A 61,949-nucleotide genomic window follows, 5' to 3' on the forward strand; every position below is an offset into this window, starting at 1 on the left:
TACTCACAGGGTCCTGCTTGTGGGCTTCTCAAAGGCATCTAGTTGGTTACTGGACTTGGTGGGTCTTTGATCTGATCCAGAAGGGTTGTATTTATGTTCTTGTGGGCTTTAGCTGCCTTTACTTTGTTTGCAGGAGGTGCTTCAGAAGGAGTCGTACTCCCCATGCGTTTAGAGTTGGGGGGCATTTTTTCTTTTACCATGCTACTTCCTGGAGAAGAAATGCAATCCGCAGGGTATGAAACTTCTGGATGGGGTTTTTATTCATGATTTGAACATTCTTCATGGAGCCCTCAGATGGTCAGTTTACATTCTTTCATATAGTTAGAATCATATAATTGTAGAGTTAGAAGGGACCCCAAGGGCCATCTAGTCCAACTCCCTGCAATGCAGGAATATTTTGCTAAAAGTGAAGCTGGAACCCATGGCCCTGGGATTAAGAGACTCATGCTCTACCAACTGAGCTATTCTAGCTATCTAAACAGTGGACACGTTGCTGATTATGTTAAAGTACCACCCTCATTATTTTCTTATGTGAAAATATTTGAAGTGCAAGAACAAACAGAAAGTGATCACTTCCCTTTATTAGGTCCCCTAATAAAATGTATTCCTCAGGCAGGAGACCAGGGGTGTTTCTGGAGAGCTTTTGGGTGTGAAAAGATTGAAATGGTCACTCAATTTAAGCAATAACGCTCAAAAGGTATTATCTAGTGATTGAATGGTGATTCTGCACAAGAGCTTTGAAAATGAATTGTCAGTTCTGGTGGACACTTTTTCACAAATTGCATCAGACCCAGGCAGGGCTGGCCCTACGGCAAGGTTGGGTGGCGCAGGGCTGCCGGGGGGGGGGCTGCGCTGTGCGCAGTGCCCACCAGACAGCTGCACTGGGAAACAGGGTGGGGTGGGCACCGGAGGAATCTTTGCACCACGGCGCCAGGGCGCCAGATATGCTTAAGATGGCCCTGGACCCAGGTCAATAAATTCAAAAGCTTCAAACAATATACTCAGGTGGTTCAATACAGCCTGGATCAGGCATCCCCAAACTTTGGCCCTCCAGATGTTTTGGACTACAATTCCCATCATCCTGACCACTGGTCCTGTTACCTAGGGATCATGGGAGTTGTAAGCCAAAAACATCTGGAGGGCCGCAGTTTGGGGGTGCCTGGCCTGGATTGATGCACAATGTAAAGATGTTGTGAAAGTTCTGGCAAAATTTAACATGGCTTTCTAGAAGAAATCTAGCAAAATCCATGGAAAAACCAAGCAATGCTAAAGCAGATTATAAGAAACTGCTCAAGAACCAAAAAGCACATTATGCAAGGAAGCCTAAATTAATGAAATGATTTCATTAATTTAAACATACGTTGGGGGAAACTAAACATTCAAAGCAGTCTTGGTTACTATTGCCTGCAGGACCTGAAGGAGGTTCTGAAGATGGATAAACACTAACCAGGGATTGCCGTCACTGATTAGACTCCTGAAGGGACTTAGAAGCAATTAAATCATCTCAATGCTCCCCATGTCCCCCTATACTGAAAATGGAGCATTTTAGAGCCAATTACTTGTCAAAACCCCTGACTGTATCATTAAGATCCACCTTTCTCGAATTGCGCTTTCAAGCAATGCCCTCGGCAGTGCTGGTTGGTTGTTACAAAAAGATTCCACACGCAGATTTTGTATATGCAGGTAATTTGAGGTGGAAGATACTATTCATATTTTGTTACACCCCCCCCAAGGAGTTGTTTTTTAAAACCTTTGTTTGTGCAAGGAAGCGATCATCCCACAATGGAGCATGTTCTGTAGTTACAGAGTGATTCCAGCACATTAGTGACACATAGAGTGACCCTTTTCGCATTGGTGGCTAGGGAGATATAGGTAGAGGGATTTGGACAAAATAGCTGTGAACTGTGAGGGGTATTCAGAGGTATAAATTCGAAATACATTTTGTATGGTTATAGTCTCACTAGAAGCTGATGATTCTGTTTGTTTCAGCCAATGCCTTGATTTATGTTTTGAGTCTAAAACTGTGTTTTTGCTTTTGTCATGCCCTTTGACTAGCACAATAAACTTATTGACTGATTGATACATCATTTATATGTTGCAACATAACATAGATTTCCCCCCTCCCCAAATGCAATAGTTAAGCTTTTGAAAAGCCTTTGTGAAAAGCTCAACTGCTGTGTGCATTGAGGATGGGAGGCAGCTAGGGATGGAAGAGGGGAGGTGGGAGAAAGATGGGGAAGAGTATGAAATGAATGGAAGGAAATGTGAATGGATGTTTGTGTCTGCACAAAGAAGAGAGTATGTGCCTATGTGTGTGTGTGTGTAATTGGTCCAGCCCTGCCTACTTTTGTCTCCAGCTCCACCCACCACTGGTATACTGTCTCCAAAGGGAAATGTGAGCCTTGGGCATACAAAGGTTCCCCACCCTTTGCGGTATTGTGTTTTTACTGTCTTTTAATTTTTATTCTAAATGTTTGCTGTATAATCTGCCTTCCATTGAGTTCCAATGGCCAGAAGAAGGTGGGAGGTTAAAACATTTATTAAAATAAGCACAGCAGTGGTGCAAGTATTTTCTCTCTCTTAAACTTAAGCTGTGTCAGCAATCTTCACTACTTGTCCTAATTTGCAGACGGGGGATGCAGAGGTTCAGAGGGACAAGATGCCAATCAATCAGGGAAATCAGAAACTCTTGATGATTGACTGCAAATCAACCAGATATCTACCAGGAGATCTCGATCTGTTTTATTTCTGTCCTTGCCCTTGATTACCCAGTTCTGAACAGTTACCAGTTTCCCAACACAATGCAGCTTCAAAGGTGGGGCTCTCTTTCCCAACTCCCCAACCCCACCCCTTAGCAACCAATCCTTACTTACAAGAGACTGATCATCGGAGAAGGGATATTATGTAAAACAAGCAGCGTTACACAGATATTTTTTTAATACTGTAATTGTGATTTTTGTTTTATCTTTAGTTGTTGGTTTGTTAATAATATTTTATAGATTGTAATTGTTTAATTGATGATTTGTTAATTATATTATATGATTTATGATGTACAGTGGAACCTCAGGTTGCGAACGTAATCCGTGACGGAGGCACATGCACAACCCGCATTGTTCATATCCCACAGCGCTGCATCTGTGCATGCACGTGACGCGATTTGGTCTTCTGCGCATGTGCAAAGTGCAATATAGCACTTCTGTGCATGCGCAAGCTGCGAAACCTGGAAGTAACCCTTTCCGGTACTTCTGGGTTTCCAATGGTGTGCACCTGAAAACGTGTAACCCAAAGCATCGAGGTACCACTGTACTTGTGATGTTCTGTTCTGGTACTGTACTGTTGTTTATTCTTTGTAAGCAGCTTTGGAATTCATTTGAATGGGAAGTATCATAGAAATACAATTCTTCAATCAACTAAGCCCCATTGAACTACTGAGATTTACTGCCAAGAAGGGGTGGCACTGTGGATTAAACCAGCGTTTCTCAACTGCTGTTCCGCGGCACACTAGTGTGCCGCGAGACACTGGCTGGTGTGCCGCGACGTGCGGCGACGAGAAGGGCGATTTGCATTGTCACGTGCCTGGCGGCCGCCAATAAACATCACTGAACTGCCGGAAAGGAAGCCGGCCGGGTCACGACGCGGAGTGAGCGCAGCTCTCAACAGCCACCACCACGGGAGGGTGGTTTTAGACAAACTTAAAGAAGCTGGCTGGATGAGCTCAACCTGAAACTTGCTGAGCAAAGGATTGTGCTGGCAGAGAAATCAGCGGCTTGTGAAGCCTTATTACAGGAGATTGCAACCAACACAAGTCATAATTATATAGTCAATATAGGGCGGCACAGTGTTAAATTTTTTAACTTTTTTAATGGTGGTGTGCCTCGTGATTTTTTTCATGGAACAAGTGTGCCTTGGCCCAAAAAAGGCTGAGAAACACTGGATTAAACCACAGAGCCTAGGGCTTGCTGATCAGAAGGTCGGCGGTTCGAATCCCCACAACGGGGTGAGCTCCCATTGTTCAGTCCCAGCTCCTGCCAACCTAGCAGTTCGAAAGCATGTGAAAGTGCAAGTAGATAAATAGGTACCACTGTGATGGGAAGGTAAACGGTGTTTCTGTGTGCTGTTCTGGTTCGCCAGAAGCGGCTTTGTCATGCTGGCCACATGACCTGGAAGCTGTACGCCGGCTCCCTCGGCCAATAAAGCAAGATGAGCGCCGCAACCCCAGAGTCGGTCAATACTGGACCTAATGGTCAGGGGTCCCTTTACCTTTACCTTTAAGCACACATAGGCTCATTTTGTCAATAGTATGAAGCAATGGAAGCTAACCCTCCCCACCCAAGGTGGATCTCCAAATCAGATTAACCATTCCAGAGAGATACTGTATATGAAAACTGTTCTGCTATGTCTTTGCTCATGCTAAAATTTCCCTCTATTTTTCCTCTTCATACTCTTTTCTTTGGTCAGAAGATGGAGCCATTCTCCATTCTATGTGATTCTTGCTCTATTTTAACTAGAGCAGGATTAGTCCCTAGGGCATTATAAAAGTAGCATTTGATAATTCACTATTATTTTCAGTCTGAAACTGGGTGGGTCAGCCAACATCTTTCCAAAACCAAACAGATACTTAAAATAAAATAAAATGAATGCTTTAAGTAAAGATTCCATGAAAATAAAAAATAGAACAGTTTACAGTGGCTAATTGCACCATCATAATCATTATTAAACTGATCCCCCAGGGTGTTTGTGTGTATGTGTTATATCCTTTTTACTTTCCTTTTTGAACATACATGGTTATATAAATGAAATAACTGCTTTGAAAGAAGTTTACATAAGAGAAAACACTGATATTACTGGGTGTTAACCATCTTTCTTTTCTTTGTTTTCAAAATGTAATAAAATTCCATCTTCTTTAATTAAAAAAGTAACTTCTTTCCATCAAAACAAAATTTAAAAAATCCTTCCAGTAGCACCTGAGAGACCAACTAAGTTTGTCATGTGCATGCACACTTCCTCAGATACATTGAAACAGAAGTCACCAGACCCTTATGTATTGTCAGAGGGTGGGAAAGGGTATTACTCAGAAGGGTGGTGGGAATGGGTGATGGGCTGATAGGAGTGGTAAACCTGTTGATGACTGCTAATGACACTTAATGACTGCAATTGGTCTTGCAGGAAAAAGCAAGGGGTGAGGTGCTAAAGAAAGCTTTATCATGTATAATGAGATAAGAATCCAGTGTCCTTATTCAGACCAGGTCTCTCCATGGTTTTAAGCTTGGTAGTGAGTTGCAATTCAGCAACTTCTCTTTCCAGTCTGTTTCTGAAAATTTTCTGTAATAAAACAGCTACTTTGAGATCTTGTAGAGAATGTCCTGGGAGATTGAAGTGTTCTCCTACTCTTTCCATCAGTTTGAAAGAATTGACACACAATGCAATCCTAGGCATGTTTGCTAAAAAGTAAGTCCCACTGTGTTCAGTGTGTTTACACCCAGGTAAGTATGCTTAGGATCGCACTTTAGCCATGTGAGCTACATTTTCTGGTCTGCCCACTATGGACTGTGTCGGAACCTCGTACATAAAGGTGGTTGGGAGGCTGCACCCACTTCCTCCAAGGGGTAAAAAGCAGCTTTATTGCAAAGGGGAGACTCTCCTGCTCCCATCCATTGGCCAGAGGACCAGCAGCTTCTCTTAAAGGAGTGTCATAGCTCAATGGAATAACATCTGCTTTGCACACAAAAGGTCCTACCGGTAGGTTCATTCTCAGGCAGGCCGTGCTTGGAATCTCCCGATTGAAACTCTGCTGAACCACTGCTTGCCAGTGTAGATAATACAGAGTTAGACAAACTGATAAAGCAGATTCCTGTGTTCCTATACAGGGAGTTTGGCTTCCCTTCCCCTAGCAGACTAGCAGAGTTCAATGGACAGTTGTCCTAGGACTGCAGAGCTGAAGGACAGCATGCTCTGGTCTCAGCCAGGGAACCAAGGGCCACTGGAAAGCTGTTCCCCTGTCTCCCAGAAAGGACATTATGGCATGCGGGAAAATCAATTGGCCCATGAAGGAGCGCCAGCAATGGCCTTGTTTCTACCAAATCCCATTGGAAAGAACGCTTGCAATAACTTAGCTAGTAAGAAGCAGTGTCCGAGTTTGCTCTGTTCTTCCTATCTTTGAAACCTTTTTTCTTTTGTGCCTTGCCTTTTCGGACTGTATGCTTGAGGGCAGGAACTTTCCTATTACTGATTTCTGCAAGTCACTCCGGTAACCTTATTTTAAGCCCCACTCCTGAGTTTCTACGCCCTTTTAATCAGTAGTTCTCAAACAATGGGAAAACACCACTGAGGGAGGGGGTGAAAGACACTTACCCCAAGCCCACCCCTCCAAAATGAAGGATGAGGAAAGATCCAGATACATTTTCCTGTTAGAAAATGAGGCTTAGCATTGCAGCTACTGAAGCTGCTTTGCTGCTAACTGCGGAAGCTGCAAAGAGGCAGTGAACATGGGCGATCCGGCCACAGCCCTGCTCCTGCCTCCTTGTCTGGCTAGCTATTTGAGGAGGGAGAGTATTCCCTTTCATGTGTTACACAAGTAAAGGTGGTTCATGCTTTGCCAGCAGTGGATCTTAGTATTAGGCAGAAAGAGGCAACCACCTCAAAAAAAAGAAAATTTGCTGTTCCTTACTACAATACAGTCTAAGGCCATATCTCTATCATTTCTTTAAAGTACTATTATACCACTTTGACAGTGATGACTTCCCTGAAATAATCCTGGGAATTATAAAGGTGCTGAGAGTTGTTAGGAGACACCCTATTGCTGTCCAGAGCTACAACCTCCAGAGTTCCTTCGGAAGAGGGATTGGGAGTCTCCTAACAACAACTCTCAGTGCCCTTAAAGTTCCAAGGATTCTTTGGAGGAGCCAAAACTGGTGATTTAAATGCATGGTACAGATGTGACCTAACTTTTAAAAGTGCTTCTGTGTGAAAAAACAGAGGTTCAACTGCAGCCTTATACCCATCATTTATTCTCTAAATTACCATATACAAAAATTAGGAATAAGCTCTGTAGTAATTTGTTAAACTTTCATGATTTCCCAGGAAATTACCAAATTTCTCTTTGGAGGTTAAAAATAAAAAAATGTGTCAAGCGGGAGGTCATGACTGAATTGAGGTATGCTGTTATAGAACTTCAAACTAGCATCTTTTGAAAGATTCATAGTGGCTGGAAGTTCCTAGAAAATTCCTTACCGAAACTGATGCAAGCTTTGTCTCAGATTAATTCATGCAAATCATTCTGTTAAGTGCTGGAGGCCAAATTAATATTTAAGAATTTGTTGTCATTTATTACTTCGCATCACTTCCACAAACACATTCTGAGCCTTGGGCAGTTGGGTATTTAATTCTTTTAAGGTAACTCAATGAATTATGGAGCAGGGTTTCAGTAGGGGGGAAAAATATCATAAAAGTCCAAAAAAGGGGCTTTTTATAGATTTCATAGTATTGTAGAATTGTAGAGTTGGAAGGGACCCTGAGGGTCATCTTGTCCTACCGCCTACAATGCAGGAATCTTGTGCACAGCTGTCCCTGGGTGGCTCAAACCCCAAGCCTTCTGGTTAACAATCAGATACAGTAAACAGACCCACTGCACCATGAGGCTTAAATAACAGTAAACCATCATCATCATCATCGATGTGTAAATGGCCTTTGTTGCACTTACTTCAAAAATACACATTTTTTTTTTAAAAAAATGCTCGTGGGTTTTAATTTTAATTAACAAGAGTCAATTCAAGCATTATTTATACAAGCCCTGCTGTGTCTTTCTAATGGCCCTTCTAGTCCATCATCCTGTTCAACTAGTCCAGCCTCCTAAACAAATGGATGCCTCTGGGAAGCCTGCAAAGAGGACTTGAGTGCAACAGGACTATTCCTGCTTGTGATCCCGAGAAACCAGTATTCAGAGACATGCTGGCCCAACCCTGGAATGTGAGCATACCCACTATGGCTAGTAGCCATTTAGGGGATGTGGGTGGTGCTGTGGTCTAAAACACTGAGCCTCTTGGGCTTGCCAATCAGAAGGTCAGCGGTTCGAATCCCTGTGATGGGGTGAGCTCCTGTTGCTCTGTCCCAGCTCCTGCCAATCTAGCAGTCCAAAAGCATACCTGTGCAAGTAGATAAACAGGTACTGGTCAACGGTGTTTTCAGGCACTTTGGTTTCCGTCATGGTGTTCTGTTGCTCCAGAAGCGGATTATGCAGGCCACATGACCTGGAAAGCTGTCTGTGGACAATTGCCAGCTCCCTCGGCCTGAAAGCGAGATGAGTGCCACAACTCCATAGTTGCCTTTGTCTGGACTTAATCATCCAGGGTTCCTTAACTCCCCCCCCCCAGCCATTTATAGCCTAATTCTCAATGAATGTGTCTAGCTGCATCTTGCAGGAGCGAATTTCATACTTTTAACTATGTACTGCGTGAAGTATTTCCTTTGGTCTGCCCTGAATCTTCTGAAACTCGTTAAAAAAAGATTTGGAAATATGGGGGAAGGTGAAACTTTCATTTTTAGGAAGGATTTCAGCCATAAAGATTAATATCTTACCTTTGTTCTTATTCCAAACAATACCAGTAACAAATAGCACTAGCTGCTTTAGGGAATGGCAAAGAGATATTTCAAGATTTGTCTGGCAGGGAGGAAAGTGAAGAATAAAGTATAAAATTTTGATAGATACCAAAGACAGAGGTGGCTTTGCACTGCTAGACTTTCGATCATATTATGAGGCAGCCTGCTGAATCTTCTGAAACTCTGCTTCATTGGATGCCACAGAGATCTAGTGTTATGAGAGGGGACGACGACACTCTTCTGTACACTTTCTCCCATCGTGGCTACTTTTTTTACTCCTCTATCATGTCTCTTCCCCCTGCCACACTACTACTCACACTTTTTCTAAATGAAAGAGCTCCAGGTGTCATAACTGTTGTGCATAAGGGAGTTTCTCCAACCTCTTGATCAATATGGCTGCCTCCCTTTTAAAAATCTTTTCAGTACAATAATGATGGTAGTGGTAGTAGTAGTAGTAGTAATGATGGTAGTAATGATGCCTTGCCATCATTGCTAGTAGCAACCCACAGCCTTTCCCTCCATGAAAATGTCTACCTCTCCCCACTAAAGCTGCCCTGGCTGCTGACCATTATGGGAGCAAATTCCATTGTTTCACTGTGTGACGGTGAGTAGAAAAAAACTTCATCCTATCCACTTATTTCACATGAGTAACTTTACACATGTACTTTGCCTCCCCCGCCCCTCAGCCAGTGTGGACGGGTCCATTAGTGTGAATGGGGCACTGGCCCAGCAAGCTCAATCTGCCCTCAGCCACCCAGCCTCCCTCCTTAAACCAACCAGGGAGGTGACTCTATCCCCTGCCTTCTGCCTTCTGCCCTACTAGTCCCAAGGGGCACCATCCACCTCTGTTCCAAATAGTGTGCATTTCAAGCACTGTTTGCACTGCGTTTTGCTCTCTTGTAGGGCTCATTACAAACTGATTCTATGCCACAGCCATAGACAAAACAAAAATGCTTTGTATGTGTTATAACACTGTGACACCAGATGGCGCTGTGGATTCCCGTCTTTCACCAACGGGATTTCCCTTTATGAAGTCTACAACATGTTTAACAGAATCGCTTTTTTGATGTGTCTGGATCTAGCCTCTGTTTCTTAAGATGGTGCTATCCTTTCCAAACATCATGGGGGGAAATCCTGAGTTTGATTTAGAAAGAGGTTTCTGCGTTGCTGGAGATGTTTAAATCAACCACCACCTCCTCCCAAGACTAAAAATGTGTTCAATCACATTAACCGCTGAAGCTATATTGTCACATTTGTCCCAAAGCCAGGATGGACACACTGCATTTATTTCCTATATGCCTATCTTGACACCACATTTCTGTCAGTCTGTTCTGTTGGTAAACTAGGCCAAATTGGAATACAGTGGTACCTCGGTTTAAGTACACAATTGGTTCCAGAAGTCTGTACTTAACCTGAAGTAAACTTTCCCACTGAAAGTAATGGAAAGTGGATTAATCCATTCCAGACAGTCCACGGAGTACTTAAACTGAAGCGTACTTAACCTGAAGCGAACTTTCCCATTGAAAGTAATGGAAAGTGGATTAATACATTCCAGACGGGTCCATGGAGTACTCAACCTGAAGCATACTTAACCCAGAGTATGAGTGTAATTGGTTCTGGAAGTCCATACTTAACCTGAAGCGAACTTTCCCATTGAAAGTAATGGAAAGTGGATTAATCCATTCCAGACAGGTCTGTGGAGTACTTAAACTGAAAGTACTCAAACCATAGTTCCTACAAAGACATGCTGTACACAGGGAATGGTGCAGAAGTGGCTAATTTGGGGGGAACCTCAAAAGCTACATTCCAATATCTGAAGTTGCAGCTAGCTGCCTTTCCCACCCCCCTGCCCTGCCCTGGCAAGCTGCAGTGGCAATTGGCAAAATGACAAAGCAGTAACACCCAACCTCATATGCTATGACTGCTGGGAAAAGGCAAGGAACAAACATGCTGGGGTTTGTTAAAGACTTAGTCGTCTCTCAACCTTTGTGAAGAGCAAGTGGCTTACTCGGAGCTGTCCATGGTTCTGCAACTTCTGGGCTGCCTTCCTCTGTGGATTCTGGTATCAGATGCAGAATCTTAGAGTAGGAAGTGACCCCCAAGGGTCACCTAGGCCAATGCTTTGCAATGCATATTGCAATTTTTTGTCCAATGTGGGGCTTGAATCCACAACCCAGAAATTAAGAGTCTCATGCATGAACAAGACAATTACCAAGCTATGCCAATAAACTCACTACTCACAGGTTGTTGGTGGATATGTTTTATTTGATAGCTTTTAATAAAAGGAAGAGTTATTCCTGATAACAGCTGCTGCATAAAGAATCCCCTGAGAAGTGTTGTGGTGGAACTGAAAAATCATTCCTCCTTTCTTCTTATTAAAGGAATTTTTGAACCCATTTTGCTCCAGGCTGGAATGAGGAAGATGGAAGGCATGAGAATGGAATTAATAACAACAAGAAGAATTATAAATTATTCTGCAGAAAGAAAAATGCAAGTTTTGCCACCTTATACACATACGAGAATGCAGTTATCTGAGAGTAGTGCCTTCGGAGGGCCACTTTCAGGTAGTAGATGGGGCCAGAAACAAAAGTGAGCAGAGCAAAAATAAATAAATGTAAATGTTACCTTTGTCTACTAGTCTACATGTACTCACACACCCATCTCTGTTCTCAACCCAGGAGAACCCAAGAAGCATGCCAGGTACAAACAGGAGTCCGAAGGGTGGACAGAGGAGCCAGGGGAGCAGGATGATGATCAAGGGGAAGGGGGCAGTGATTTGTGGGGTTCTGTACCACCCATGTGGCAGAGGGAAGAAGAAGAGTCAGAAATGGGAGAAAAGGAGGCAGGGAAGAGTTGCAGGAAGGCGCAGAGGTGGAAGAGACAAATGCAGAGAGAGCTGGGCCATTAGAATATCCTCTGCTTCTTCCCTTGCTGTCTCCAAGAACAAGGAGGGGTTTAATGGGACAGGAGCAGCTGGAGCTGTAGTACAGGAGGTCACCAGCTGCTGGCATCACAATAGTGGGTATGTGTGCTGAAAGGGGCATGTTCACATTGTTGCTCCAGCTATCTAGATCAGAGCACAAGTCTGAAGAAGGAGATGCCTAGCTAGCTATTTAGCAGGAGCAGTGCATATAGTTTTTGCACCTTAGAAGCTGATGTAGTTGAGTGCTTTGACAATAAAGAACCAAACATCCAATCACATGTCCTCATTGTGGGCTGTGGGTGCTTGGGACAAGGCATCATCAGAGTTCAAGGATGTATCTGGCCAGGCAAAATGACTTAAGGAGGGTGCACAGCAGCACAGTTGCGGGGTGTGGCTTAGGGAAAATCCTGAGGAGCAGATAGAGGCCGAGGGAGGGGGCGCACATTGCCATTTCAGGCTTGAGGTTCTCCATCCCTTCATTGCATCCATAGAAGCAAACTCTTGTTTCAGCCATTTCATGCTGGAGTGTCTCTCTGAGGAATATGACCAGACTTCTGCATAACTAAGCTGTTTCACAAAAATGTCAGATGCAAGAATGAGCAGGATTCTACCAATTTGCTCAGTATGGATATATTTGCTCCTGTTTTCTAATGCTTTGGCCAATGACCACTTGTAATTTACAAGCAATGTTGCAACTTTTTAAACTTTGGACTACCTGTATTGAAGTTCTGATTGTGGTGCACCCAATATTCCCTCTTCCCTATGGTAGTAGTAGTAGTAGCAGGTAGTAGATGAGGCCAGAAACAAAAGTGAGCAGAGCAAAAAAATGTAAATGTTACCTTTGTCTACTAGTCTACAGGTACTCACACACCCATCTCTGTTCTCCACCCATTGCCTTACACCAACTATTTGACCGCCTTGCACCAACATTTCTGACTTACATTTTCACGAGATTTAAAGAAAAAGAGAAACAACTTACTAGGCGTGCAGCTTTCCTCTCCTCCAGAGATCCTGTTGGAATTGTGGTGAAGAAAGATGTGTGCACTGCTGTGCCAGTATCTTCAGGAGAAGTGGTGGGTGATCTGAGTGGTGTTTTCCTAGGGATTGGGTGAGGCAAGCTGCTATCAGCTGTAGGTGACATTTCCTCACTTCTGAAATGAGTAGTGGCAACATTTTGGGGTGGTGTACTTGCTCTGGCAAACATACGTGCCCGCTTCTGAGATCTGAGAGAGGTAGTGAGAGCAGAAGCTGCCTTTGTGTTCAATTGATCTTCTGGAGGTGGCGGCAAATTTCTGGGTGGTGATCTGGGCACTGAATCAGGAGGCACCATGTCAGGTGGTGATGTGGACATTGTTTTCTCCAAAGCCGGCTGAGATGACATAGGTGAAATTTCTTGATCTCCAGAATTAGTAGTGTAAGACTCAGGAAAAGGTGTTTCTGAAGCTGCAACAGTGGAAACTTTGCCTTCTTCTTTTCCCTTTCCAAAACGTTTCCTGGCAACATTTAGTGGTGGCTTAAAAGCTCTGGCAAACAGAGGTGTGCGCCTCTGAGATCTGAGCGATGTGGTAGGTGCAGAAGTCAGCTCTGTTTCATCAGTGGCCGATGTTCTCTCAGAAGTTGGACTGTCATTAGTCACAGGTGAAATTTCCTTACTTCTAAAATGAGTCATTGAACGCTTTGGAGGAGGCTTGGTGCTGTTTATCTCTTGTGGTGTAAGGATGGAAACAGATTTTCCAGGCTGCATTCTTTCCTCTGATGATTTCAAAATCCCTTTGAGTGATTTTGACTGTTCCCCATCATTACTTGGTGATGGCTCAGCAGATGTTTGAGGGGTTGTGTCTGATGGAGATACCATCAGTGTGGTATCTTTCTTATCTTTGATTCTTTTCCTAGGTTTAGTTGCTGAAGGGGAAATGGGTGGTGGTGATTTTGGTGGTGGTGATGGTGATTCCACAGTGGTCTGGGGTGATACACTGCTGTGGTGTGAATTTTCTTCCTTTTTATTTGTAACTGTTATATTATCAGCTGCATCTACCTTGGCATGATCACCTGCATGTTCCTTAGTATCTGATTCAGGGGCCTTCTTTTTCTTCCAACAAGGCAACTTGTGCCAGAATTTCTTTTTCTCCTCTGACTTGCTTGGCTCTGCTTTCTCAGAGTTTTCTAAGGTAGACTCCTGGCTTGGTTCTAGAGATGGTTCATCAGATTCACCTGGAGCAATTGGCTTAGGTGGTTCAGTGGTGGGGATTTTAAAGTCTGCTCGCACATGTGCAGGTGCTCGTGGTACTTTAACTTGCTGAAAGGCAACAATCAAATTGCATGTTAGTAATTGTGACATAGAGAGGGTGGGATTGAGATAAGGAGAGAATCCATGGACAGCTGCAGACCCTCCAACTCTCTCATACCAAATATCTCTTGTTCCAGGGCTAAATTCACACCTCCTTCATTTCTCATGGTAGAAAACTCTACTCTAGCTGCACAAAGCTATGTTGTTGTTATTGTTTAGTCGTTTAGTCATGCCCGACTCTTCGTGACCCCATGCACCATAGCATGCCAGGCACTCCAGGCAAAGCTATACTGTATTCATTAACTTATTCCATGTCCATTCTTTTGTTCTTTTTTCTAGAGATATGCTTCAAAAACCCTCTCATAACCGCTGTACAATCTATATATATAAAAATGTAAAAATCGTGAAAATGCGTGTTCCACTTTTCTCCATAACCGCTTGACCGATGGTCCTGAAATTTTGACACAACGATCCAGGCCACTCCCCGAGCGTTGTTGGAAAAGAAAATCCCTCAAATCTCACACCTGGGCAGATATATACCTGGTTTTCCACCAAGTCAAACAGCGCCCTCAAGTGGCGTTATTCCCTCAGCTCCTCCTCCTACACCCCCTCCCTTCCTGTGAAATCTACACCACACCCACAAACCAAATAATGACATCATCAACCAAGCAACTGAAACCACCAAGGCCGCCATTATCAGACCCCTAGGCCCTGGCCAGGCTGCTGGGCCCCCACTAAGCCCGGGGGGGGGGGAGAGAGAGGGCGAGCGCCCGGATCGCAGGTCGCAGCATGGCCTTTGTTTTATGTAGGCCCCTGCCAGGCCCCCACTAGGCCTGGGGGGGGGGATAACCCACAGCAACACACTTGGGGGCACGACAAGGGGCATGGCAAGGGGTTTTTACTTTAAAATTTAGCACCACTACGTCTCCCAAATCCCCCACCAAATAACCACAAGACAAAAATAAATACCATCCTTCAAAACGTAATGAGATACGCCAGTCACGGAGGGGGGGGGGGACAAACAGAATAGATCATGGATTGGAACACGTGGGGGCAGTCACAGGGATTAGCCACAACAACGCACCACACCCACAAACCCCGCCTCCGTCACGAGATCCTGTAAAACAGGGGGACTCTGAGGCTCAGGGGGATCTGAAGGGGGGCTATTACCCTCCATTTCACAGACTAACACACAGCAACGCATGCAGGGCCAGCTAGTCTGTTATAAAAATGAGCTTCATCATCATGAGAAGTGGCAGACAGTGCAGAACATGGCACCTTACTGCCTATGGGTGTGCATCAATATGGATGTAAATTAAGAACAAGATGCACCCATCTCCACAACATAGAGATTTAACTTCCATAGTTCAGGGGTATAGGGATTTAACCTCTGTTTGTATCTAGCAAATCACACAAACAATATTTTAACAAAGCTTCCCCAAAAGCCAGTGTTATATCAGTGGAAGGGGAGAACGAGAGCTGTCCTTAGAGAATTGGCACAGTTGACATGTGCAGGGCCAGCTCTAGGTAGACCCCCGGTGGCGCGGAAACCATGCTGCACCCTGCGAGGGTGGGGGCGCCGGAGCGATCTCCGCCCCTCAGCACTAGGGCGCGCGACCTGCTCGAGACTGCCCTGGACATGTGTGTGATCAGTATAAATCTGGCAGCAAGGTTGGTGATCTCATGTGACTTGGACCCATAAACTTATTTTAGGCCATTGTAGATAGGACAAGAGCCAACAAGAGTGAGAGGGCAAATGGGTAGAGTGGTGCAAGTGGTGATGTTATGCCACCCTTCAACCTAAGGTTCCAGGGTGGGTTACAAATTAAAATGCAATATCAAAAACAATTTAAAATAACTTTGGATCACAAAAATAAAGTTGGTCCTAAAATTATACACCTCATGTGTCAAAAGCCAGGGTTAAAGAGGTGTGTCTTCAGCATTTGCCAGAAGCTGTACAATAAAGGTGCCAGATGCACTTTTGTGGGGAGCGGGTTCCACAGCTTTGCGGCTGCCACAAGAAAGGCCTTCTCTTAGGGTCCCCCACAAACCTCTGAAGGTGATGGAACTACCAAGAGGTCACCCTCTGCTGATCACAGCACACAAGAGGAACTATAGGGAAGGAGGCAGACTTTCATATATTGGAGGCCCAAGGAATAATTTTTGGCTCTGGACTTTTTGATTGTAATATGTGTTGTTTCAGCAAGTTACCCTTCTGGTGTCCTCTTCACCAGCTTGGATCTTTCTTGAGTTTCTCCAACATGGAATGCCATTGCTAAGGGTTGAAAGGATGCAGACAACCCATCTGGGCTTATATAATGTGAGTGTAGTTCTAATTGCAATCATTTTTATACAGCTACTGTGGACTACAATGCCCAAAATGCAGTGCATTCTCACAAAAAAAGCAGTAGTCCAACAACATCCATAAGAGCAAAGATTCCTCAACTATGTTGTAGCAGATATGACACATCTTTTATATTGAAACTAATATACCCATATGGCTTTGACAACTTCTAAAATACTTGAATCCTAAACTAAACTAAAATAGAATTTTGTCTTTGCATGCTGAGGTACCAAGATATCCCCCCAATAACTCACACATCACACAATATTTAAGTTTGAGGGTTTTGCCATTAATTTTGGCCACAACTTTATTTAAATACAACTGAATGTGAGTGGTTGCTTAGGCATTGGTTCCAGCCATCTGTTCCCCGCCTGGGACAGATCTGACTCCCACTAGCCTGGTAGGGGAGCCAGTAGGTGAAGACCCTCTGGGAGGGGCCCACGCCCTTGACCTCATCCCTCACATGCTCCCCGAGGCTCATGTGAGGCCCTGGCCCCTAATGGGGATAAACAGACAAACATGTAGAGCCCCAGGATTCCCTTAAGGGAATACTCCTAAAGGCAGCAGCAACCATGAGGGGCAGGCCCAACCAAAGTCCGTACCCCTCCACCATCCAATTTGAACCAATGCCTAACCACAAACCTTATAAGTTGTGACTTATTGCAGCGTAGTAGGCAAAAACCACCTGGCACCAGCCAATCGGCCAAGTGGCAAAATTCCTACAAGGCCCCTGATCCAAAACAGGCGACCACATGACAGGCGCAGCAAGGTCAATGCAAGAACACCTAGAATTAGAGGAGGGTGGGTGGGAGATTCGTTGCGAGCAGCAGAAGTGGGTAAAAGCTGCTCGCTAAGCATATATGTAGGTCAGAGGCTGTCAATCAATCATTTGCTACATGCTAAATTCCCCAGCAACAGCACAGCCCACCAATCACACGCGTGGCCATCCAAACTGACCCGCCCCACCAACCCTGGGATATCTTGTTAACCCTTCCGCAACCCCTGTTCTACTTTAAGGGTAGAACCTGCTTTATTGATTTCAATGCATTTCCCCCTCCTAATATTGCACTTTATTAAAAATTATTGTCTTATTAATTGCCTGGAGGAATTCTGCTTACCCGTAAAGCAGAAGGCCTTGATCTTGTTTTGGTACCAGGTCGTACTGGCTTTGGAAAGTCCAGAGGAAAGCTTAGGCTGACTCGTGGCTTTAGTATAGCATTATAGCACTCGATATCTGAAATATAGATAGAAATAAGAAAGAACGTGGGGGGGGGGACGGGACCCAACAACACAATGGTAAAGAGTAGTTTCTATGAATTCACCTATGAGTTCAGTTCTTAACAGATGCTTAAAAGGACAGCATAAGAATAGCCCTACTGAATCAGGTCAATAGTGATCTAGACCACCATCTTGTTCTCACAGTGGCCAACTTATGTGGAGCCCAAAGGCAGGACCTGAGCGCAGCAGCCCTCTCCCAACTTGTGAGGAACTAGCACTGTGAGCAACTGGCATCCAGAGGCATATTGCCTCCAACCGTGCAGGAGCAACATAGTCTTAATGGCTAGTAGTGCCATTGGTACTTTTCTCACCCTGAATTGTCTAATCCTCTATTGCAGTGTTTCTCGAACTTTCTTCTCCGGGCCACACTTTCTGAATAAGAGTTTGCTCATGCCACACTGAATTTTTTATTGCTAAGAAATGCATTGGAGAAAAAGAAGGAAACAACTCCTAGCAGTGTTTTGCTTTATAACTCAGAACACAGCTACTTTATAATATGATCATGGGACACCCAGAAAGCATAAAACAATGCAGCTAACATAAGAACAGGAACCATTCCCCAAATATTACTTATTTTATTATTTATCAGACTTACATATTTCGCCCTTCATCGCAAGATCTCAGGGCGGTTCACAAGATAAGAATGCAAGGTAAAGGCAAAAATAAATAGTTAATAGTGAAAACAACAAAACAACCCCCTCTGGCCACTATGCTCTCATGGGGGGAAAATGGGACACTTGTGGGTTATAAACCTGTGCAGGTCTGTCTAGCAAGATACGATCTTTCGGGTTATATGTGTGTTTGGATGCATTGATCTGAGAGTCTGGCTCCACCTACTGCTGGGTTGAAACAGTTCCCCACCTTTGTTTTAAATCACATTTTCACTGAATGCTGTGAGGAAATGCCAGATTCATTTCCCTGAACTGCAAGTGAGAAATAATAAATGACTCATTTCTATAAATCTTCACTGGGCTCTTGAGAATAAATACAAGTGTTGATAGTCAGCTGGAGATGCTGGTAGGGTGGGCTGTGTGTCTTAATGAGTCTGGTCTCTAGATGCTGTTGGACTACAACTCCCAGCAGCCCAAATCAGTGGGCTAATTTTCAGGGGAGATGGGAGATATAGTCCAAAAGATCTGGAGGGCACTGGATTGGGGAATACTTGTCTAAATAGTTAGAATTTCTCTACCACTCCCTCTCTATCCTACAAGATAACACAATAAGAACATTTCTTCAGTTTGTGCCATGGCCTGCAAAGCAAACTTTCTGATCTGATGTTCACCTTCATACCTGGGATGTATTTTTCATAAAGTGGAGGTCCTCTATATTTACTACAAGAGAACAAAAACAGAGAGAGGCATTGTTATATAGACTGTTTTACCAATTCTAAAGACATTATCCTTTTTTCAGTTTAAAATTATTATTATTATTATTATTATTATTATTATTATTATTATACTTATATTATATATTATTATTATACTTAACAGGTACAAGGTAAAAAGGTTAAGGTAAAGGAGCCCTAGATGATTAAGTCCAGTGGGATTCAACTTTGGGATGTGGCACTCATCTCCGCTTTCTGGCAGAGGGAGCCGGCGTTTGTCCACAGACAGCTTTCTGGGTCATGTGGCCAGCATGACTAAACCGCTTCTGGTGCAACAGAACACCATGACAGAAGTCAGAGCGCATGGAAATGCCGTTTACCTTCCCACCACAGCAATACCTATTTATCTACTTGCACTGGCATGCTTTTGAACTGCCATAAGTGTATGCCTAGAACAGGCTTCCTCAACCTCGGCCCTCCAGATGTTTTGGACTACAATTCCCAACTTCCCCGACCACTGGTCCTGCTAGCTAGGGATCATGGGAGTTGTAGGCCAAAAACATCTGCAGGGCCGAGGTTGAGGCAGCCTGCCTTCGAATGGCCTTCATTTGGAAACTGAATAGATATAGAATGATTGAGTTACGTTCTTAAACAATAATATTGCTATAATTTATTTCTTATACCCCACTCATCTGACTGGGTTACCTCAGCCATTCTGAGTGACTTCCAACAAAATATAAAAGAACACAAGAAAACGTCAAACATTAAAAGCTTCCTGAAACAGGGTTGCCTTCAGATGTCTATGAAAAGTCAAATAAATGAGTGCTTATCTCTACAAAGCTTCAGTGAAATCTTCTCTTTTCTGTAGTAGCAGTTTACCAATTCTGTCCGCAACCTCGAAGCCCCACCCCCACCCCATCATCCTAATTATGTACCATTTCAACACTCATCCTGCTAACCAAAACAGAAGTCAGGTGGGATTTATTCTAAAGTCCTGGTTGGTATGCAAAATCCCTTTGGATGCCTTGGAGACTGCGGCAAGTTGAATAGAGAAGAAATTACTTATTTGGTGTACATATTCCAGAACATCAGTGTGTCTGGGCATGAGTCATTTAGATAAGTGAAAACAAAATAAGCACCTATTGCCCATTTGAAATGAAAATACAATTAAAGGCTGCAAGGTCTTGTTCATATTTACTACTGCGATACTATTAGCTGGAGAAATATTTAATAATGTTATGGTCATGCAATGAGGACTAAATTTTTTCCCCTCTAGGCATTTGTTCAGCTGATAGCTAAAGCTGGTTTTTTTTTTAAGGATCACTGGTGGCCAGAAGATGCTTTCTAAAATGGCCATTGATGATTGGTTACTGCAAGCTATCAAGCATGCCTCAATTGGTTGGGGCCTGGAACCCTGAGATTTATTTATTTATTTATTTATTTGCAGCTGGCTGAAAGGAGGAGTTTCAACAAGGTTTGCTTTTGAGGAACTGACACTATGATACAGATAAGCACCATCTATTCTGATAGCCCCCCCCCCCCCGCCCGCCCGCTCAACCTTAAATGGATATTACAAAGCAGCATAAGTCTCTTGTGCTTTCTCCTCAGGAGGAAATTAACCTGGTGCTTGAAACTTTGCTCCCATCTTCCCCCCTGCTAGTGGCAGCACTGAGACTGAGAAGCTGGTGCCGGCTGTGGTGACAGCTGTTAGGAAACCCATATTCCCCTCATAGAGCTACAATCCCCAAAGTTTCCTGGGAAAATGGATTGGCTGTTAAACTGCTTGGCAAACCGTAGCTCTATGAGGGGAACAGGCGTCTCTTAACAGCCCTCAGACCCCTAACAAACTACAGTTCCCAGGATTCATTGGGGGAAGTCCATGATGACTTCAAGTGGGGCCTAATACATACCCTCCAACATTTCTCCAATGAAAATATAGATGTTTGATTCCATAATGATAGATAATTTTTCTTTTTTTACCCCACACACCTTGTTGGGTTGCCCAGCTGCAGCACTCTGGGCAGCTTCCAACACACACACACACACACACACACACACACACACATATATATATATTTAAATGTAGGCATTGCACATGCAGATGTAACAGCCTTTCACCGTAACCGCTAAACCGAATTACATCAAATTAGGGCAAAGCGTACAAAGGGCATAGCTGCCATTTTCCCTTTTCTCGCGAGGAAGCCTATTCAGCATAAGGGAAAATCGCTTTTAAAAAGGGATAACTTGGCAGCTATGACAAAGGGATCTGGCGTAAAAAATTCCCCCCCCCAAAGCACACCTTTCATACCTAAAATAATGATTAAACACAAAAAGTGGTGCGCAAATTATACATCACCAGCAGAAGCTCTGAAGACTCCAGCAGCATCCAATAGAAAGGCAGATAGCACACTGTTGCCTCCAAAGCCGCGCCACCAGATGACATCACAAAATTCCACAGCAACCAACTGAAAACAGGCCTTTTGCAGCAACAAGGCCCAACATTGCACAGCAGACTGAATAGGCCGCAGCAGACTAGGCCGCTTTCCAGACTAGGCCAAGTGGAGGTAGGGGCTGCCTGGGGGGGATGGGGGGGGGCGAATAGGGAGCAGGGATAGGTCAGAACAGGGTGGGGGGAAACACAGGGATGAAACCTGCCCTCTCCACAGTATCTCGCCTTGGCTTTGCAGCCTAGGCCACTTTCCAGACTAGGCCAAGTGGAGGTAGGGGCCTGCCTGGGTGGGGGAAATTAACCTCTTAAAAAAACCACATAATAAAAATCCACTTATATATATATATATATATATATATATATATATATATATATATATATACCGTCTTATATTTATTTTTTCCTCAAAAAAACACACTATGGCTTACTTTCAAGGGATGTCTTATTTTTTTCCTCCTCCTCCTGCTGCGGCCGGCATTGCTGCTGTGCCTATCACTATGTCTTATTTTTGGGGTATGGCTTATATTCCTTGAATGCTTAAAAATCCTGCTATGGCTTATTTTATGGGAATGTCTTAAAATATGAGAAACAGGGTATGACATGTGGGAGAGGGGGAATCATAGGAATAAGCCGAGGGTGGGGAGCCACAAACACCGTCAAGCCAACCCAAACCCCCAAACAAAAAAACCAAACAAATCCTCAACAATAAACACCCCCCAAACCCACCATCACACACAAATAATAAATGTAAAAAGGGCATGTGGTAGAGGGGGAATTACAGAGATAAGCCGAGGGTGGGGAGAGGACAATGAAAATCACAGGGATAAGCCGGTATGAAGAACGGAGTTTTTGCAGTGATATTTTGGTGAGCAACTAATCCCCTTGCCCCTGAAAGTTAGGCGGCCCCCCAAAATTAAGTTTTAACCCTGCACCCCCCAAAACGTGATGAAACAAGTCATTTCCCCTCTCCAAAAAAGCCCACTGAACCCCACTAAAACGTGGGTAGATCAACACCAGTTTATAACACCACACCCATATCTCAAACCCTTCCCACTTCTGACCCACAAACAAAAAACACCCTACAAAATACCACCTTAAAAAATAAACCTCTAAAAAACCACCACATAATAAAAATCCATTAATCCCCATCTATATATATATATTAAAATGTAAAAAGGGCCTGGGGTAGAGTAGGAATCGCAGGGATAAGCCAAGGGTGGGCAACCACAAACACCGTCAACCAACCCAAACCACACAAAAAACAACAACCAAACAAATCCTCAACAATAAACACCCACCCCAAACCCACAATCACACACAAATAGTAAATGTAAAAAAGGCATGTGGGAGAGGGGGAATCACAGAGATAAGCTGAGGGTGGGGCGGTGAGGGCGGGGAGAAAGGGACGGGAAACGTCATGGATCAGAACAGGGTGGAGGAGATCACACCTCAGAAAAAATACACATACAAATAAAACTACCAAAACAAACAAACAAAAAAACACAATCATAAGAAGAATGGGGGAAAAAACCAAAACCTATAAATACAAGGACAAAGTTGAAACATCCGAACAGAATATATCCTACAATTCAAAAAACAAAGGTATTAAACCATTAACTTTCAAAATAAAAATGATTTCAATACTCTAAAAAGAAAGAAAAAACTACAGCAACATGTGGCCGGGTCAGCCATTTTTTTGAAAACATTTTTTTTGAAAAAACCCTTCACTATACAGAATTGCCTTCAGGCAGCTCAGGGCTTGGATACCTCCAAACCCTCCAATGTTTCTCCAATGAAAATCCTATGGGACATCCTAAGGAAAAGCGCGACATTCCGGGATCAAATCAGAAACCAAGATGGCTTCTCTAAATCATAGCTGTCAACCTTTCCCTTTTTAAAGGGAAATTCCCTTATTCCGAATAGGATTCCTCGCGAGCAAAGGGAAAAGTTGACAGCTATGCTCTAAATCAGGGACATCCCTGGAAAATAGGGACACTTGGAGAGTTTGCTAATATATAATGTATGCTGGCAAGGTTGCATTATTAGATAGTTATAGAACAGCTGCAGGAAACTTATTTCAATGCAAAGGAAACATTTCGTTGCCATCAACCCTGCAGGTGACACATGTGGTGGGTATGACCAAAGGGAGCAACAAATGTGATTCTTGCCACTGCACAATAGGCTGCTTTCTTCACACTCACCGGCCTCTCTCTCTGTACCATCCAGGCAAGGAAGAGACAATATCAGAGTTCCAGGATGCATTCTAGCCAGGCAAAAATGCTCAAGGAGAATATGAAGAAGGGGCAGTGAGGGGCGTGGCCTAAGGAGAGTCTCAAGGGCCAAACAGAAATGCTTGTAGGGCCGCATTTGATCCCTCAGGCCTGAGGTTTCCCACCCCTGTAATAAAATACTATAGTTCCCATTTTCAGCTTCTCTTATTTCCATTGCATTCATCAGTGTATTTTGTTTGGGCGGGGGAGCAAAGTTAGGATGGAGGATTACAACTCTGATGGGACCGGCAGAATTGATAGAAAGAGCTGAATAATTATTTTTGTTACTTTCATAATTCTTCCCGCCCCCCCCCAAAAAAAACTTTGAAATGATTTTGCTCAACAGCTTTTAAAATGTTTGAAAAGGCATCTGTCTTTTTTCTCTCTTTTTGTGGCCTTGTTTCGTTTCTTCCCTTGTTAATTAAACCATTCATCCAAAACAGGCATGGAAAAGAAAGATCTAATTTATGGACCTAACCCAGTGAAAAGAAACAAAATTGAAGAATAAGCTGGACTGTTTAGGGGATTTATTACAACTGTGGTTGAAAGCCTTTTGAATAAGCTTCAGTGGGAGACCTGCAAAATGCGGCAACTTAATATTGCATCAAGGAGATGAGGGTAATGAGCTGGATCCTTGAAACAGAGGTAGGAGCAATTATTTGAGTTGCAAAGCTTCCTCTGGCATACAGATGGTCCTATTCTGCATTATTAAGACCACAATAAGAGTATGCAGGATCAGGCCAGTGGCACATCTAGTCCAGCATGCTGTTCTCAACAGTGGCCAATCAGGTACTGGTGAGCATTGATTATGATTAATCACATGGCCCTGGCGTGGGTGTGTTGTGCAGGATTCACCTTTACTAACCCACTGAAAATGTCGCATTTCAATAGCACTGGATAATAACAGTGTGAGATAGATCAGATAGATAGATGATAGATAGATATGATTTTTAAGTATAAAAAACTATGAAGGCAGCAATAACAATATTTTCAACCCACTCCCTTTAATATCAATATTGTTAATATTAATATAAACAAACGACAGTTCCCAGGGGCTTTTGAGGAAAGCCATGACTGGTTCAAGTGGTATGAATGCTGCTTTAAATACAGTGTGCAGATAGGGGCCTCATTTTAAATGTGTGCCTGTTTATGAAGCTCATCTCCAACAGGTGGCCCATGAGGTGATGTAGGTAATTCACTCCACCCTATGAGCCACCATTTTGTACCTGGCTCTGGTTCTGGTCTGCTCAAAAACAAAATAAAAATAAAAATTGCTGAAGTAGTTCCTGCAAAATCGGTTTTTCTGCCCAACCCTGAATGGACTGGGGGGGTGGGGGCAGGTTGCACATGTGTGCACATGCATTGCCTTTTAAATAAATAAATCTGGAAACTCCACTTGTCTCAATCCAGCATCACTTCTTTCTTAGGACAAATATTTCTATACCCAGTGCATAGATAAAAATGTGCAATGGCTTTCCCAGTTCAAGGAAAGCAAGTTAAGGAAGCTGAGTTCATATCCTTTTGGGCAGTGGTAATTGCTGCCTTCCATTCTTAAGGAAATCAGCCCTGAGTGCTCCCTGGAAGGACAGATCGTGAAGCTGAGGCTCCAATACTTTGTTCACCTCGTGAGAAGAGAGGAATCTTTGGAAAAGACCCTGATGTTGGGAAAGATTGAGGGCACTAGGAGAAGGGGACGACAGAGGACAAGATGGTTGGACAGTGTTCTCGAAGCTACGAACATGAGTCTGACCAAACTGCGGGAGGCAGTGCAAGACAGGAGTGCCTGGCGTGCTATGGTCCATGGGGTCACGAAGAGTCGGACACGACTAAACGACTAAACAACAACAACAAATTGCTGCCTATTGGGACTGGCAGGACAGAAGCCACGGAGGCCAACATTGGTGGCGCCAGAGTCAATGACAGCCAGAACCACCCTATGACTTTCTGTAAGTAAAGGTGCAGATGGGGCGGGGGTGTGTGTGCCCCATTCACCCAAATGCATTGTGGAGAAGGAAATGATCCTGGAGTTGCTTTGTGAAATTGTGCCCTATTAACAGCTATACTGTAATTGGGGCTGGAGCATAACTTGGATTACCTGACATGCTGGTCTACCTCGGATGTCTGCTCTAAGTTCTTGGCTGGAAGGTGTTGGGCATTGGCTGGAACATTCTGGGCATTGGCTGGAAGATGGTGACTCTTGGCTGGAAGGTGGTGGGTATTAGCTCCCTCTGAATGAACTTTCTTGTTGTTTGCAGGTGTTCGACTGAAAAGACATTGAGAGAGAAATAAAAAAATTCCTTCAGTAGCACCTTAAAGACCAACTAAGTTTTTATTTTGGTATGAGCTTTCGTGTGCATGCACACTTCTTCTTGAGAGAGAATTAGGGATGTGCATGCTAGCCCCAACCCCCTCAGCATTCCCAGCAGCCTCAAGCATTGGGCAGAAGGTCCAGAGGAGGAGGATTTGCATGTACATCTGAAAGAGAATCCACCTCACAATTCATAAATTGCAATTGTGTACAGGGGCGTACCTAGGATCAAAACTAGGAGGGGGGCCCAAGCCATGGTCATTCAGGGGCGGGGCCAAGGCACGGGAGGGGAGGGGCCACAAAGTGGGAATGTGGGCAGGGCTACTCTGCGGCGGCTGCAGCCGCTAAATGAACCCCCTAAACTCTCTCACACGAAATTCCCCTTCTCTGAAGCAGGGCGGTCTCTAGGCCCGGGTCCGGTGGCGTGGGGCGCCAGGGGCGCCGCTGCGCCCGCTGAGAGGCACGGTGGAGGCCGCCCCAGGCACGCCTCTCAGCTGTTCAGCAGCTTCAGGCTGCTTTCCGGAGGCGCGCAGGGGGGGGGCGCAACAGGGGGCGGGCAGTGAGCTGCGCCCGCCGTGCCGGGAAACGGGGCGGGGTGGGGGCACCAGAGGGATCCGTCACACCACAGTGCCAGAGCGCCAGGTATGCTTAAGACGGCCCTGCTCTGAAAACACTGCTCCCATCCATTTACGGCTAGCCACCCCCCTGAAAAACCCCTTTGGGCCCCGCTTTCCCTCCTCCAGGTCCCCCCGGAGCCTTGCCAGTTCCCACCCTATATATCTGGGATGGGGAAGGAGCTCAGAGGTCTGCTAGTCCTGGGGGGCCATCCCCCCATGGCCAGGGAGGATCCTGGGGACCCCCCCGCCAAGCTGAGACCCTCAAAGAAGAAGAAGAGGCTGCCACCGCCGCCTCCCCATCGCAAGGGAGCAAAAGATGGGAAAGGTGGGGTGGCGTGGTGCAGGCGAGCCAGCCCCCCCCCAGCTGCGACCCTACTCCCCTGCCCTCAACGCCCCTCTCTCGGCAGGGGCAGCAAGGGAGAGCGGCTGGGGGGGGCATTGCAAAGAAGGAAACAGCAGCCAATGCCCGGAGAGGGCAATGCACACAGGGGGAGCGGAGAGCTGTGCCGCCCCCCAAGGCAGCTCCTTTCCTATTGCTGGGGGTGGGGGGCAGCGTGGAAGGGTCACTGCCGCTGGACTACTCCTGCCGCCGGCAATCCGGCGCAAACGCCCCCACGCAGCTTCCTTGCAGCAGCCACGACCACCACCTTCGGGTGCTGCCCCCCACTCCTCCTTTGCGGGCTTCTGCCCGCTGAGGCTGAACTGGCTCCTGTCAGTGCACTTCCTCTCCCGGCCCAGGAGGAGTCTCAGTAGCAACTCCTAACTCAGGGGGGGGTGCGGAGGGGGGAAGGGGGTGATTCCCAGCCCGCGGCGCCGACGATCGCAGTGCAGCCTACCGGGAGGCAGAGCGCGGCAGCGGCTGCAACCAATTCAGGGAGCCGCGTCTCCTTCGCTTGCCAGCCCAGCAGAACTCTTAGGCAGGATAGGTTGCCGCCCGGCAGGGCTTTCCATTGGGAGGCGCGAAGGCTTTAGTGGGCGGGAATTGGTGCAAATGTAGGCAGGGCAGGCTGAGAGGAGGAGCCGCCGCCGAGGAGCCACGGTACCGGCAGTGTTTCCTCCCCCCTCCCCTCCCGTGTCAACAACCGGGGCGCCTGCGCAGGGTATTTGCGGGCCCGCAGTTTGGTCTTCTAGGGGGGGCAGCTGCTCCCCCCTGCCCCATGCTGGGTACACCCATGATTGTGTGGGCTTTCCAGTCATGAGGAGGAGTCCTTGCTTGTCGCACTCCTTACATCCTTCTACACATTCAAACATGGAGAGCCTCCAAATGCTGTTGGATTCCAACTCTCCCAGAAAGCATGGATGATCAATCATGGATGATGGGGGTCATTGCACAAAAGCATTGGGAGAGGGGCATTGCTCCCCCATCCTTGCACCAAAAAAGCAACAACATCCCAAAAACTTTTGTGCACTTTGAAAAAATGTCATGTGTGAAACACCTTATACTAGTTCTATAACAGGGGTCAGCAAACTTTTTCAGCAGGGGGCCGGTCCATTGTCCCTCAGACCTTGTGGGGGGGGGGCAGACTATATTTTGAAAAAATAAATGAATGAATGAATTCCTATGCCCCACAAATAACCCAGAGATGCATTTTAAATAAAAGCATACATTCTACTCATGTAAAAACACGCTGATTCCTGGACCATCCATGGGCTGGATTTAGAAGGCGATTGGGCCGGATCCGCCCCCCTGGGCCTTAGTTTGCCTACCCATGATCTATAACAACTCTTCATTTCTTGGGCAGATTATACTTTGACAACAATTCAGGACCAGCTTTGCTCAAGAAAGGATGGTTGTTGTTTTTTTAAAAAAATTTAAAATCTCCATTAGAGCCATTTTTCCTGACTACTTCAGAGTGAGACAGCAAAGTCTCTTTCATTGGCCTGGCTGAGATCAAATACTATCTGGTTATTCCCCTCCTGTAAGAGAGGGGGAGAGCCAGTGTAGTGTAGTTGTTAAGAGTGGTAGACTCGTAAATTGGGGAACCGGGTTCGCGTCTCCGCTCCTCCACATGCAGCTGCTGGGTGACCTTGGGCTATTCACACTTCTCTGAAGTCTCTCAGCCCCACTCACGTCACAGAGTGTTTCTTGTGGGGGAGGAAGGGAAAGGAGAATGTTAGCCGCTTTGAGACTCCTTAGGGTAGTGATAAAGCGGGATATCAAATCCAAACTCCTCCTCTTCTTCTTCTGTAAGTGCCTGCAGCAACAGCTACACTTGTAATAGTATGAAAGAGCTAGTACCTGACCTTCTGATTTGCATCTTCCTTACCTCATTCTATTTTTTCTGTATCCTGACTCTTAGACGATAATCCACTCTGGTCCCATTAGCACTCTTCATTTAACACAGTAGCAAACCACTTTAAACAGCTGAGCTTCCCCTGAAGACTCTTGGGGACTGTAGTTCTCAGAGTGGTTCACCAGTCAATTCCTCATCCCAGAGAACTCAGAGAACTTTAGCTGTGTGAAGGGAATAGGGACCTCCTAACACCTCTTAGCATCCTTAGCAAATTACAGTTCCTAGGATTCTTTGGGGGAATGCATGATTGCTGAAAGTGGTATGATACTGCTTTAAATATATAGTAGAGAGGAGACATATTATAAAGCATCAAGCTCCTGAACGTGTTAGCAGACAGGCAAACAATATCTCTTTCTTTCTTTCTTTCTTTCTTTCTTTCTTTCTTTCTTTCTTTCTTTCTTTCTTTCTTTCTGTCTAGACAGGTGCATAGCGTGATAATGTTTAGTCAACTACTGAAGAAATTTTTTGCTTAGGAAGGCTTTATCTGCAGTGCACCCAGTCACTTATGGAATACCAATTTTACACCTGATGATTCCCCCCCCCCCGGAGTTTGCTGGTATGCTTTTGTTGTTTTGAGGGCTTGTTGAATTGATTTTATTGCTTTTAGAGATTGCGTTTTTGTGTTTTGTTCTGTTCGATCATATAAACTGCTTCAATGGCTTTATACAGTGAAAAAGTCTATAAATTTGCATAACTACCTACCCAAGGATTGGAAACATGGTGCTCTCCAGATGTTAGACTACAGTTCCCATCAGCCTTAGTGGTAATTGCTGTCCATTGGGACTGACAGGGAGAAGGCACAAAGCCTAACAGTAGGTGGAACCAGAGTCTATGACAGTCAAAGTCACCCCTTGAATAAAGAGGAAGCGGGTAGAAGCAGAGCCCCATTCACCCAAATCTATTTAACATGATTATTTTTCTAAAGCATGTGCAAATAGTTAGCCATGAGAAGTGGCACGTGATCAGATTCAGGTCTGAGATCTGCAGACAGGAAGGGTAACCCTTCACCTACTGCTGTGGTACTGTTGATGTTTTACCTCCTGTAATTGCTACTTAATCCAGAAGGGAAGCTGCCAATGGCATTGAAGGCAGCGTTCTCTTAGAGTGAATAGAGCTTTGGAGTGGAGAGGATTTTCACTGAGATTGCAACATAGGGTGAAAGGGTTAACACTCCTTCCTAGGCACTGTAGACCTGTTGCTGTAATTGTCATAGTTGTTCTTGTTGTTGCTGTTAATCCAAACCTTCAAATGCATTCACATATTCACTTCTTTCATTTACTTCTGCAGGCGAAAATGTGGAGATGGTAATGATCCTGGAGTTGTTTTGCGAGAATGTGCCCTGTTAACAGCTGTGCCTGGGGCTGGAGCATAACTTGGATTACCTGACCTGCTGGTCTGCCTTGGGTGTCTGCTCTAAACTCTTGGCTGGAACATTCTGGGCATTGGCTGGAAGATGGTGAATTTTGGCTGGAAGGTGGTGGGTACTGGCTCTCTGTGAACGGACTTTCCAGTTCTTTGCATGATATTTCCTGAAAAGACATTGAGAGAAGATTAGTGATGTGCATACTAGTCCCACCCATAACATTCTCATTGGCTTTAGCTTCAGGTTTTCGTGCATTGGGCAGAAGGTGCAGAAGGGGGTGGTTTGCGTGTTCACCTGAATGAGCTTAGAATCCTCCCCACAATTGGGAATCCCAATTGCATGGGCTTTACAGTTGTGGGCAAGAGTCCCTGCATGTTCAATTGAACACCCAAAGAATACTTTTTCAAACCCTCCTTCATGTTGAAAGTTTGGAGTGGAGCTGGAACATCCAAGGACATAGTGACCAGGCCGATGCACACCTCTCCGTGCTCCTTACATCCACCTGTGATCTTTGAACACCTGAACAGGCCTTATGTCTTACTTGTATACTGAACTGGGCACTATACATGGGAATAATAAACTCCATGTGGACTGACACCTTGTCTAGATTTTATTGGTGTTCCCATGTAGAGGATTATCCACATATCAGAATGATGCCCTGAAGTGCAAGATTATTTCACCTCACTTGCTTGTTCCTTCTAGCCATTTTTCTGTTTCAGGCATTTCCTTCCCTTTTTGCTTAGGATTCATATTGTGAAGTCATCCTGAAGAAGCCTGAGCAGGAGATGCTGCTGCTGCTGCTGATGTCATAAAGAGATGGAGAAAATGAATGAAGGTGAAGGTTGAGATTCCATTTCGTACAACCCAGATACCATGCTAAGAGGTAGTTCAAGTTAAATCTTACTTACACTCCTTTTTCCTTGTGACTCTTGGTCTTGATATTGTGTGGTGGTTTAGTAGAACATCTGTTGCAGGTCTGCAAAGGGTAACAGCACATTGCCTTCATTAAATTGCAAGTCATGGGATCCTACAGATGGGTTTTGGAACTGGGTGGCTTGCTGCAAGTCTTAACTGTTGAATGACTGGAATAGGAAGTGGTTGGGTTACTGCCCAAAGGTTATGCTGTGCTACATAGGTGGATGGTCTCTGGCTGTTGTAGGAAAGTAATTGCCCGATGGATCAGACAAAGTTCCTTCAAGTCCAATATCCTGTTTTCCTGTGGTGGCTATACAGATGCCTTAATGAAGGCAATTGCTGCCTCTCAAAGTCTGTTCACTCTACTGCAGAATACCCAGGAAGACCTAAGATTATCCCATCACACTAGATTACTGGAGAAGGCTGGGGCTCTTTCAGTCAAGCAGCAGCTTGAATCGCAGGTGCAGGCTGTGTTTGCTCCTACTGTTATAAAAGGGCTCAGTTTCAGCTTGTTCCTTGCTGGAACAGCTCAACGGTTCTGTGTTCCTAGAATCCTGTCTGAACGTTGCTTTGACTTGTTTCCAGCCTGAACCCCACCCACCCTTACACTCAGTTTGATCCTTTCCTTGTGCTGTGCTGTAGAGCAGGACACCCAATCCCACCTGTGATTTTCACATGCATTCCCTTAAGTTGCCAGCATGCTCTCATCCATATAAAATGTCCCTTGATGAGAAGTGAGGGATTATGCCTAGCTCGGTGCTGGGGTGACTTTCTGGGGATTTGATTTGAGGTGGTAGCTTCATTTGTGGGAGCACTATTGTCTTGCTTTTTTTTACTGCAGAGGAGCCCACAGAACCAAGCTGAAAGGTAGATTGGTGGTTACAGCACCATGGAGAGCTCAGGACCTGAGTCAGAGATTACATTCAGTGGAGGCTGGTGTATCAACCTTGAATCTTCCTCAGCCAGTTCCTTCTCCCCTGACTTACTTCTAGTCAAAAGAGTGGGCCTGACTTGCATTTTTGCCTCCTTAGTCTCAGTGTTGCCCTTCTATACCTTTGTAGGAAGGAAAATGAGGGCAAAATGAGAATTAGCTGGCTCAGTCCGCCATTGCCTCCCATTGGCCTTTCTGCCTTCTGCCCTACCAGGCACCAGCAAACACTGGCTATAGTGTCTCTGGCTCCAGAGCCAGACCAGGTTTCTGGTTCTGATGTTGGTGATTAGACGACCACTGGACCTAAGGCTGGATTTTGAGCTTCTAACTTCAGGTCACCTCTCATCATCTCCATCCCTCTTTAGACTCCTAGAGCCTCTTAAAATAAGGTTACCAGATTTTTTTCAATGAATCTGGGGACACTTTTCAACTTCAATGGATTTTGTATGGGGACTGATTTGTAAATCTGGGGACTGTCCCCGGGAAACGGGGACATCTGGTAACCTTATCTTAAAAGGCCATCTCGGCCTGAAAATAGCAGTATTTGATGACCTCCTGGAAAGGTTGTGTGGGTGGTACTCAGCTCCCTGAGATCAGGGGAAGGTACCAATGAATGTCTTGGCTTTAGTTATTGGGGGTGTAACATCTGGTTCAGTAGGCTTCTCCTTGCTAACCTCGGGTTCAGTGGGCCCCTTGACCACCAGCTTGACTCCTTACTGGGTGACACTGTGGCCTCTAAGTGTACTGCCGCTTCTGGACTCCAGGGTCATGACACCTATGCTGTCTGCCTCCATCTATACTCTACATATGTATTTGTACACAAACCCAAATGTTACAAAACACCTTAAGTCTCCATTGATCTTTCCTTTCTAAGGAAGCCAAACATGGGCAAGTACTACTGCTGGAAGTTCTAACTGCTCAAGTAAGGAGGGAGAGTATAGCACTATGGCTATGGCAATAAGCCAAGTTTCACACTGTGACTATAGATCCAGCCTTGTCCTTAAATCACTGCTTGAACAAATCATAGTTCCTTGAGGTTAGATATCATGTTTAGCTTAAAATCAGAAGTGGAAGCTTTCAAACCCCTTTTCTGGCACATGAAAGAAAAGGGGAGAATCTAGTGTATGAGCCCAAAGTTCACTATGGCTTGTTCCTATACAAGGAAACCATGATGTCCCAATACATGTGAAGTTGGCTGGACTATTTCTGATTTGTGGTCACCTTTTTGAGCAAAAAATTATGAGTGTTGCCATATTGTTTGCTGGAGGACAACATTTTGGGTCTTTTTCACTTTATTATCTAAGATGTAGTTGTGCAGCTCTTGCTTTTCTAGATGGTCTCTTGACTCCCAATCACTTTTCCTCATCAGTGAAGAGTGGACCATCTACAGGTACAGGCATAACCAGCATGCCCCCAATGCGAACATAGTGATTTTTCATAATTTCTTGTTTCTCATCCTTTATAAGAGCATCTATGGTGGTATCCTGTCTTTTTTCTTCAACAGCGATGGACACCTTAAAATTAACAACAGAATAAAAGAGGCTGTGATACATTCTTACACCAAGAAAACAGAAAACAAAAGCCAGCTAACCAACCTACTCCTGCCCTCCCCATCTCCTTTTCCTTTTGTGACTGTTATTTTTATTGATTTGTAAGCCACTCTGGGCCCAATCATTAGCTCATGAGTGGTAGGGTTAAATCCTGATGTGTTGGCTGCATGCAGCACATGGAACTATTGTTGTCAGCCAACAAAGAATTGAACCACACCTTCCTGCTCATTAGCTGTCTTTACCGATCAGGTGTCAGTTGATTGACAAGAAGATGTGGTTCGCAAAAACAGGAACTCATGGCAGGCCAAAATTGGCCCTAGGTGCCCTCCTGTTCTAATAAATTATAACACATACATAACATAATTTTTAAAACTTGTACGTAATTCAATGCAAAATTTCATCTCACATCTGAAAATAACACAGCTTTCTTCCTTGTTTCTGGTTCCTCATTTATCTGTGTCCCCTGCAGATCTCATACAAGGAGGCTAAAACTCTGAAACAGGGGCAACTCCAAGGGTTTGAAAATTGTATTTATGTATCCTTTGCAGGTGGCACTGTGGGTTAAACCACAGAGCCTAGGGCTTGCCAATCAGAAGGTCAGCGGTCCGATTCCTTGTGACGGGGTGAGCTCCCGTTGCTCGGTCACAGCTCCTGCCAACCTAGCAGTTCGAAAGCATGTCAAAGTGCAAGTAGATAAATAGGTACTGCTCCGGTGGGAAGGTAAACAGCATTTCCATGTGTCGCTCTGGTTCGCCAGAAGCGGCTTAGTCATGCTGGTCACATGACCTGGAAGCTGTATGCCAGCTTCCTTGGCCAGTAAAGTGAGATTAGTGCCGCAACCCGAGAGTCATCCACAACTGGACCTAACGGTCAGGGGTCCCTTTACCTTTATCCTTTGCAAATCTCTGATCCCACAAATTCACCAACAAATCTTGAACAAACTGTATATCATTGTTCACTTACTTCAGTGAAAAACAACGGCTTTGTTTGTGGTCTTTGTAGAGGATGTGGAGGCTTTGGAAACAGAAGTTTGATCTTGATCAAGGACTTTGGAGGCAGCTCACCAAAAATGGAATCTAGGACTAAGAAATCATAGCAACATGACTAGGGAAATAAGTCTTTACAGATAGGTGAGCTCTATGAGGCTGATGGGGAAACTTCCCTCCAACTTCAAATAAGCTTGAACTGTATCAGAAGGTTCTTAGTTCGGGCTTGCAGAAGCTCTGAACAGGAACACACTTCTTTGGAAAATACTACAACATTTAGTTGCAGCTTATGCCTGTTTTGTATAACAGCCATCTTGGCGGTTCCTCCTATGAGCAGAGTCTCCAAGCCTGCACAAATATTTATTTGAAATGACGCAACCAGGATTGAACATAAATTTCCCTACATGATGTATGGAATGTTACATGGATCCCGGGGGTCCATGCAACCCACACACAATTTTGGGTGCTGTGCTGTCACACAGGTCATGTGATTTGCATGGCAGCGTGGCCTGGAAGACCACCACAGAGATATCATCATTTTCAAAAGTTGACCATGGCTTAGCTTTTGAAAAACCTGGGGTCCCTAGTACTTAGGTAATTGGGGATCACTGTTTTAGAGCATGTTGAAGATTGGGGTGGGAGGAAAATGAGGTTGAGTGAAAATATAATAATAATAATAATAATAATAATAATAATAATAATATATTATTATTATTATTATTATTATTATTATTATTATTATTTATACCCCGCCCATCTGGCTGGGTTTCCCCAGCCACTCTGGGCGGCTTCCAACAGAAAAATAAAACACAGTAATCTATTAAACATTAAAAGCCTCCCTGAACAGGGCTGCCTTCAGATGCCTTCTAAAAGTCTGGTAGTTGTTTTCCTCTTTGACATCTGATGGGAGGGCGTTCCACAGGGCAGGCGCCACCACCGAGAAGGCCCTCTGCCTAGTTCCCTGCAACTTGGCTTCTCGCAACGAGGGAACCGCCAGAAGGCCCTCGGTGCTGGACCTCAGTGTCCGGGCAGAATGATGGAGGTGGAGACGCTCCTTCAGGTATACTGGACCAAGGCCATTTAGGGCTTTAAAGGTCAGCACCAACACTTTGAATTGTGCTCAGAAACGTACTGGGAGCCAATGTAGATCTTTCAAGACCGGTGTTATATAGTCTCAGCGGCCGCTCCCAATCACCAGTCTAGCTGCTGCATTCTGGATTAGTTGTAGTTTCCGAGTCACCTTCAAAGGTAGCCCCTCTTAGAGTGCATTGCAGTAGTCCAAGCGGGAGATAACTATGGCTTGCTTGAGCATCTAAAACAAAGGTGGAGAAACTCAGGCCCCTCCAAGCCTCTCTATCGGGCCCTTGAGATCCCCTAGGTCAAATACTTCGTTGATCCACACTGAGTTCCTTTGCCTAGCTGTCATCATCATCATCATCATCATCATCATCATCAATTTTTATTTATACCCCGCCCTCCCCAGTCAAAGCCTGGCTCAGGGCAGCTGACACAGTAAAATTACAATAAGACATAAAAGAAAAAAAAACAATTAATTAAAGTACAGGTTAAGATGCAACTTATGTTTAAAATTTTTAAAATGCAGCCTCATATTTAAAATAGCCCTCTTGCTTGCCTCTTGCTTGCCATGGATGGAGAACAGAGGGAGATCTGTGGGTGGTAGTGTAGAAACCTCTGACTTTGGCATGGCTGGAATGTGCTCTGCTATAAATGTAGCAGACTGAGAATCTTTTGGCATAGGGTGGGACCAAGCCAGCCCACCCATGAGGTGAGGTGAGGCAGCTGCCTCAGGTGGCAGAAATGGAAGCAACAGCACTCCTACCAGCATCTTGCCCCACCACTGCCACAGAAGCAACCAAGGTAAGGGAGGCTTCTGTGGTGGCAGAGCGGCACAGCGTTCTGCTGCCTGGCTTTACTACAAGTTTCCCCTGTCCCTACGAGCTGAGAGGAACCAGTGGCACAGCTCTGTGGAATACTTCCCCTCTCACTAACTTGGTGAGTGGGGAGGTGTTGTGCCACCCAGCTACACCACCAAGTGAGAAGGGAACTACGCAAAGTGCTTCTTGCAGGCCCCCAAGTCTGTCTATTGATGAACAGGTGGGATTACGGAACATACATGCTTTCTGGGTCATTTGTTGTGGACTATCCACTTCCTTGGATGTGTATTCTTTGGCAGGCTGTTCCTCATCATTTCCATTGAGATGTTTGGAGCCAGAGTCCATTTCATCATCAATATACTCCTCTTTTTCATCACCTTCTGGGTCTTCATTCATTTGTGTCTCCACAACATCACCCACAAACTCTTCTGGTTTGGTTTCATAGAATTCATCTTTATTGCTGGGGACAGAAGAAAGGGGGGGGTCCCAAATATGGAAACATGACAGCACTTTTCTGCCTATGAATAGCCAACATATTTTCTAGTCAAGAAAATATTGCTGAATATATTTTTTCAATGTAAATATGATAATTATTGGTAGAATAAAGGGAGGCAAGTGTGGGAGGCCAAGATCTAGAAAAAGGACACCAGGATCTAGTAATGCAGCATATGCACTATTTAGACATTCTTGCATGTGGCCAACACTAATGCTCTGTTTCATTTTCTCTGCTTTTGCCGTGGAAGGAGATATGACCAAATCTGGGTTTCTCTCAGTTTCTTATTTTCCCAGTCTTAAGGTCAGTTCTTCATAAGTTTGCAATGTGTATTTTTTTAGTCCTCATGAAAATTGATCGCTTTAGTGTGAATTTCTCCTAGTATACACATTCTTTTCTATCCTGTTTTGCCTAACATATACACTTTTACAAAACAATGTTCCTCACTGTGTCATTATCACTTATATATACATCTCTGTGCACCCTTCACCATAGTATATGGTATTGTAAAATTTGGAGTAGTGCTGATTTTGAAGGATGGATGAGTTTTGGTTGGTTATCATTTCAAAAAGGATGAATTAGGGAAAATGCAGTCTTAATCAAATCTCTCTCCTGTCCTTTCTTGGGGGTAACCTATTAGATGGCACATGCCAGGGGTGGGTGGGGACTGAGCCAATAGTGGGTTTGGCACTTTATTTTCTCTCTTTTTGCCATACTTTTTTCTTTTGCCCTCTCTCCCCATTTCTCCTCCTTGAACCATCATGAAATTAGAACAAAGGCCACATGAGCTCATCTCCATGATAACCTTTATTCTACTTTCACAAATCAGTTTAATGCACAGTTTATCTGTAATATCTGAATGAAGCAAGACTGGCGATGAATATATTACCTGAATTTTCAAACACACACCTAGCTTTATGGATATATATAAAAGGAAACAGCAGCACCACAGTAATATGGAACTTCTATTTTCCTTGCTTGCTTATCTCCAGAGTTGTAAGCACTTCCCTTAAAGCATAAGGACTGGAGGGTGGTAAATTAAATTTAACATCTTTATGTGCCCTCTTTCCCAACTTGTTCAGAGTTTTGGGCTGGGCTGTCATCAGTACACTGATGACACCCAATTTTATCTGTTGAAGGACGGCCATCCTGACTTAGCTCCATACACATTGACCAGATGTTTGGAAGCTGTGGCTGGATGGCTGAGTGGGAGCTGGTTGAAGTTAAATCCTTCGAAGACAGGGGTCCTCTGGCTTGGTCGGGGCGACATGGGGTTGGGGTGCCAACTCCCATCTCTTGCCGGGGAGCAATTAGTGCTGGCGCCTTCTGTCAAGAGTCTGGGAGTAACCTTCGACACCTCCCTTTCCATGGAGGTGCAGGTTGCAGCCACAGCAAAGGGGGCATTTCCCCACCTCCGCTGTACTAAGCAGCTAGTCCCTTACCTCTCCCACCCTGATTTTGCCACTGTGATCCATGCGATGGTCACCTCCAGGCTTGATTATTGTAATTCGCTCAACATGGGGCTGCCTGTGAAGCTGACCCAGAAACTCCAGTGGGTGCAGAATGCTGTGGCGAGGCTCCTTACGGGGTCGTCACAGCAAGATCACATTCATCCAGTGCTACACCAGCTGCACTGGCTCCCGGTGGAGTACAGGGTCAGGTTTAAGGTGCTGGTTTTAACCTTTAAAGCCCTATACAGCCTAAGGACATACATATGGGACTGCCTCTCCTGGTATGCCCCCGCGGAGGACCTTACGGTCCGCATATAATAATACTTCGGAGGTCCCAGGCCCCAAGGAGGTTTGACTGGCCTCGACCAGGGCCAGGGCCTTTTCGGCCCCGGCCCCAGCCTGGTGGATGCTCTCTCGTAAGAGACTAGGGTCCTGTGGAACTTGACATCTTTCCCCAGAGCCTGCAAGACAAAGGCTGTTCCACCGGGCCTTTGGTCAGGACTCAGTCTGACCCCCCCTCTTTTTACAAGACCCTGCATGTAAATGGCCTCCCTAACTCATCTCACTGTCTCATAATTTGAAGAGAAGGACTTGAAATATGGGAGGCAAGGAAGCAAGTGAACCCTACAGCATTTCCAGGTTGGACATATGACTTGTGTGGGGTCTACCCATGTTGACCTTAAGATATGGTCTTGAGCAGTGGCGAACGGTGCCACTTGGCTGCCCAGGGTGGCACCCCCTGAGGCGGCGCATCGCTCCACAGCGTGCACGCATCCTGACGCATGCACCGTGACATCACGACGCACTACGTGCGTGCCAGGACAGACAGTCCTTCTGGATTTGTGCTAAGGCTGTGCTCAGCCCCTCCCCTGCTAGACTCCTAGCTGGTCTCTCGCCTCACTCTCACTGTGTTTGTTTTATTAAAACGCTTTTGGGATGTGATCCCGCCCCCTTTTTTCAAGAGTGAAACTTATTATTTCTCCAGCTCAGCAGGAGAGAGTCATTTGTTTGGGATTGTGGGAGAGAGAGAGGGGGTAGAAGAAGAGGAGGAGGAGGAAGAAGGGAGGAGGAGGAGTTGTGCCCCTCTCTCTCTCTCCTCCATTCGTGAAAGCCTGTGATCTGTTCTTTCCCCCCACTCGCCTCACTCTCAATTCCTTCCTAGACATCCAGGGTACTGGACATCTGGACATTAGGACCAGATGGAACTATGTTTTCTATGGGCAGTCAATATGTTGAGAGCTTCTTCCATAACAAGCAGAAAACATTCATTTATTTCATAAAATGTATACAGCACTTGATTGTAAAAAACAAAAACAAAACCCAAAGCAATTTACAAAAATATAAACAATAAATTCAAGGGGGGGAAATTACAACTGTAAAACATAATAAAGTAATAAAATACTTAAAGTAGATTAAAATTGCCTCAACTTACTAAAGCATCTGGGTAGCCTTGTCTAAAAAAAAATGTTTTTAGGAGGTGCCGAAAAGAGGACAGTGAAGGAGCTTGCTTCATTTTAAATAGGCAAGGAGTTCCAAAGTTGTACAGTAGTACCTACCGGTAGGTATTCAAATGCCTTGGTTCCCAAACAGCAAAAACCCAGAAGTAAGTGTTCAATTAGGAGGGGTTTATGGCGGCGGGAGAAGGTTCTGAAGGTTTCAGCTCCCGACCTTCCTGGTTTGTTTTACTCTGATTTATATTGTTTTAAATTGACTTATTTTTTAACCTTTTAGCTTAGTTTTTAGCCTAATGCATCCTACCTAAACCTAAATGTTTTAAAGGAGTTAAAGTTTAAGGAAGTTGTTTTAAACTACTGATTCTCATTTGGATACGAGTCAGAGAAGCGCCGAGGCCTTCAGCGTTAATTGGAGAAGAAAGCCTCATATCTTGTGGCTGCTTTTATTTTATCTATGCTTGTCTGCACTCCCTACCATTATTATCCGGCTAAGGAATTGCAGTGAGACTTTTAAAGACTTTTTTAGATTTTTCAATTCTAAGCAAAATAATGGTATCGACCCGGAGTGGTTGTAAAACCTCAAGGCCTTCACCTACTTCCAAGAAAGTGCAAACAAAAATAACTTCTTGCTATCCAAGCAAGGGCAAAGTGGGGGTGACAAGGAAACGGCAGAACCCAGACTCTATCCCCTCCCTCGCCAAGCCTTCTAACAAGCATAACGAAGGACCTGCTGTGCAGAGAGAAGATTGCGCAGAGGGAAGTTATACCAAGGGGACAAAGGCAATTGTTACAACTGCTGAGTCATCTCCGAAAGTGAGCCCTAAATCCCGAACACCCCATGAATTACTCCAAGTCCAAAAAATCGAGGAATTAATGTTAAAGCAAATCTCAGAACTGTCCTTGGGAAGTGTTAGTACAACTAAAGATCCTAATCCTCAACTCATTGAGGCAAATGAAGAGGATCTATCAATTATTAAGTGGCTTGTGCTTTTAACTGAGGACATTGAACACATAAAATCCTTTCTCAGTATTTGTACTAAAACTCTTACCATTGTGACAGATACCTGCAAAACTTTCTGGGGAAAATATGGCAGTGTGATCACAGAACCCGTAAGTAATAATAACCCCCCGCCCCCCTTCTGCAAAAATAAACTACTAAAGAAGACAAAAAGAAGCTGCAGGGCTAACGTCCATAAAAGGAGAGTCACTAATGTAAAGAAGAGCAAAAATGTTAAAAACGGTAAGGCAATGAAATATAAAAAAATGGATTTTAAAAAGCTATTTAAACTTCTTGAGAGTCCCTCAAATAGAGTGAACTCTGTGACATCTCCAGTGAAGAAGCCACCCAAGCAAAAGAATACCTTAAACTCTTGCTCAGACCATGCATTGGAACTCTCGGACTCCGCAGTATCTCTACATACACCAAATCCTAAGCAAGATCCCTTGATCCAAGATCCATGGGCCTACGTCTTATCTGCAGACAAACCCAAATTCTACAAGAAGAAAACTCCCTCAGATAATAACTGGAAATTGGTTCTGTCTCAAGACAAGCTTGTTTTATCAAGATACCCTAAGCCTCCAGGATTTCTATCACAAGAGGAACGTAAAGCTCACCTATGGAACCTTTTAAAGGCATATATGCCAGGTATTTTTATCAATCCTACTGACCTAGTTCACGTCGAATATTTATATTTTGATGGCTTTTATGCTAGGGTGGTGGCCTCATTTCGAGACCAGAGATTGGCAAAAACAGTGTACAAATGCAGAGACCGCCTGAAGATAAGTGGCGTAAGAATATCAAGATATTTCAAAAATGAGGCGTCTCCAACACCTCTTTTTCCTTATCTTGCAACTCCGTTAAAAATCCCACAATATAAGATTGACCAACCTGCCATAATTGATATAAATCCTTCAGATGGAAACTCTAATCACCCGACCAACTTGACCATCAAAGAACACCAAAAGATGGACTCCTATGACCCTATGCACGCAACGAATCAAGGAAACGACCTGGATAGTTTTGAAAACAACTTATTATACTCCTACCAAGCTCTCCCTCAAGAAGCCCAGAACGAAATACTCCACAAACTTGACACCCTGTGCTCCTGTCTTATAACCCTAACGAAAGATCAGTTGGGGCCACTTAAGCAAAACCTGCCTGACTGTGTCTCAAAATCTGCTCCTCATCTATACCATCACGAGCTAGATTTGTGGGTTGGAAAACCATCTGCCCCTCTGTGCCAGCAGGTAGATGCAGAGATGAATCCACTCTCCAACAAACCGGAGGTGAAAAGCTCTCCCCAAGCCTCAACCTCCATACAACTTCCCTCCGAGGCAAATATAGCTACTTCATTAGCCTGGGATAAAATGAGAGAACTTAATGAGTCCGAACTGGGTACCTCACATAAAGTGCCTATCACGGACATGCAGGTATCCAATTGTATTAATCCATTCTCTTCTAATGTGAGTAAGCTGAATATGTCCTCAGATATTATTGCTGAAGACCCGATAGATAATCCTTCTGGCGATGTAAACAAATTTAATGGAAATGTGCTCCCCTTATCGGATTGACCATTAGTATCCCCTAATCAAAGATCTCTCCAAACCTTTTCAATTATGTCTTGGAATGTAGCCGGACTTTTGTGTAAATTAGCTGATTCTGATTTTATAAATTTTCTTACTCTACATGATATAATCTTCTTGCAGGAAACTTGGTCCCTCAAACCTTTAGAAATTCCAAATTTTACCACTTATAATTTACTTGCTACCAAAATCTCAAGGAATGGACGCCCCAAAGCCGGTCTGATCTGTGGTATTAAACAGTCTTCTAACCTTAAATTTAATTATATCAGAAATATTGGACAGTATGCTCAACTGTTATCATTGTTTAATGCACATAAAGAAATCTTTCTTCTAAATATATATTTCCCTCCCATAGAGTCGGAAGCTAAATCAGATTCTGGTTGGAATACAGTCTCAGAAGAGCTGTATTTAATACGCAGTAAATTCCCCAATGTCCCCCTGATTATAATGGGAGACACCAATGCTCGAATTGGATCAGACAATACAGTTCTCTATAAACGCTATGTCTCAACTTTAGCCGAAGATTCTCCACTTCCACTGAGATTAGGGAGAAATTCGAAAGATAATATTATTAATAAAGCCGGAGGGAAACTTTTACAATTGGTTTTGGAATTTAATCTTACATTTCTGAATGGTTCAATATGGCCTGATATCCCAGGAGAATTTACCTTCTGCTCCAAAAGGGGCAGGAGTGTAATCGATTATTCTCTAGTTTCTGTTGAAATCTTAGATGAAGTTTCCTCTTTTACAGTTGTAACCCGCTCAGAGAGTGACCACTTTCCAATTGTTTTAGAGATGTACAGAAATCCCAGAAACAATGATACCTGTCCTCCTATTAGTGCCGACAAGACTATCTATGCGAAAAGAATTTATATAGGAGATAAAAATAGGGAGGATCTATTAGCAGTATTTGAAAATAACCCAGTTATTTTTGAACCTTTGGCCAACCAAAATCTGATGCCTTTGGCAGACAATGATTACTATTATAATACTATACAGGAATTATTCTCTTCTTTTTTAAATCTTCAACTCAGCAACAAACCTTCAAACAAGTATAACTGGTTTGATAAAGATTGTATCAACCATAAGAAAGAACTTAGAACTTGCCTAAAAGAAGCTTCTGTTACCAACTCCCAAGATCTTTGGAAGATCTACTTTGAAATGAAAAATGCTTTTAAGAATATGCTCCTAGAAAAAAAATTCATGTCTGCACAAGCCAAATGGTCCAAAATTGTGGCTGCACTAGAAATTAAAGATTCTAAAACCTTCTGGTCACTTCTCTCAATAAAAACTACTACTGATTTCCCCAATATAAGGGATGAAGCTTGGGTTACGTATTTTAGCTCTGTCTTTTATGATCCTCAAGCTTTTACAAAGAAGAATTTTAAGTCTCCTGCGGCAAGAACCATACAATTTCAAATTACTGAAGAGGAGATGAAAAGGATAATTCTTTCGTTTAAACAGGGAAAATCCCCGGGTATGGACGGCATCTCAATAGACTTGCTGAGACTAAATGTGGAATGGTGGGCCATTAATCTTGTCCCGCTTTTTAACTCTATTTATCATTCAGGCCTTGTACCAAAATCGTGGAATAACTCAATAGTGGTGCCGATCTTTAAAAAAGGCGATAGGAACTGTCAAGAGAACTATAGACCTATTAGTTTGTTACCATGCATAAGCAAAATCTATGCTAAATCCCTGCTTATTAAACTGGAACAATGGATGCTAACCAAAGGTCTGCCTGGTAAGGAACAAGCTGGTTTCAAGGCAGGCTCCTCAACACTTGATCAATGTTTAGTGTTAAGCCATCTTGTAGATAAATATGCCATAAAAAACAAACGAAGACTCTTTGTGGCATTTGTAGATTTAAAAAGCGCTTTCGATTCGGTCGATCGTGACAAACTGTGGACCAAACTGGAGCACCTTGGAATAGATCCACATCTACTGACACTGATACAAAATTTGCACTCTAATAACCAAATATATGTTAAAGTTTCAAAAGATGGTAGACTTGCAGGTCCAATCTTCAACAATCGAGGAGTTAGGCAAGGCTGTGTCCTGGCACCCACTCTATTCAATCTATTCTTATCTGATTTACCATTATTTCTTCAGAATGTAACCTCTCATATTCCTTATTTAAACAATATCCCACTTTTTTATTATTATATGCAGATGATGCAGCAATTATCTCACTTTCTTCTTTGGGTATTAAAAAATTACTTAAGAGCTTTTCAAACTTCTGCTCCCTTAATAATTTAAAAATCAACTATGACAAGACCAAAATTATGCAGTTTACAAAAAGAGGGAACCCAAAAAACTATATAATCAATGGACATCTAATACAGGAAGTGAAGCATTTTAATTATCTGGGGATTGTATTTAAAAATAATATGAACTGGAACACACACATCTGTGCGGCAATAGCTAAGGTTAAAGGGACAGCCCACCATATCAAATCTTATTTCTTTTCTCCTGAAGGAAACAGATACATTCCAGCAGTACTGCAAGTAATTGACATGAAACTTTGTGCCCAACTTTTATATGGCACCCCACTGTGGATTTCAGGTGACCTTAAGATGCTGGATAAATTCCATGCATCCCTTCTGAGGTCATTACTAGGACTCGCAAGTTCTGTAAAATATGAATCAATATGCTGCGAGCTGGGAATATTGTCTTTATCAGCAAGAGCATGGCTGAGGACCATGAAATATTGGATCTTCCTGCATTACAGAGCCCTATCCCCTAACTCTCTCCTGTATGATCTTTTAAGTGATAATATAATTTACAATCTATCATTGATTTGTAGGAGATAATTGAATTCGATAGGGCTTAACTTAGTTGACTTTGAAAATTCTGATCCCAAAGACATCTGGGAAATTATTAGGAAGACTCTTATAGGAAAAAGTGTTCTCTCCATGCTTGAGGTTGCAAAGCACAGCACCTGTTCTCCTCTCCATTTAAATCTCCCTCTGTGCAGAGATTTTCAAAAGGGATACATGACAAATTTGAAAAACCACGAACTGTGTAGGCTGTTTATGCTGGCCAGATTTAATATGTTCCCCTCGATGATGGTGAGAGGAAGATATTTGGGTCTCCCAGAATCAGAGCGTCTCTGCAAATGTAGTAAACAAGAACCTGATACTTTGGAGCATATTTTCTTTTCCTGTGAATTTGGAACTCATGCCAGAAGACAACTATTAGAGGCCTTGCAACTCAATTGGCTGATTTCCAAACTACCAACCGTTCAGGTCCTACTATCGGACAGGGATGATCAAATTACTACAGCCGTAGCTGAATTTTTGAGTGCTGTCCATGCAGAAAGGCTGGGCCATTACAAAGAGAGTTAGTGCTCCTTAATTGGTAGGTGGTGTGACAGTGTTCGGTGTAGTATTTATATATATCTATACTCTTCCTGGAGTTAAGGAACTGACTGGGATAAGCCTTGCTCAACTGAGTCTGTATTTTATATAATCTGTATATAAATTTTATGTGATAATGTGTGGTTTGATATGCCTAATAAAGGATATTTGAATTTGAATTTGAAAGTAAGTGTTCCAGTTTTCAAACGTTTTTTGGGAAGCTGACTGTCTGATGCAGCTGTCGGCTATTGTTTCTGGGGTGCCTGCACCAATCAGAAGCTGTGCCTTGGTTTTTGAACCGGACTTCCGGAACGGATTAAGTTTGGTGCTTTTGTTTTTGCTATTTATTTTGCATTTTTGTTTTTGAGACTTTCGGTTAATATGCTTTGTGACTGTGTGGAACCCAGTTCAGCTACTGATTGATTGATTGATTGATTGTGTGACTGCGGAAATGGATAAAAGCCCCCCATCCAAACAATGACTATCATCAGTGCAGGTAAGAAAAAATAATAATCTTAATTTTTATCACCTACAATACTGTCTTATTTATTTTATAGTACAGTACATTGATTATTACTTTCATTTTATGGATCAATGGCCTCATTATATAGTAAAATTCATGTTAAATTGCTGTTTTAGGGCTGTTTTTAAAAGTCTGGAACGGATTGATCCATTTTCAATTACTTTCTATGGCAAAGTGCACCTTGGTTTTGGAACACTTTGGTTTTGGAACAGACTTCTGGAATGGATTAAGTTTGAGAACCATGGTACCATTGTAGCGCCAGTTCTGTTCACCGAAGCAGTTGAGTAGGAGTAGACACATGTGAGGTAGTTGTTTGTTTACTTCACACAAACAATTCTATCCTCAAAGGGACAGACATACTCTTAGAATGTAGCTTTAACCAAGCTAGAATATTGTCTTTTCTGGTTCAGTATTGTCTACTCTGACTGGCAGCGGTTGCCCAGGATCTCAGGCAGATGATCTTCCCATCACCTGCTACCAGTTCATTTGGCCTGGAGATGCATTGAAACTGGGACTTTCGACATGAAAAAGAGACTGAGCTACAATCTCGCATCTCCAGGAGGAAGTTTGTAATGGATGGAGACTATTTTCTAGGCAAGCAAAATTATTTCTCTGAGGTAATGCTGTCTTTAAAGCCAAGCACTTAAAAAAAAAGCATGGGTTTGAATGGAAGAGTTAAGCATGGTCTTAAATATTTTCATTAGAATCAATGAGACTGAAAAGCACTGGATTGGGTCCCATATGCACAGCTATCTCTATGTTCAGTAGTCTTTAAAAATGCTTTGGGGAAACTTGCTTCCAAGCATGTGTTGAAGCCAAAATTTTATGTGAAATGATGGATGCACATGGCAAGCCATAGGCAGTGCCAGATTACCAAATAGGCAGAGTAGGCACCGACCTATGGGCCCCCACTCCTTTTAGGGTTCCTGTGACAATTGATCCAAATAATATTGACTTGATCTTGAAATAATTTGGAAGATAAACCCCTATTGACTCAGAAACCTACATCATTGTGAGGGGGTCCCTGAGATTTTGACTGTCATGGGGCCTCCAGAGAGTTTAAAAATCCTACACTGGCCATAAGTTTTGAGGTGGTGAATGATTAGCTGAATTGTTTTGAGAATCGATCCTTAGCAATAAGTGAAAGTTAAGAAGAGAGGATATGAACTGACTTGGACTCTGCATTCATAATCTGAGGTCCTTCTTCGTGTGCCTCTTCCACAAGAGGTCTAGAGGGTGGCAACACAGGGACGGGCCTTTTCTGCAGTGGCTCCCCGTTTGTGGAATGCTCTCTCCAGGGATGTTCATCTGGCACTGTCGATATATACTGTATCTTTAGGCACCAGGCAAAAACATTCCTTTTCATCCAGGCCTTTGTCTGAATAATATTCTACTGTCTTTCAAATGTGTTTGTGGGATGGGTATGTTATTGTTTTGTTGTTTTAACTATTTATTTTTGCATTTACCATGTATTTTTACCTTGCGAACTGCCGTGAGATCTTATGGTGAAGGGCGGTAAATAAATCAAATAAATAAATCTAATAGTCACTTGTTAGGAATGTTTATGGGAGCTACTTGGGTATGAAGAGTTCTTGGTGAGTACTTGCCAATTTAGATGCTCCATTGATTTTTTCCCCCTTCTGCTGGATGTTTTGGTCAGGAAGTTGCAAAGTACAAGCCATCAGTTTATCTGGTACATTATATTGTCACATCAGCTGATAGGACATTATGATGCAATGGTTTCAGTGTTTCTTTTCAGCCTATCACTTGAATCTTAAACTGGCTAGTCAAGTGTTTGGAGGCCTCTTTGGGACAGAGATGACTTGGCCATGGTACTCCATGCTCTGGTAATTTCCCGGCTGGATTGTTGCAATGTGGTCTGTGTAGGGCTGCCCTTGAAGACTCATAAACTTGTGACAGTCAGATTATGCACTAGTTAATTATATGTATGATATTAGTCAGGATAATCTTTATGAATTCTCCACAATTCACTTGATGTAGGAACCCTCATTGCGGGTAAAGTTAAGGATCCCTGGATGGTTAAGTCTAGTCAAAGGTGACTATGGGGTGTGGCACTCATCTCTACTTTCAGGCCAAGGGAGGCAGCATTTGTCCAGAGACAGTTTTCTGAGTCATGTGGCCGGCATGACTAAACCGTTTCTGGCACACAGAGGATTGTGATGGAAACCAGGGCACACAGAAATTCCATTTAGCTTCCCGCCACAGCGGTAGCTATTTATCTACTTGCACTGGTATGCTTTCGAACTTCTAGGTTGGCAGGAGCTGGGACAGAGCAATGGGAACTCAGCCCATCATGCGGATTTGCTGACCTTGCAATTGGCAAGCCCAAAAGGCTCAGTCGTTTGGACCACAGCGCCGCCTTCATCCCTCATTGTGGAACACTGTACGAAATGGACTGGTGCGGGGAAGGGGAAATGGTGAAGTAAGGGCCTTATCAGTAGGCACTTTGCTGAGTGTGGACCCATTCAAACCTGGAGCCAACCCTGAACATAGCCCCTCGTATAATCGAATGTCTTGTTGTGGGCTATCTGTAGGAGGTTTAGTAGCGCGGTCATACCCCATTTATGTATCCCTCTGATGCCTTCAGTTTTATATATCTTTGTATTGAGAAATGTTTTTGTTTCTGACTATCGGTCGAATAAAGTATATTGATTGATAGCCCCTCAGTTGATTTATACCATCCTTTAAATGCACTAAGGCTTAATCACTCCCACCCCACCTCCACCAAAAACCCACAGAGTGGAAACATTAAAAAGGAAAGGAAAAAGAAGAGGAAGCAAGGATGCAAAGGTTAAGAGAAATGTTAACATATGTGATAAATTCACAGAGGTAGAATATGATAGTTTGAATTCCAAAGTCTTGCAAGGTGGGCTGGGCCTCAAAAGTGTGATCATCACTTAGCAACAGAGCTGTGGCAAAGAATGCCTTGATCTCACTTGATTAGCACCTTGGAAAAGAAACAGCCTCACTGAAGAGGCAGTGTCATTGTCACTGCAAGGAACAACAGCTTTCCCCAAAGCTAGGAGAGCTCTTTCCATACAATAGTAATAGTATGCATGAGAACCAAAGAGCTCTATGGTCTGCCGGCCATTGTTATTAAACTCCTCCAAGCGCCACACACATCTCCTCAAAAGAAGGAGGTTTGGTGGAAGTTTGGCCTGGGGTGTGTGGCCAATCCCACCTGGAGTGTTGCAGGAGTGGAGGATATGTACATGGGAATCTGCCTCATGTCAAATCAAATCAAAGTTTATTGCATTAGTCATATAGCCATAGCACATATAAAAGATCAAACAGGCAACTGCCGCACAACAACATAGAATACAACAAATACAACTATAACATTAAATATAAAATCCAGCTGAGTGCGACTGGTAAGGTAAAAGACAAAGCAAGGCGTGTCGGCTGTGAGTATAACAGGGATTTACATAGGACTAGGGCTGGGCAAGTTAGCCAAAAAGGTGGCCCTGAGTTTCAGGGGCTGTAAAATGTAGATGGCCACATTGCGTGAAACCAAGGGGTTGGCGTCCACCAATAGGTACTTCATGCGGTCGATGTCCCATGTGATGGTTGTTGGGATTAAAGAAAGAAGCCTGGATCTAACTGAGGCATATAAAGGACAGTAAAAGAAAAATTGTATGTAGTCCTCAATCTTTCTCTCATTGCATGGGCAGAGTCAAAGGTTCAATGGTGTGTTGGAAAAAACGCCATGTAAGAATGCTGTAGGGATGACATGGAATCAAGCTAGTGTGAAGGTCCTTCTTAAGGTGGGGTTTGTCAAATCACTCAGATACATAGATGCAGGTGGCAGTCTACATCTATGTTTGGATGCTGGGCACCATTTTGAATCAAGATGGCAGACTAAAATATGACAGTGGTGTGACTTTGCCTAATTTTTGGTGCGACAGATCGAAAATGGGGTGGTGATAGATGCTTGTGCCTGATATCCCCCATCAAGCTTTTTCCTTGTGTTTATTTTCAAGCCTGGAGAACGTGGGCCCAGGGTACCCCAAGGATTGCCTGAACCCTTATTTTTCAGCTCATTCACTGAGATCATTTGCAGGAATGTCTTTGGTTATTTCCTGAGTAGCTGGGGCTTGTTTGACAACAAGAACTCGAGGCTTCAGTGTCATTGGCACAGCCCTGTGGAACACCCTACCAATGGACATTCAGTGCCAACTTTTAAAAGCATGTCGGAAACTTTTCTATTCTGCCAGGCCATTGCAGGTTTGTTTTTAGTTTCTTTTTTGCTTTTAACTCTTTTTTTTTTTACTTTTTATGATTTTTTTGTTTGGATACACACACACACACACACACACACACACACACACACACACAAATAAACTGCACTGATGTGACATAACCTCCAACATTTCACTGATGAAAATAGGGACGTCCCATTCCATAATGATAATTTTACTATTATCTTATTGGGTTGAACAACTTCCAACATACATAAAAACACAATAAAACATTAAACATAAAAAACCCTTCCTTATGCAGGATTGCCTTCAGACGGCTCATGGGCATAGCTGCCAAGTTCTCCCTTTTTTAAAGGGAAATTCCCTTATGCTGAATAGGCTTCCTCGTGAGAAAAGGGAAAACTTGGCAGCTATGCTCATGGGTCAGATAACTCCATACCCTCCAACATTTCTCCAATGAAAATAGGGACATCCTAAGGAAAAGTGGGACATTCTGGGATCAAATCAGAAACCAGGACAGCTTTTCTAAATCAGGGATGTCCCTGGAAAATAGGGACACTTGGAGGGTCTGATGTGAATATGTCTGTATAGACACCATCTTCTAGTTTCATGTGATTTCGCTCTATTTGGTGTCACAGATCCAAACTGCACTCACTAAGTTGGGTGACTCTTAAGGTATTGCTCGCCAGCTCAGCACTAGTGTTCCAAAGATGGTCTTCATCTGTATTTTGCACATCAGATGCCATTTTGAATTAAGATGTTGAATCAAAATGTGACTTTGGTAAGACTTTGCTCAATTTGGTGTGATGGTTACAAATAGGCTTTCCCAAATTGGAGGATAGAGTTGTTGCATATGGTCGGATACCACTGGATGAACTGAGTTTGCATCAGTGGCTGTGCATGTGCACAGCCCCCAAACCTCACAAATTCCCCCCTCCATTTAAAATTGTAATAAAGTGCCATTTTGATATATTAGATTAACAGGTGTTATTAGCAGCAATAGTTTGCCATGATAACAAAAATAATGATAATTGTAGGTCTTGGAAGTGAAGAAAAAAAGCATTAAAAAAAAATATATAAGCCATAAATACCTAAGAAAAATGTGCAAGCAAAGCACCCTCTCCCCCTCAGATCAGTTGGGAGGTGATATTAAACCTTTCTTGGAAGATTTTCTTACCACATTTTAATTACCTGTCCTGTTTGTTTATATTCAGTTACATTTTTCTGAAGATGCAAAGGTTTTTTTTAAAAAAAAAAACAACCCAAACACCTTGGTATTTAGGAAAATCCAAAGCTGGGGTGATGCATGCTCAGGTGCTAATTTATTTGCATCAATTAATTCCAGGCCCCTGATGTAAACCAATTAGTATTCAACCCTTAATGGAGTCATTATCTGTCAGATTAGCTTTTCGAAATGCTTGTCACCGTTACAGGACTAGGCGGCAGAACTTTGCTAATAAAACTAGCAGAATTAATGGAGTGAACAGCAGAGATAATGACTTAATGTGGAACATACAGTATAGACGAGGGGACTGATCAATGGCATTCTCAAAATAAAGATGTCAGAGAAGTAGTTACAGTATTCTTAAAAAAACAAAAGCAAAACTCAACAATACAAAAAACCAAGGGTGTGGGTGGGAATTGAACAATACCACTCACACACATTCAAGAGGATATTATTGTCTTTGCAATACAAAGCATAGTAAGTATACAGTATTTCCTCCTTTTGACCCTCATATCATGATTGCAGGGAGTCTTTTCTCAGACCTTCCTGGAGATGCTGGGGTTTGAACCTGCAGCCTTCTGCATACAAAACAGATGCTCTGCCACTGAGCCACATTTCTTTCCCTAATCTCCCTGGTGTAGATTTGACTCTCGGTGCCATTGGCTGCAGGCACCTATGAGTGTGTGCAATCAGCCCAATACATGGTGTACCAGTACATGGTGCTGGTCGTGAGCTGGGCCTCCTGAGAGCTGATTTGAAGGGAATTGTTGGCTTCCATCTGTCTTGAGCAGGCATCCCCAAACTGCGGCCCTCCAGATGTTTTGGCCTACAACTTCCATGATCCCTAGCTAACATGACCAGTGGTCAGGGAAGATGGGAATTGTAGTCCAAAACATCTGGAGGGCCGAAGTTTGGGGATGCCTGGTCTTGAGAGACAATGGAATGTACCTCTGGGGATGAAGTCAAACTGCTGGAGAATCACAGCACAGAGTGGCTACAGAGACTGGTAACTCACAACTGCTGCCTTCTGTGTTGTTTTTGCTGCAATGACAGCGCCAAAGTGACTTCTCTGGGGTACGTCTGGGCAGTGTGTATGGAGATCCTGGGCTGCCCAGGTGACAATACCTCCCTCTCAGCCTCACTGTTGTGATCCAAAGGAAAGCAGAACAATATGTCTGGCACCATCTTGGCTGCAGGAGTTGCTGGAAGGAGGCACACAAGGCACCATCTAACCAGATTAAGGACTCCACTCCAGATTTGTGTAGGGTTTAGTCTGTAGCCTTTTTCTCCTTGAATGTATCCTGCTTTCACTTAGGTTTCTGGGGTTGTCTGCTATGAAAATAATGGACATTCCAACATAATGAAGCTTTGTCTCCTTTCAGAGTCATAGATTCACAAGAGGAATATTTTTTAAAGGATTTTTTAAACACAAAATAAAGAAGAAATCCTGTTTTCACATTTTCCAAAATCAACAAGTGTCATTACATCTCATAAATTAAAGAATTAAAACAATGAAGTCATCATCACACCAATCTGGTATTGAATTAGAGAAGTTATACTTTCTCAGGAGCAAAAAAGTGTAAGACCTGTCATTCCAGGAAGGAGATTTTCAGTGCTGGGATCTCTTTTATTTTACCCATGGACTGCCATCTGTCCAGATTTTAATTTGCTCTGAACTAATTTTAAGATGTATTTTAATTAATTGATTGCCTGTTTTTATGTTCTTGTATACTTTGTTAGTTTTATGATGTTAGCCACCCTGAGCCCGGCTCCAGCCGGGGAGGCGGGGTACAAATAAAAAATTATTATTTCATCCTCATCTTTGAGAAAACACACTTTCTACTGAATTCAAATCTAAAAAAGAAATTCCTGCTCTCACCTATGGAACAGTAATGGTCCCCTCTTCTCCCTCAACAACTCTTCTCAAGATTCAGAATTTCCCCATAAATAATAAAGAACTCTGCTTCTTTGTTATCCCTCACTTTTCCATTCTATGGATTGCCAGCTGTAAGTCAAAAGTTGGCTATGAGATAAACAATTATCTATACTGAGAATGTGCAAAGGATTTCAGTGGTGAAGACATTAGAAGCAATTGGATGAGTTTCTCTACACTTACAGAGGGATGGAGCAGGCAGAGGTTTCTCTGGTTTCCTCTAGTGATATGAGTGAAATTTAGTCCAGTTCACCTTTTGTATGCATTCTGACCAATTTGCAATTCCCAAAACAAGACATTGATGGAAATACAGGTAGTACTTGAAATTTACACTTCAAATTCTGCACTGCAGTTTCCCAACAAAATTAAGTGTGCAAATATTTCTATAAGTGAAAAATGTGCACTGTTGATTTTCTTGTGAGCCCCTGCCATTTTAAATGATGACAATTGTGGTAAGTTTTTTTTAAATGTTTTTATTAAAGATTTTATTGGGTTACAAAAGTACATACATCCTCTCTATTTTCAGATCATAAAGTCATTTCTACATATCAGTTGAAGTCAAGATTGGAAAAATCTGAAACTCAGTGGTGTGCAGTAAAGATTTCTATAGGTTTGTGAGGGCAATTGGGGTTGTGCATGAGGATTGCACCTCTCTCCCTAAGCCAGGCAGAAGCTTCCTGGGCTTTGGAAAGGAGGTGCCAGGGGAACATTTAGGGGACTAGCCACTAACTAGGGGACTAGCCCTAGTCCACTAACCACAAGCTACTGCTGAAACTGAAGTTCACCCATTGCTTGCTGCTACTGGTTCATTTTTGTTTTGTTTTTAAGGGAAGGAAAAACTGGCTTCTGAATTTGGGTGATTTGGAGCACAGGTGCCCAAAGGAAGAAAATGTTCAACCATTCATCACCTGCCATTTTCTTGCTCCAAATCACACCCTCCCTATAAGGCTCAAAATACATGTTTCTGGGGGCAAATGTGAAAGAAAGAGAAAAGGCCACTGGGATGATTCAAAACAGGAAGACATAGGATAGCAGAATGGCTTAAGCACCTCTTCCCTGCCTGCCCACCACTTTTTGCTCATCATAACCCCCCTCAAAACGTGCTTTCTTCCTCTTTCAAAAAGGCCATTGAGTTACAGTTACAGTACATGCATTTTCATGTAACACATATTTTGCAGCTTTCTTTTTGTTGTTTTCCAGTTATCTCCAGCTTCACTACAGAGGCCAGGAGGGGGTGCTATTGGAATGCCATGTGTCTGGATTTTCTGCTAAGTCAGTTCCTTTTCTTTTTAAGTTACTTTGTAATTTTTATATTCACAATTAAATTTTGTGACTTGAGAAGGGGATGGCGACAGCTGCATTGCAAATGTGAATTTATTGTGTTTGCCTGCTATTTTTTTAATAAGCAGTAATAAACGATTCAAAGTTTTGAGTTTATGAAAGATAATTTATGTTCTATTAGTATTAGTTGTTGGCATCCGTCTGTCTCGAGAGACAATGGAATGTGTCTTGGGGGGAGAAGTCAAACTGCTGGAGAATCACAGCACCCACTATGGCTGCAGAGACTGGTAACCCATAATTGCTGCCTCCCACGTTGCTTGTGCTGCATTAGCCGCACTGAAGTGACCTATCTGGCTTGCAAGCCTAGGGAGTATGTATGGAGGTCTTGGGCTGCCCAGACAACAAGACACACACACACCGGCCTGGCCTCACTAATATGGTCCAAAGAAAAGCATAGCTACAGTATACGTTTGGCACCAGCTTGGCTGCAGGAGTTGCCAGAAGGAGACGTACAAGGTGCCACCCAACAGTCTTAGGGACTCCACTCCAGAATTGTGTAGGGCTTACTCCTTAGCCTTTTTTTCTCCCAATGATGTCCCATGAGGCAGTAGGTACAGATTTTTTCCTTGGGGTTTACTCCCAAGGCCTTTTTCATGATGAGTGCAAGGCATAGGAGGTTTAGGATCAGAGTTCTCCTAGATAGGCTTCCTTCCCAGGTTGACAAGCCCTATCTGCCCCTCCATAGCATGTGCAGAAACCACCTTCTTGACCGTTGGACCCACTATTGGTTTCGTCCCCTCAATCTATCAGAGCCTGTCTTCGCATGCAGGGGAAGTTGCTAACTCACTGAGGATTTGAGACCCATTGACTACCCACACCTGGTTTAGCTAGCCACTCAAAGCCACTCCCAGGGTATGTGGCCACCACCCCAAATTTAAATCCGTTTCCCGCTGCAACCCCGGATTGTAAAATACCCATAAATGTCCCGGATTTGAAAGGAAGCAGCTCCTCTCCCACAGACCCCGAAGCCGGATCGAGCCCTCCACTTTCCAGGCGTAGTGGGCAGCCTGACACTTCTCCTTAATGGATGCGCCAGGAGGCACTTATCGATCAGAGCTGCAGCTGCGCCTGCTAATGGAGCCCTGTGGGCGGCTGCTGTGTCATCGGGACGGGCAAGGAGCCCACCTGATATTGCCAGATGGGTCTTTTTGGGGGAAGGGAAGGAGGAAGGAAGGTGTGGGGTCGGATTAACCCCCACAGCCAGGCCGGTGGAAGGGGCCTGGCCCGAGCGCCTCTACTGGATGCCACCTGGCTGGGGCAACGGAGGGTCAAGCGCACGGCTGGACCGGGTGCCGAGGGAAGAGGCCGCCCAGGCGCAGGAGTGCCGTCATGCAGCCGGATGCGCCGCACGCTTGCCCCACCTCTCCCCGCGGCTTCAGCTGCCACCACACCTGGCCAGCTGCCTCCGTGGAGCTTTCCAGGGGCGTTTCTGGCGCAGGCCGGACGGGGGGCACCATGAGCGAAAAGAACAGCTGCTGCTGCCTCCACTGCTGCCTTCTTCCGCGAGGAGGCTGTTGCCCCCCGCCAGCCCGCTGCCCCTCTGGCCTGCTGCCGAGCGGGGAGCGGGCAGGTGGGCAAGCCGGCCCGGCTGAGACAGGGCTCCGTGGCCTGGAGCTGCCTTCCAATGCCGCCGCCACCGCCTTGGGGCCACGCTCGGACCCATCTCAGGCCGGCCTTTGTAGGAAAGAGCCTGCCTGCCTGCCTGTCGGGAAGCCGCCACCTCTTCCCCTTTCAAAAAAAGAGAGAGAGTTTATTGCTGGTCTTTTGACAGGAGCTGGGTTAGATTCAAATGTGAGAATTTCAGGAATGTCACACCCCTGGAAGGCCAGCGGAGATGTGGCGGCTGGCTGCTCGCTCACTTGCCAAGTGCTGCCAGAAGCTATTTCCAGTGTCCAGACATGCAGACACGGGCAGCCTGGCACTGGAAGTTGCTTCTGCCCATGTCTGGACATGTGTAGAACCAATTTGCAGTGCCGCTCTGCCCTTGTCTGGGCACTGGAAATCGAGCAGAGCCGGCACCGGAATCAGCTTCTGCACCTGTCTGGACATGTGCAGAACCGATTTCCGGTGCCGCGCCGCTGGGTGAGGCTGCTGATCCCTTATTTTCCAATCCAGAAGTTGACAGCTATGCATTCTTGTAGGCCTGTAGGTTCAGGAAGGATATTTTGTTTCTCTCTTAAGTTCTTTGATTCCCCATCTTACTCTTAAGAGGTGGTCAGCTATTCTTGGAGTCTAGTGATCTAGTAGATAATGCTGCAGGAATTGGTTGTGTATTTTGCTGCAGAGCCACATCTCTTCCGGAGTGGTCAGGCTCTAAAATAAAGCCACTTCTCTGTGTGTGGATGTAGGTACCGGTATCTGCCTTACATTGACTCAGTCTATTTGTTCACCTAAGTGGGCAGATAGATTTTAGCCCAATATTCTTTACTACTATGAGTGGTTGTGACTCTACAAGGTTTCAGCTAAAGAGAGGTGTTTTCAATTACCTGCCACCTGGGAAACTCAACTAAAGATGCCAGGATCTGATCCTGGAACTTCTAGAATGCAAAGCATGAGCTATAGCATTGCCTCAATTTCATCTGTGGTCCATCAAGCTCACCATTGTCCAACAGATGTTGCTGGAGTCCAACTTCCAGCAGCCTCAGCTAGTATGGCCACTGGTTAGGGATGAGGGGAGTTATAATCCAACCATATCCAGAAGGCCATAGGGTCCTTATCTCTGGTCTGCACTGGTGGACAGTGGTTCTCCAGGGCTTTAGAAAGGAGTCTTTTCCAGCCCTAACTGGATATGCCAGAGATTGAACCTCGGATCTTCTGCATGCAAAGCAGATGCTCTACCAAAAAGCTACGTCCTCTTTCTAATGGAATTGTGATGAACACATGAAGCTGCCTTATTCTGAGTCAGACTAAGGGACCATGCAGCTCAGCAATGTCTATGCTGACTGGCAATGGTTCTCCAGGCTTAGAAACAACAGTTTTTTTCCAGAAGTACTTGGAGATCCTTTTGCCTATGCTCATTCCTCTGAACATACCGGTAGAAAGAAGCCTTGTTTTTAGGCAGACCAATGCCCATCATCAGTATTGTCTACATTGACTGGCACCGTGTCTCTGGGGTTTCAGGCAGGTCCTGCTTGAAGATGCCCAGGAATCTAGAACCCTTTGCATGCAAAGAGGGTGTTCTGTCCTTCCTCATGAAGGAATGCCCACCCAGCCCAGCATTCTCTACTCTGCTTGGTATTACTTCTCTATGGTCTCAGACACTAAGATCTATATATGCAAGAACAACTTGCAGAGTGGTATTCCTGCACTTCAATGTGAAGGAACCAATTAATTATGTAGCATGTTGCTTTTGAAAATTGAGCAACTGGAACTGAATGTGTTGGAAAATGGAGTTGCCCTTTTTGAGTATGAGACCAGTTGGGTCTTGGGGAGGGGTCATGGCATGCAATGCACTCAAGGCATGCCTCCCATAAATCACAACACTGGAGTGCCGAGTTTTGCGTTAATCCTTCCTTACGTGTAGAAGTGCTGTCTCTGCAGCTTGTGATAAGGCAGAGGAAATTAAATTGTTTTCCTGTGTGCATGGCACAGCAAGGTGCTTACGCAACTTTTTAATAAAACACCAGCGCTGCTATGGTGATGGTGGCGGCTAATTTAATGCCAGTTAGAATTTCTCCCCTTAAACTTGATTGCTTTCCAAACTATGCAGAGGCCTGAAATGTCCAGCTTTTTGATGCGCTGATACTTACTTGTATGGCCAGTCAATGAATGAAGATTATGGAGAGGCAAGTAGCTGTAATGCTCGCTCACTATACATGGAATGAGTGCAATTTAGAATGGGCCACAGCTTGTGTACTTTTAAAATTCCTGGAGGAGGGAGGGGGAAATAACCTGGCTGTTAGTAAGAAACAATCAGGCACAATTAATCCTCAATTCTGATTCAAATATTTGCGTCTATTTCAGTGCATTTGTGGAGCTCCTATGTATGCAGGCTTTTCCCATTCACTTCAATGACATGTAATTAAAAAATGGTCATCCATCCTCTGCTTAAAAACCTCCAATGAAGGAGAGCTCACAATCCCACTGTCTAACAGCTCTTACTACCTGATGTTTAGTTTTTGAAGTCATTGTTTTAGGTCCTACCCTCTGGAGCAGATGAAAACAAACTTGCTCCATCTTCCATGTGACAACCCTTCAGATATGTGAAGCTGGCAATCATACCTCCTCTCAGTCTCCTCTGTACCAGGCTAAACATACCCAATTCCCTCAACTATTCCTCATAAGGCTTGGTTTCCAGACCCTTGAGCATCCTGGTCATCCTCTGAACATTTTCTAACTTGTCAATATCTGTCTTAAATTGTGGTGCCCAGAACCGGATGCAATACTTCAGGTGAAAGAAGGAGCTAATCTGAGGCTGAAGCCCTAAACACACTTTCAAAGTAATAAGCTCCATTCAGTCTGTCTTTGAATAAACATAGGGATGGGGAAGAATTTCATTTCACTTCTTATTTGCACTAAGATGCCCCCCCCCAATATTTTACAGAGTGGGAATAGCTCAGTCAGTAGAACATGAGACTCTAACTCAGGGTCTTGGGTTCAAACCCCACGTTGGGCAAAAGACTTCAGGGGGTTGGGCTAGATGGCCCTCATGGTCCCTTCCAACTCTAAGATTCTACAAAATCCTTGCTGAACAGGAGACATCATACAGCGGTACCTTGGTTCTCAAACTTAATCCATTCAGGAAGTACGTTCCAAAACTAAGGCACACTTTCCCATAGAAAGTAATGCAAAATGGATTAATCCATTCCAGACTTTTAAAAACAACCCCTAAAACAGAAATTTAACATGAATTTTACTATCTAATGAGACCATTGATCCATAAAATGAAAGCAATAAACAATGTAATGTAAAATCAATAAAACAGTATTCCAGTAGATACACTTTCTCTGCTCTGCTACTCCAAAGATATTTCCTTAGTTGCCACCTGTTGCTGCTCCTTCAGATTGTTTTGAAGTTCTTCTGTGGTGAGCTCAGTTTTGTGGTCCTCCACTAACTCCACATCATCACTACTGACTTTCCCATAGGCACAATGTCGTCGTCATCATCATCATTATCAACAACAACAACAACAACAACAATTCATTATTTATACCCCGTCCATCTGGCTGGGTTTCCCCAGCCACTCTGGGCGGCTTCCAACAGAAATATTAGAATACACCAATTTCTTAAAGATTAAAAGCTTCCCTAAACAGGGCTGCCTGCTTAGGTGAATCCTCTTCAACAACCTCACATACACATTCTGGGACAGCTTCTGGCCACAATTTCTGACTTCAGTGTTCTCTGAGTCACATCCCTCCATGCTTTGTCTGATATGTAAGCAATGTAGGATATAGAAATGATTCTTCCAGAACTCTCTGAGGGTTAGCTCTGTGTCCGAGGTCACCTCAAAGCACCTTTGGAATAACGCTTTGGTGTAAAGCTTCTTAAAATTAGATATGACCTGCTGTTCCATGGGCTGGATGAGAAAAGTCGTGTTGGGGGGCAAGAACTTTACACTGATTAAGCCAAACCCTTCCAACAACTCATCCTCCAATCCTGGAGGGTGACCTGGAGCATTATCCATAAGAAGCAGGCACTTAATTGGGAGATTTTTGTCTTGGGGGTATTTTTTCACACTTGGCCCAAACACTTCATGAACCCACTCAATTAAAAATTGCCTTGTTACCCAAGCTCTGCTGTTTGCTCTCCACATCACATGCAATTTGCTTTTTATGACATTGTTTTTCTTAAATACCCTGGGGTTCTCAGAATGGTAGACTAGTAAAGGCTTCAACTTAAAATCTCCACTTGCATTCACACAAAATAAAAGTGTCACCCTGTCTTTCATGGGCTTGTGTCCTGGCAATGCTTTCTCCTCCTTTGTTATGTAGATCCTCCTTGGCATTTTCTTCCAAAAGAGGCCTGTCTCATCACAGTTGAAAACTTGTTGGGGAAGGAAGCCCTGTGACTCAACATAATCTTTAAATTCCAAAACAAATTGGTCAGCGTCTAATTTGTTGGCACTGGCAGCTTCACCATTTCTCACCACACTGTGTATGCCATTTCTCCTCTTAAAATTACCAAACCACCCTCTATTTGCCTGAAACTCTCACCCTCAGCACTTGCTCCAGGGGTGTTTCTGATGAGGTCGGCATGCAAATGTAAAGCTTTTTCACAAATTATGCTCTCAGAAATGCTGTCACCGGCCAACTGTTTTTCAGTTATCCATATTAAAAGCAATTTCCCCACTTCATCAATTGTCTGTATTTGTTGCTTTGTGAGTGTTTTAACACCTTTTGCAACACTCATTCCTTTAATGGCATCCTTATTTCTTAAGATAGTAAAATGGTAGATTTGGCCATACCAAACTGCATTGCCAGATCACTTACATTGGACCCCACTTTCATGCTTGGAAATAATTTGCTTCTTTACCTCTATTGTAGTTCTGTTAATGGTTCTCTTGGCTTTGCTGCTTTTATCCATTTCCGCAGTCACACAATCAATCAGTAGCTGAACTGGGTTCCACAGTCACAAAAAGAAATTAAACAAAAAGCTGCAAAAAGAAAAACGCAAAAAATAGCAAAAACAAAAGCACCGAGTATAAGCTCCAAATATCACCTCTGTGTTGTGTGAGTGCTCAGGACTCAACAGCCGACAGGCCTCAGCGTAGCACTCAGAACGGAAGTGCAACACTCAAATCCGAAGCACTCTAATCTGAAGTGAAACATTCAAAACGACCATGTTCGGCTTCCGAAAAAAATGTTTGCAAACTGGAGCACTTACTTCTGGGTTTGCAGCATTTGGGTTCCAAGTTGTTTGAGAACTAAGCTGTTCGAAAACCAAGGTACCACGTGTGCGTGTGCGTGTGCGTGTGTGTGTGATATTTGGAAATGTAGAAAACTGAATTTAAGATTGGAAAAATGAGAAGCTGAGAGAAACTGAAACTTACAGCTTTGCCCAGGCCTAGCTGTTTGCCACACACTGTGGTCGTGGCAGAGA

The 61,949-nt window shown here is 44.0% G+C and overlaps 1 protein-coding gene across 1 annotated transcript; it reads right to left on the minus strand.

Moving 5' to 3' along the window:
* Window positions 1–10,795: 10,795 nt before the first annotated feature.
* LOC148686582 (uncharacterized) lies at window positions 10,796–31,049 on the minus strand. The gene is made up of 7 exons (XM_088665413.1): window positions 30,961–31,049; window positions 30,072–30,218; window positions 25,566–25,733; window positions 18,718–18,758; window positions 17,268–17,383; window positions 12,498–13,814; window positions 10,796–11,003 (listed from the first exon to the last, which is right to left on the minus strand). The coding sequence occupies exons 1-7, from the start codon at window positions 31,047–31,049 to the stop codon at window positions 10,971–10,973; spliced, it is 1,911 nt and encodes a 636-aa protein (XP_088521539.1). The 3' UTR covers window positions 10,796–10,970.
* Window positions 31,050–61,949: the final 30,900 nt, after the last annotated feature.

This window comes from Zootoca vivipara, chromosome Z2, assembly GCF_965207765.1.
Source record: "Zootoca vivipara chromosome Z2, rZooViv2.hap1.1, whole genome shotgun sequence".
Classification (NCBI taxonomy): domain Eukaryota; kingdom Metazoa; phylum Chordata; class Lepidosauria; order Squamata; family Lacertidae; genus Zootoca; species Zootoca vivipara.

What these genes read in the sequence shown, in the direction of transcription:
- LOC148686582 (XM_088665413.1), bottom strand. Translation starts at nt 31,049, where the DNA reads ATGTGCTGTTACCCTTTGCAGACCTGCAACAGATGTTCTACTAAACCA. An exon ending in CAAGGCCTTCTGCTTTACGG is followed by an intron (nt 13,815 to 17,267) that starts GTAAGCAGAATT and finishes GTTGCCTTTCAG; the next exon opens with CAAGTTAAAGTACCACGAGC. An exon ending in AGAGGAAAGCTGCACGCCTA is followed by an intron (nt 11,004 to 12,497) that starts GTAAGTTGTTTC and finishes TCCTCATTCCAG; the next exon opens with CCTGGAGCAAAATGGGTTCA.